Below are 66,792 nucleotides of genomic sequence, written 5' to 3' on the forward strand. Positions count from 1 at the left end.
GGTGGACAAGCTCCGGACTCGCTCCTGCTCCAGATGAATCCAGGACTTCTTCGAGGATGGACTTCCGCATGCATACCGATACGGGTCGATTGGACCTCATTACGAAGAATGCTCGTCCAGAGAGAGCCATGTGAGTGGAACCCTCATTGACGAGACTTGCGTATTCGCGTAGTTGCAATCTTCCAACCCATCCTCCTGAAAGGATAAACACTTGTTGAAAGGCATCGAGGGCAGGGGAGCAGAGAAGCCACTGAAGCTTCAGCGTTACTGTAGAGGAGCTACATAGCGAACGGTATGTTCAGGAGCTATTTATTCGGGACAGCTCTCTCCACAGGCGCAGTGCTAACATTCGTCTGTGTACCGGTTTCGGTATATGTACATGTCGGCTCAAGAGCGGAAGAGTCCACGAGTACACGCGCCTTTTGTCGGAAGACTTCATCTGGGCCTTAAGGGAAAAAACAACGCGGCAGCCGTTTATGGTTACCACGGAGGTGGTCGTCGACCGGCTCCGATGCAGCGCCGCCCATTCAGGACCAGGTCAGCGTTACCATACGGGGGTCCGGATCGCTCGGAGCGCTCGATCACCGAAAGGCGATGCAGAGATGATAGATGAACAATGGGGATGTCCGCTGTGTCCAAATCAATCAATTACATCAAGGAACTGCCCAATCAGCTTTCATTGCAACCTCGACTTGAGCTAAGTATCAGTCGGTTCTCCTCGATAGCTCATGGCGCGAGTCGTAAAGGTATCTCGGCCGTGTCGTTTCGCCCTGCTGGTGCTACGTTGGGAGATCGTTCCTGGAGTCGCCGTAGTGGTGAGCGTCACCAACGATTTTGATTTGGAGCCTCTATATACGAAAGCCGTTTATTGCCAGTGGCGACCTAGCGAAACGAAGCATCGCGTATCGCGCTGATATCACTCAAGCGTCAGAACACCGAATATACAGTAGGACAATCATGATAAGATCACGGTATCATAATATCGTCGAGTACATAGTTCGAATGTCCGAAACAGTGCCGAGTCGATGTTCTATCGGGAAAAATTATTAACGCCTGCTAAGGACTTGAGCTGACGAGTGGACCTGCAGATTGTATCCATCGATCTGCAGCAGGGAGCAAGACCGCGAGAAGTGAGAGCAGGGTTGAATTTCGATCACCATTTCGAGTCTGTCCAATTTCGATGGACCCTCTTCCCCCCATTCCCGAAATAAAGAGATTTGCTCCCCTCGGAGCTTCTAGGGTCAGAAATAATTCCTTTCTCGATCTTTGAATCTCTCCGCTGGGTCCCTCGACCCGACACGCGAGCCGAGAACGAATTCTCCACGTAAATGAGGAGGAAATGGGAATAATCTTGAGACCAACTTTATACATCCTAGGAACCGAGAATGGACACCCGATCCAACGATTCGCTTTCGTATTTCTCTTTCCCTTGCCCGTATATGCCTCTCTTGAGTCCCTCAGTCGCTCGCATCTGCTCAAGTCCGACGAAGTCAGAAGCGGAACGCCACCGATTGCCGTCAACAAGTCAAACATCGGAGCTGAGCCATGTGTGGTTGTCGCGTCCTCGCACTCACCATCGAGTGGCAACCCCTGGATGGGTCTGCGTGTCGCGAATATCCGGGAGCAGCGGATAGCCTCAGATCTTTCCACTGAATGATCTCATCGCGGGCTGAATACGCGTAACAAGAACGCGCAGCGATCGAAGCGGTAGCGGCACGCGACTTCAGAATGACTTGGCTCCTCAGACTACGCGCGCGATTCTGGCCGAATGTGAGTATATCGAAGAGAGTGGACCTGAGCGGCTCGACTGCTCGAATGGAAGCGTCCCCGGAAGAAATCCCTACAGAATTCATTCATGATCGGCCGTAAGATGAGTTGAGTGGTCGCGGTTTCCTTGGCCCAGGGAGAGCGCCTAATGTCAGAAAATTGAGCATCATAGAATACAAACATTCTGTGACGGCAAGCCATCGAATGCGCTGCTGGTGGCGAGACCACTCGTTGCGAGGAGGAAGATTTTTGTCTGTAGCGCATGCGTATGGGCGGAGCTCGCCGCGTCCCAGAGTTCTGGCAAACTTGCCAAACTGAATATCTGCCCGTGTGTGAGTGCTGGTGCGTGTATCCGCAATGTTTTGAAAACCTCCGCTGTCTAAATCAGACCACCTCTCAGTTTTTCATCGATAAGATTTTTTTCCACTCGCTCTCCTACCCGGAGACTCTGGAGTACACCTCTCATCCCGCAATAGCTTGGTGAGTTTCTCTTTATCAGAGCCACACCAGCGTCACGACCTTGGAGGTCTTAGTGATCCCTGGAAGTGGATGAGAGTCTAGTGATTTTTCTGACGAGTCTCCGAAGTCCGGGGTCGAGTTTTCGTCGCAGACGGCTGACCCATTTCTGAAGTGGTCTGAGTGGAGAGGAGCTCACCGCTCCAGAGCCCACTGCTTCTCGCGAGGTAGGTACTGGGCACTATGAATGCTTTTGGCGCGAACCCGGAGCTCATTCTCTATCCGATTGGTGTTCAAGTTCGTAAACGTCTTCCGCGGTATCTGACCCGATATCGAGTTCACTAGGTTTCGAAATTTCATTCACGATCAGGGCCAAGGTCCAATCCACACCGTTCGAATTCTCGCTCTGCTTCCGGAGTAGCTATTCTCTGATTATTCGGCGCGATTTTTCGTGAATCAAAGTTCAGGGAAAAGCTTTGAGGCAGATAATCGGCGTGTGGAGTTCCATGGAAGGTCCGAGGCGAAAAAGATGAAATATACCTGGCCGGCGATAGTGCGAGCTCTTCCACCCAGTATGTGTTCTTTTCTCGACGACACTCTGCCGCCGTTGGGTCTCTGGCAAAACAAAGCTGGCTATCTTTCAACGGGTGTCGATGGTTCGGACGGGCCGATGGGCACTTCCCTTGTCGCATCTTCTAAACAGAACTCTTGGTCGATGTCCCGATGTTCGGACAAATCCGAATGATCTCGACATCATTATCGAGTGTCGGTCGCGCGCTCGCAATTCCCTGGAGTCCCTCAGAATCACAGTATTTCGTCAAGGTTCGAGAGTGCGCGACTCGAAGCATGTTTCTCGCTAGCTTTCTTCCTGGGAGATGGACTACTTTCCAATCCGTGTTTCGGAACACTTTCAGAATGCGATCAGTGACTCACGTTCCGAGGCTTTCGTGGGTCAGACGCATGTAACGACGAGCTCGTGCGGAAAGAGGGAGAGCGTTGACGCGTCGCATGGGCCGGCGCTTATCGGAGATTCGCTCATTTCGGGAGAATCCACGCAGATGTTACGCCTCCTTGATACGCTAATCTCTAGACGCGGAACAATCTGCTGCTAACTCTGTGTGAAAAAAAAATCTACAACAAATGCTACGCTTCGTTCGAGCTAGAATCAAGAGCGTTCCCGTCAATGGAGAGCACACTCGAAACGGCATCGAGTCCCCGTGTCGTGTCACGCGTGTTTACTGTGGCGTCATACAAAATCGTTTACCGCTAGTTATCGAATACTTTCCTCTAAGAATCTGCTCGGGCGAGGAGGAATCCCGTAATGGGGACACTCACTCAGTTGAAATTATATGAGAGGGTGTCTCTAGCGGAGGGTCGAGTGTTAGTTTCCTGAACCATTTGAGTCTCCGGCTGCTGCTTCGGAACTAGTTAGAGGTCACGTTTTCGCTGAGTGGCGTTCGAATATATCGACATGCCAATGTCAGCTCGTGTAATGAGCTTTCTGTTCCATTGTACTGACAAACTTGCTCGAGATGCTCGGGGAGGGCAACCGTTGTCGGACAGATTTTTCCCGTGTCTTGGCTTTGCGTTCTGGAGGCGATCGAGGTTCCGACGCGAAATATCTTCGATATTTGTCGGCCGTCGTAGATTCTGTTCCTCGCGTCTAATCGATGGAGGGCAAGGAACCTGGGAAAGGTCCTGGTCGGCGTCGATTCATCGCAAGACCTCGAATTCCTCAGACGAGACTCCGACCTCAACGGATCGGAAGCTCTCTCCGTAGCGCCTTGCGTCTAGAGACCTGGCGAAGGGATCCATGGATATCACTGATTGATTGCAAGATACACAGTCTCCTCTGGTCGTAGTTTCCGGAACTCTGAACATTATTCGTGAAGCTGAGCAAAATGCCAGTGGGCGGGATAGTGAAACGAATTCTATCCCCATCCAGGGCATTCATTCGATCGAAGAATGGAGCGATATGTCAAGCTCGAATCTCAAAGAGTCAGACTTGCTCGAGCAAAGAACCAGAGCTCCCTGACTTGAAAGAAACTAGCGGGTGAATATTTCTACTCTTCCCCATCGCTGCGCTTGCGGAGGAATCTTCCTGGCGACGATCGTGCCAGGCGTGATCAAAGGCGGAATTCGCAATAGCATGAGGAGTGGACAATTTCGAGCTCCGATTGTTGCGGGCGAACAGCTGGGGCTTTTCCCGGCTTGACTTCCAGCTTCCAGCTCTTGACTCTGAATTTCCCCCGGATCCAGTTTCCTATCGTATGGAATTCTGGAGCCGCGATCCGCCATTGCGTACAAGTTTCGCAGCCAAGAATCCCCAGATTGTACGGTCTGACCAATGTCTTGAGATCCCACGCGTATGAGATCCATCTCATACGCCTTGCTGCGTGTCCGGCGAGTAGGTTCCCACACTGCAATGTCCTTGGAGAGCGTCAGTAATAATTGTGCGCGACTCCCCGTTGAAGCAATTTACTGTATGCGAAAGTAGTGAGGGTAGAAAAGTCGAGAGCGAGCGTATGAGTGGAGAAAGTCGAAGCTATGGCTGTCGGCAGCGCGGCGCTCGGCCACAGCGGTTACGGTGTGCATTGTCCCATACGTTTGGCACACACTTCGACAGAGCAGGTCGGCTGAGTGAGCTCTCGAGCGGGATCTGCGGCTTCGGTGGTAGCCTGGTGCTCGGTGTCCGAAAGTGCATTGGAAAGTCTGAAGTGTTCGGATTAGTCGGAGCGTTAAGATCGAACTCCGCTTAATCCGTTCCGCTCCAAGAGCCACAATGCTAGAAGACAATCAGATCCGTTCAAAGCCTCCGAAGCCTCCCGGAGGAGTTGGTAACGGTGAAGCAACGATCAAAGAGAAGAAGGGAATCACTCGGAGAATTCTCAAGCTTTTCAAGGTAAATTCACATCTTTCCACTATCTCATCGATTGTTTCCGGGCCAATCGGAAGATCGACTAACGTGCTTGACATTGTTGCGAGGGACCTCTTTATCTCTCAGCACCTTGGCCGTTCCCTTCTTTGGGACGATCCCTCGAGTGGTTTTCGCTCCGGGAAGAGAGAGGTTCGATTGTCGCGTAAAAGAATCGATTTTCTGAGCTTGTCGTCTTCGAAGGCTGTCGTCACAAATCTCGTGACATGCGAACACGCGATGACGTTCGCAATTTTTTTCTGTATCTGTTCCTTTTGCCGGTGCATGAACAGACAAAGGAGCCCTCAAGCGAGGCGTTTTAGGAAGCGGTCTTCCAGAGATGAATTTCACGGCTTCGGTCACAAATGGATTACAGCACGGGAGTCGCCTTAGTGCTAGCGCTGTTCTCGCCGCAGAATTTCCGCTGCTGCTGTGTGTGCTTATAAAAGATAGAAACTCTATCTAACGGCTCTGCATGGCTTTGATTCGCCAGCTCGAGGCAACGATCTGCAAACTGACGAACGTCACAAAAGCCTTAACCACGAGCAGAGATCCCTCTGTTTCGAAAACCTCCACTTGACACCGTTGAACGCAAAGAAATTCCCTTTTATCGGCGACCCTTCTCGGTCCCTTCGAGGAACTCCTACTCGCTTCTCGGAACGGAACTTCGTCTCGCTGAAATAGCTTGATTTATGCAAGGCCCGCGATTCACTTTTCGAGGTGTGAGCTTTTTGACATCATTGCTCGTCAAACACATTCTGTCACAGTTTACACGTTTTATCTACGTTTATTCTACGCCGGGCGGGAAAACCCGATGCTATTCAATTTGTTCATCGGATGACTCATGGGCGAGAGCGCGATCAGCGAGGCTTTTATTACTGTCCCCATCGGAGAATTGTCACCGCTGGAAATGAAGCCTTCAGTGAACGTTGACCGCCCATGCGGAAATTGCGAACGGGAATGGAAAGATCGAATTTTTTTAACTCATAAACATTTGCTTTTATTTTGACCCTGACTCAGTACAAATTATTCCATCGCGCTTGCGGTGGACCTATTGGTCGTGTTGCATGGAAAATAATCGGTAGAGAATTGATAGAGCCTCACAGCGGTTCGAGAACAGACCAGTTCCAGGCAACATTTGCCGCTGAACTCGACCTGACGGGCCGATGAATTTTACGGACTCTGCAGGCCTTTATCGCGCTGGGCTTTTTTACAGCGTCTCTTGTCGCCACAAGGCCAAGTCTGTTGTCCTTTTGTATGGACAACTTGGATCTCGCGGGTAAAATACTGTCTCAGGGCACTAAAGCACCGTCAAGAGAAGGAACAGACGGGCACGAGTCGAGAGGCTGCTCAATCGAACTTTTCGACTGACGAAATATATCAGACAATGGACCAATAGTAATAATTGAGCTTTGCTCGTCTAGAAGCCAGACTCTGTACACGGGTGCGGCATGGGAGTACGGGACATTCGAATAATTGGAATACCGTTCACTGGATGGTGGGCATTCCTGTAGAGAAGTTGAAACTTCCGTTGACCGTGAATTAGTTTCATTCATCTGCTACGAGTCATTGCCCTTGAAGTATCACGGGGTTGAGTCATCCGCAGTAAGATGTACGCTGGGCCCTTGTGGAGGTGTTTACGAAGAAGTGAGTCAGGTCTCGACGTTGTCTTGCCGCCGCGCGGCTGCCGTTCGCATTGCCCAGCGCGGAATGCCTCGAATCTCTGAGTGAGTGTTCTCGAGCAGAACCTCAGATGATCGGCGGCGCTGCCCTTTGTAAACAAGTTCCTTGGTATTTAGAGTCGGACGTTAGGCCGGAGGTCTGATCAGCGACCTGATCTGAAGCATCTCCTCGTAATTCGCGTTCTAAAACAATATACATGAAATTGCAGCCATCTTCATCGACGATGGAACCCCCTGTTTTTGCGCCAACATTGAACACGGATAAAAGACTTTTCACCGATATATACCTAGTTGGAGATCGAACTCTCGGAGTCGGTATCAATGGGAAGGTTCTCGAGTGTACCCATAAAGTCACCAAACAAGTCTATGCCTTGAAGGTAGAGTACCCTGCATCTGGGCGAAGTTTTGAGTTCGGCTCACAAGGTCGACAGAGAAATAATCTGTGATTTTCCCAACGGGACAGGTGTTGAAAGATAGTCCAAAGGCCAGACGAGAAGTTGAACTCCACCAGCGATCCTCGAGCTGTCCATACATCGTCCGAATCCATGAGGTGTACGAGAACATGTTCGCAGGGCACAATTGTCTTTTGATTGTCATGGAAGTTATGCGAGGTGGAGAACTTTTCATGGTGAGTGTCAAGCTGATTTTCAATCAAGAGCCCCAAGAGCACGTGCCGTGACCAATCCACGAATCGAAGTTTCTTCATGGCAGCACATTCAAAATCGCGGGGAAAACGCATTCACGGAGCGGGAAGCTGCCGAAGTAATGCATCAAATATGCCAGGCCCTGGCCTTCCTCCATCGGATGAACATTGCGCACCGAGACCTCAAACCAGAAAATCTTCTCTACACATCGGAGGTCGGGGGTACGCTCAAATTGACAGACTTCGGTTTCGCCAAAGAAGTCGGACACGCCAAAAAGGTGAGACGTCTCTGTTGCTCTGAGCGTTTTTTTCTTTCGTGTAATAGGTAGCGGACTGTTAGGCTCAAACGCGGGAACGTCGATGATCTGGATGATGAGGGCCCCGAAGTCAGCTCGATACGATTTTTCAGGAACTGCAGACACCATGCTATACGCCTTACTATGTCGCACCGGAGGTCCTCGGTCCGGAGAAATACGACATGTCCTGTGATATGTGGTCCTTAGGAGTTATAATGTACATTCTACTTTGCGGATTCCCACCTTTCTACTCCAATCATGGACTCGCCATGAGCCCCGGTAAGTCTCCGTGACCGAAACGCGCCTGACGTCAATCACTCGAGAAGCTAAACGTATTTCCTCCAAATTCCATTCTACTGTCCGATCATCGGTTCTAAGCTGCCGGATCCCCGAAGATAAGATAATGGTTTCCTCTCGGTGGCCAAAGATATTCACAAGAATTCTCTCTTCGATCACTCCACCGCGTCCAGCGGTCTATCGATTGCGAAGCTGCTCCTAGACTACCGTAGAGAGACCTGAAAGGAGTCGATCCGCTCAGGCATGTCCCTCTGCAGAAACTTGAATTGAGCCCAGTCGGCTAGATAAATCCACGCGGTATGAGGTCCGGGTCGATTGTTCCACTAGCTCCATGGACGATCATATGATGTCAATCGGGCTCTATGTGATGTCACACTTGACCTGCGCCGCTGCATCACTGCAGCCAGCGTCACGAACGCGATCGTTCGCGTCATCGTCTTAAGCGGGTCTCCGCTGAGATGCTTATCACCAGTTTGCCTGACTTGCGTTCCCGGATCCCGCAGTACTGTGAACTAATTGAAGGAGGATCCCCGTTCCAGGAATGAAGAAGCGGATACGAGCCGGTGAATATGAATTCCCGAATCCTGAATGGGCCAACGTATCGAAAGAGGCTAAAGATATCATTCGAGGGCTCTTGCACACGGATCCGGCAAAGAGGATGGATATCGAGACCTTGTTGGGCCACAGGTTAGGCTCGTTTTAGAGCACACTCCCGGCATCGATGATTTCCAGAGGAGTCCGAACTGACTTCTTAACTCATTGTCCGTTCCAGCTGGATCGCTCAATGCCACCAAGTTCCGCAGACGCCTCTGATGTCCGTTCAAGTCCTGCGGGAGGAGAACGCGCAGTGGGGAGATGTACAAGTCGAAATGACCAATGCTTTGGCTACGATGCGGGTCGATTATGATAATCCTACGCAGCTCAAGTCTTTGAAAGAAACAAACAACAAACTGTTACAAAAGAGGAATGGCCTCAAATGAAGCTGCTGTCGGCATCTAGTGTTTCCCAAACAAATTCCAGAATACAAATCGAATTTTTCATGTAAAATACACTTGAACGATATGAGAAAGCGAGAATTACGCGCTCGCTCACAGCTGGTCTCAACCTCATTTCCGGATTATGTAGGGTCCGCCTACAGACTGAGCGGCTGGACGTTCTATCGTTTCGGACGAAATACTTAAGAGCGTGTCATATACGTCCAGATTCTCGCATAAAGCTCATTGTCCGTATAGTAAGTCGTGTTTTCTAGCAGAGGGCTAGTACTACATGTCGGCCATAAGCGTAGTCGCTGCTTTGTCCACGCTTTCGGATGGAATCACCTACACGGAATATTGCCCGACTCCGACGTCGCCCGAGGCGGAGAAAGCAGTTTCTCCGCGGATTCCGACATCCTCCTTATCGGTCCGAGCGAGTCCTCCTCACATAGATATCGAGCACGGACGAAGTTCCTGGAACTACCCACATGTTAGCAGCATGGAAATGTGAATAAAAATCAACGTACACACATATCTTCAGAACGGGAATTGAGCTCTCGAATACGGACGATTTCCACTTCTCCCTGCTCTTTCTTGGAGCATGCGGATAATGAGGATCGGAGTAAAAGTCGCATGACAAGCGCAGGAAGAGTGATGAGATCGGCAGAGCTTCGATATCGACTAAGTATACGTATTGCTTGACAACGCTATGAACTCATAGCGACGTCGAATACAGAATCGAGAGGCCCTGGAGAAGCGCACGATTTGCTCGGCGAAGATCGCTGGATCCTCATTTTCATTAGGCTTCGTCTTCCTTCAGAGTAGGTGTCCGAGAGTTGTTGTTCGCTGAAGTAGGTCGTCTCAACAATAAATTCCACTCCAAGCAGCAATTTACTCAAGTTATTGCTGCCGAGTTCTCACCGCCAGGATATTGGCACGAACTGGGAACCTGTCTCGGAACGTTGACGGCGACTTGCCTTCGGTTTTTGATTCCACACGATGCGGAAGTTCACATTATATATAGATTGGGTCGGGGAAGAGGTCCGGAAAAAGTTCTGCTCGGAACCGCAAGGAATTCGACGCTCCCTGTTCCCAGCTGGTACCGTCAGGTCTCGGCCTGTCAACCGCATTCAATTATTAACGGCGCCGTCGAAAACGACCAGAAAGAGAGCAACTCTTCAGGGGAGAAGAGGAGCAAGCCGATCCTTCTGTCCTCGAATTACACGGGTACTCCTCGGCTTCGGCAAACCTTAAGGAACCGAATTCGGAGGAATCGTCCAGCCCGAGATCCAGGTTGACGGAGATCGCGAGAATCGCTCTGGATTAGAGTCGAATCATTGGCCACAGAGCGAACAGCTCCCGCGGGCTCAAGCAATCCATTTCGCGCTCCAGACGGACACATTCGTGCAATGAAACGTTCGATTCGTTCGATTAGTTTGCCATTGTGGCGAAGCGTCTCGAAGCGGTACTCTGAATCATGACTCTTGATCGCAAGGATCGCTATGCTTTCCTCTGGAACTTATGACTGAATGTTCCACTCATGAAACTTACGAGGACCTTGTGAATCTCTGCTTCGGGGCTGAGTCCAGATGTACTGTCGACAGTCGCTCCACAGGCGATTGAAAGGGTCTCGATGGCAACAGGCGATATTTTACTTTTTTTTTATTATCGTTCATGGGTATCAAGAACAAGGAGCGTTTCGAGGGAGCGCGAAGAAGCGACGTACCGAGCTGACACATTATAACGCATGTTCTTTTCTCTCCTCACAAAACGAGCATGCTCATCTCACTATCCACACCGAAAATGGTGCACTCGAACACACGCACTCCCTCAGTCACACTGCCGCAAAGTTGCCGCACGGCCGGCGGGGTCACGACAGGTTGAAGTCTCCGATATTCAAATGGGGCTTTCTCTGTCTGCATACAATAGTCGTACGCACTCGAATTCGGAATATATTGCTCCATCATTCGACCCCGCGGAGCTTTGACATCACAATTTTACACGGTGAAAAACAGAGGCTCGACCCGACGCTAGTAAGCTCGTCGCTGATTGGCGCCGGCTTGCCTTCCAGCCCTGTACGACCAAAGCGAAACTTTCAGTCGACATCCTCCGAATAGACTCCCAAGCCAACCTCCTCGTCCAGCTCGGTCATCAGTTGAGATATCATATTTCCTAGGAGTCCGCCAGCCGGATGTCTCTCAGACGGCGCGACTGCTTTGCCGAAGAAGAGCTGACCGATTTTGTCGAGATACACATTGTACATCGGATCTCTGGCCAAAAAACTCTTGTACCGTTCGCACAGGACAGTGAAAATCGCCAAGTTTGCCCTAGTCTCTACTGCTAGGAGAAGAAACCAGATGAAATTCAATAGAGGGAGAACGAAGGGGGGTCCATCTACATTCGGATGCCATCTTGTATACACGTAGAAAGCCACGGTAGCGGTTCGTTGATTGTTCAGACAAAGATATTGCAGCACCGTTTGCGCGATAAAAAGATCGACTTCTGACTTGTAGCCTTTACTTAAGTGATATTCGATGAGCATCAACGCACAGCTCGTGCCATCTGGAATGGAGGTTTTCCGTTAAGTATGCTCCAAGTCTCTCTTCCCGATTAGCCGATAAGCCACTTTGCGGAAGAGCATATTTTTCCAACTCTGATCTGCTGATTTTCGGGGACTTCTCCTTCCCAATGGTGGAGCACCACACACAGAGATCTAGGTCTCCGGAAAACTAAATCGATCGTTCACGCACCTAATGACCGCGTAAAATGATATTTAGCATCTCGGAAGTTCGTCTCCGCCCAATAATTCAGGGCGAGAAGTCTGTGCATATTGGGATGTCCGAAGGCCTTCTTGTCCGAGAGATCTCCCAGTACCGTTGAATATTGTAAACATTCGCCTGAAAGTAGTGAATGGGAGCTCAATTCCTCTGTCGTCCAGGCTTTGGGAAAGGATCAGATATTCCTCGTTACGGGGCGGGGTCCCCGCTACTTCCCGGAACCTGTCGCGGACCTACCGGTGAAGTCAACCCTCTCTGGGCTTGACGGTTTCATCATGGAATGGAGCTTCGCAAGCTTCTTCATTATCTCAGAATCTGCTTGAATTGAACCCTTAGAGAGAACTTCAAGGTAGAGTTTCGCCAAGTCGGCACCCGAATTGAGCTCTCCCTTTGAGAGAAGACGTTCGGCGCCTTCGAACATGATATCCTTGCATTCTGCATATTTTTCTTGCCGTTTGAATCTGTAAAGTAAGTCGGAAGAATTAGAGCAACCTGACTACGACAGCGGTCGGAAGAGGATCGAGGAGCGCCAACAGGATGCGCACTCGCCCAGCTGAGCGAGATCCGGATACGCGGCACAAGGCACAACACGTGCAGGATGCCCTTTGAGTTCTGCATCCTTAGACGAAGTTTCCCGCATCGAGACGGGAGCCCTGCACAAAGCTCTAGCCGCACGTCGACTCGAGCTCAGACGCATCGAGACTCCACAATGCTCAAGACGCAAATCGATGAGCTGCATCACAGAAATTTGACAGGTGGAAGACGGGCTCGGGATCTCAGGGACGATCAAGTTCTGTGTCGCTGTCAGTGTTGGGGATCGGGGGGAAAATCCTATTGCAACCTTGCGGGCAGGTTCGAGCTTTTCAAAAAGCCAACTACATCGCTCACTGTTCCCAACTCACCTGAAATAGATGGTTCTGTACATTTGATGTGTATGATAGAAATCGCCACTCTCAAAACATTTTTCGAGCTTTTGCTTCACTCGCTCGAGGCCCAATTCAGACCGGCTGGCCATCGTGAGCGCCCGGAGGAGCTTATTCCGTGAAAACGATGCGCTGTTGTCGTTTTTCCACCAAAAACTGTCGTCTCAGTTTTTTTTTCTCTCAAAATTGAGAACATTCGATCAACGTAACCGGTAGGTGGTGGTGCAGAGCGCCGTCGCCATCACCATCATCAGCTCCACGAACAGCTGGCGCGCCGGAATTCAAAATGGTTTGACGACGATTGCGCACCCGACCATTAATATGCGGTCCGGCTACAAAGCGGACAGACTAGGCAGGAGGGAGTGGTCTGTAAGTTTGAGGTAGCGTCTACAAGGCGAGAAAGAGTCTCATTCACTTCTCAGGGAGGCTCTAGAGCGGGGAGATCGATGAGTTATATCCGTGAATCTATCTGCACTCGGCCCCCCTGCCTCGATTGACCCTCGACGGAACGGTTCAGTCGGGCTCCGGTCACGACTCCGAGGAAAGTGGACACCAATTTAATTGAAGAGCTCCCGAAAAACACTTGATGCACATGCATGCTCCACGGGACACTCCTTCTCGGGCAGAGGCATCATAGGCGTGATCGACAAAGTGACTGGTGCGGGATAGGTTTATCGATGACGGAGTCATGAGCTTCCTGTAGATGTTTCCGTGAAGAATCCTAGGGAATCATTGGCGCTCAGAGTGCCACGGGGACACACGTTCGACGTGACGCCCCGCGAGCGGAGAGTTCCTTGCGGACGATGCAGTCGACCTGATCTGTTCGTGTGCGAGTACGAAGCGTCGCCCGCCATGGGTAGCGCTGTCGAATCGTCTCGAAAAACGATGCAAGAAGGCAGCGGAGCTAATCGTACGGGATACGGAAGTCATAATATCCCAGCCGCTACGAACTGATCGTTTGTCCTGGGTGTCGATCTCCGATCAGTTTGTGCAGTATCGTTGTGCCCCTCCACGAGGCCTTCTTCATCTCTCTCGGATATCTCCCGACTCCGGATGAGTTTCCGATTCTGGGGCCTGAACACCAAGTTGTCACGGAACCTAGTTCTTCGTACTTGCTTCCGCGGACGGATCCAGAGGGGGTAGAACTCAGGAGGATCAAGTCATATCAGACCTATCAGACGAATTCGTGGCCGAGTCCTCTTCCCCTCGAGAGCGAATCTCTGCCGAGACCGTCGAAGTATGGCATTTTTGCATTGATCCGCGTGCCGCCTTCCGTCGGCGATTTTATCAAATGGACAATGAACGCAATCTCGCGCTAGAGTACGGTGCGTTCATTGAGCTCGAGCGTGAGAGCGTGTTGTCAAAGGAAACGAAGTATCTTGTAACAATCTGGTCTGGAGCGGACTTGCCGACAGGAAGTGTCATCGGAAGGTCAGCTGCCTCCTCCATTGAGGAAGATCTTATCGCTTTGCGAATATAGGGAGACGGTGATACCATGCGTGCACCCTGCTCGACGACTGACCGACGGGATTTCCGGAAAAGATCAACTAGTCGACTTCAAGAAGCGTAACGCAATCGCAATGTTCCGATTGCAGCGCATCCATCGGATTCGATCTAAAGGCTGCTAGAGATAGCGACCCCCGAAATGGGATCGATTCCCCTGGAAAACGCTAATCGGTATCATCATTGTTCGGAATTCGCTATTCCATATTGGGAGCCTTGGGGTCTCATCGATGCGGCTCTCACTCCCGATACGGAGAATCAGTATCATTGCTATCTTCCTCCCCCTCAATCCACCGTGTCACAATAGTGGACGTATGATGTAGCTGCCGATCTGTGAGTGAGATCTCTGTTTGGGAACGAAAGATAACAAGGACTCGACCGAGCACATGCGCTAGCGACCGTGGCTTGTTAAAGTGACGCAGTCGAGAGCTTCCGTTCCCTTGCCATCTTGAAAACCACCAAAAAGAGGAGTTTGAGACGTTGGAACCAGTCGGTTTTCCGTTGTTCGACACCGTCGCAATGAGCTCGAACTTCGCTCTGCTCGTGGTCGCCGCTGTCGTTCTGATGGGCTCGTATGAGGTGTCCGCCTTCAGGTGCTACGTCTGTAACTCGAGGAACGACACCGATTGTGCCAAGAGTCCCATCGACCGTCGCTTCCTGAAGGAGTGCGAAACTGTTCCTTATGAGAACAATAAGGAAAAAGAGCCCTTTATTGTCTGCAGACATCAGGTGAGTCCTAGCTGAAGTAATCGAGGAGTGACGAATTTTCGAGCTTTGAGCGCTTCCAGCGGGGGATTTGTGTTCATCCCTGCTCAGACATGGAGTCACAATGGGTCGAAGGAAGCAGTCACTTCGAAGTTTTGAAATCGATCGCGACTTCGAGATGAGCTCAGTCGGATAGAGCTCACTGCTCGTGTGGAAATAACCAGGTATGGGGTCGAGGCTCTCGCGTTTCCGGATCCAATCCCAAACTCTTTCTGCTGGAGGCTGCGCGATGATTGTCGAGGAACCGGCGGCCGGCGACCCCAGCTTACGCTTGATTGGACCGCCGAGAGCGATAAGCTCCTGAATGAGGACTTCTAAGGATCCCTGATCTCGGAGTTATGAGCTAACCGCTTAGGCTCTTCAGAAATGAGGTTTTGAGCTTCCCGGTCACCGGATGGCTCGACTGAATTTCATTTGATTTTGTTCCAGATCGTTCAGAAAGAGGGAGTCGTCTTCCATGACCGACGCTGTGGATGGAAGATGTACGCCAAGAAGCGCGAAGTCTGTCTGTCTTCCTGTAAGTTTGCAAGTTCGCTCCAGGACTTCCACGAAATCTCCAATTTTCTCCCGGATCGGAAAACTCACTCCCGATTATCGAGCCACCGCGAGATCCCAGATTTTTCAAGCTTTGCTCTGCATTGAGAAATTGTTTCGTGCAAGTTCGAGTCGGGTAGATTCTCGAGGGAGCTGCGATCATCCTCTCCTTGACTTGTTTTCTTTCTATCGAGATCTCTCTCGAGCTGAGAGGAATTCAATATTGAGATTTCATTCCTCTATGCTCTTCTCGAGAATCGCTCGTGGGAAAAGAGATACAACAACGATCAATTCGAACCCTTTTCAATGAGAACCCTTCCAGCCGACAACCTGGTCAAGACAACATCGTGCGAATGCCACACCGAGGCCTGTAACTCTACTTCTTCAATGAACGTCAGTTTGCTGACTATCATGGCAACCGTTCTGTCCCTCTGGCTCATTCGTCATTAAGCTCATCTGAGGGCCCCGACGGCCGTCCAATCATACAAGATCAAAGCTCAATCAGTCACCAAGCACTTCGAGAAGGCCCCAGCCGACAGGCCGTTGATGGCATCCGGTCCTACGCTAGAGACCTGATAGCGTGAATGAATGACTGACAATTGAAAATGGAGAAGAACTTTTCTCTAGTCTGTGACCGATACGAGTGCATTAGTGAAGTGCTCCGCATCCGATCCCTGCAAGGTTCTCCCGAATGAATGGAATTAAGCTGCGTCAACAGGAATAAAGTTTCCAGTGGTTCAAAGCTGAATGAAAGCTCTCCTGTCTCCTAATTTAGTCCGGGAAAGGCTAATCCGCTCCTCGTTCTCACGTTATGAGAGCGAAAATCCTACACCAGGGACTGAGTCTATCGGTCCCTGCTGTAACATTGGGAGCCCGAGGTAATAAAAAAATGAAAGCATGCGAGTCTAATCGATTGGATCGCAAATATTGCTTCCGTAACAGTAATGAAACCATGGCAGCGATTTTTTCTGCGAAGAACGCGCTGATCAAGGCGGAAAGCTATTCGTCTGCACAAAGACCAGCAAGTCGACAGGATTCAAGAGTGCGTAGAAGGACGCAGCTTATTTGATAACTGTTGAAGATGCTCTGCATTATACATTCGATTGTGATCGCGTCCTTAGCGATGCCTTTGGCCTTTGGCGGCAGCCCCACGAATGAAACCATCATCCCGTACTATTTTTGCGGTGAGTTTCCCTTGCCATTAGCGATAGCAGCAGCATCGATGTGTGTGAGCTCAAACCTTTTTTCCTTCGGTCGATTTCTTCGAGCGAGTCCAACTTATGGCTACATCCCTCCTGTCGCAGATTTGCAGCGCGAAGCCCCCCGATCTATTTACGAATGCTCGCTGCCGCTCCTCCCCGAGCAGGTGAGGAGCACACAAAGGTTTTCGGCTGGTGCTCTTGTGGAAAGCTCAATCAATAGTGGGATCCGTTTCGAGCAAGCAATACGAACGATGGGATAATATCATTTCAGCCACGCGAATTGGTGCAGAGGAAAGTGAAGGAGTTGATCAAGGACGCCTCGATAACGGACTTTGTAGCTGAAGTGTGCAAGACTGCGCCTAAACTCTTCAGCAACACTGTAAGTTCCGAATGGAGAATGAGAATGATGAGAATCAGGAAACCCTGGAAACATAAACGGTGCCGAAGAGCAGCGCCGATAATGTGTAACTCTGTTCTCCTTCGAAGTTCCGGATGGTGTCAGCCGCTATGGAGGTTCGTTGCTTCGGTGTTCCCCTTGATCAACGAGAGATAGGGAATTTCTAGAGATCTAATCAGTCTGGCAGCGCCTCTGATATTCCATCCCTGAATCGCTTGCAGAAAGAGTTTCAAGCTGTCACGAAGACTGTTTTGATCACCTGCTGGAACGCAACAGCATACTGGATCCCGATCGCAAGTCAAACTGTGAGCGCTCCTGAGCGAGAAGAACTGTCTCTGATGTCTGATCGCTGCTTGTACATTCGAGATGTATACCCCCTTGAATTATTCTGTCTCCTCTCTTACAGCGATATATGGACATAGGCCTCTACTTTGGATGAGGATATCCGAGAATCTCGAAGCCGACCGCTACTCAACCTCATTCTAACAATAAAGCTCGGACGATTCCGAAAAAATTGTCTGGAGAGTGAACGTCTCCTCGCATGGATGCTTAATAGGGCCGAGAGAGCGCTTTGGCTGACTTACGTCATTCGACGGTCTGGGATGATCGCCTGAATCCGAGCTACCTGGTTCTGGTAGAGATTCTTACGGTAGACGGAAGACGAACGTTTCAGCGTGATTTCAAAATCACAATATATTTCCAAACTCTGAGCGATCGGTCCAGCGATCACTCTCGAAAACTGGAGCCACGGAATGTATCCCATCCGCGCGGGAGCTACGAACACCTAGGTAATCTTGGATGAACTCGACTGCAATATTTTCTGTGTCTCCGAGCAAAGAAGACCTGGTTCACGATGACATTGCACAAATAATAATCGTTCGGAAAAGGCGAATCTTGTCCGCATGAGAGCTTTGGGTTTAGAAATCTTCATTAAAGGATTGGAATAAAAGAATGGAGTCATCTAAGGACGTGGATCGAAACGGATTTGAGGCGTTCCCACAAACTCACATCGCCGCCGGGGAAGGCAACTCCCGAGTACAACAAAACCCCGAGGGGATGCTTTTTCGCACGAAATTAAAAGCAATGAACAATCGCCGATCTTGATGCGTTATTCACGGTGCAAACACCTCAATTCTTCTTCAGTACGGCGCCTTGTTTCAGTGTTTTGTATTTCTCTTTGAAAAGTTTCTTCAGAGTTCTCTTCGATGAATCTTCGGGGTCCTTCGTGTCTTTGTCCTGCGACTTATCTTTCTTCTTATCCTTTTTCTTCTTCTTCTTTCTCTTTTCCTCCTCTGGCCTGAGTTCGACGGGCTCGCAAGATGCGCTACCGGACGCTGCAATGAAAAAGAAGTCGTATCTGGGTCTCTTCAGATCGCGTCGGTATCTTCGATGTTCGGACACCGTGGTATTAAAGATCCGCGAGTGGAGAGACGCTCTCACGCTGACCTCCTGATGTCATTCGGAGACGTTGGGCTTCGATGTCTTCGTCTTCTCTGGTGAGCCTCTGTCGATCGACTTCTTGAGCATCTACGATTTCGTTGCGTAGTTCAACGATCTCCACTAGCTTGTGAATCAATTCAGCTTCACGAATTTCGTCTTCCGGCGTTCTTTGACTCACTGTCGGCGATCGATATTGAGAACATATTATTTTTTCGGGACAAGCTCATCGGAATGAATAAATCTTCCCTCTTCTGATATTCCTACCGTGTCTTCAACTTGAATATGAGGGACCAAGCAATACCTGACTTATTGATGAGCAAGCGAATTTGATATTCCAACTCGATTTGTTCCTCCTCTAGTCGTTGGTAACGTTTGCTGTGAGCATATGGGAATCGATTGTGGTATTCCATCTAGGAACTACTGGATTTCCCGTGAGAGAATCAATGCATAGAGTACGCGAAGGGAGGAACTTCCTCGATGACTTACATGTACATGAGTTCTGCCTGTCTCCGATAAAGAGTGTTCTTCTCGTTGACAAGCTCGAAGAGCTCCATCATCAGAGTCTCCTCGTGCGGCACATTTCCCCCATCGGCTTCATCGACTAGAATGAAGGGTTTCGAAGGCTTAGTCTCGTTCCATGAGGGCATTCATCTAGCCTCGGGAGCAGGAGCCTGCCTAACTTCTATTTCGCCGAACGAGGGATATACGAGTACTATTTCACGGAAGTCGAAGAATTGTATCTCGTTTTAGATGATAACTTGGATCCATGAATCTCGATGATGAAGCTTCTCTCACCAGATTCTCCGGGCGGGGGAAGTTGCCTAAGGCTTAACTCGATGTTCTTTCCTTGTGTTTCCAGTTCGACTAATCTTTTTTCGATGGTCCTCATTTCGGCTTGGATAGCCTTCAAGCTCACGGCCTGCAATTCTCTCTTCATCGGTACGGGGACGCTGGGCGCTGGCCGTTTCTTCTTGCGAGCTTCGGTCATGATCGGTGGGTTCGCTGGAAATACGGACAAGTCCGATCAACTCAAAAAACGGAGGATGCCAGATCATCAAATACGATTGCGTCCACATTCGAGAATTTTCTCCCTATCCGAAAGAGGGGTAGGAACTCACCGGCTGGACTAGCCGTTGCGGGTGCATCCTTCCTCTGCGACACGGTGGATGAGTTCCGCGTCACCGAGGGTGAGCTCGTTCCCGAAGTGCGTGGTGTCATCGAATTCAAGGAAGTGGTCGACGGACGAGACGGGGGAAGCGGAGCTGCTCTCTTCTTCGGTGATTTTTTCAGCGAAGGCGTCCGACTGGCGTCGAAGAATGGATTCAGTGAGTCGCTGTGGACCGAGCTGACCGGTGCGGTGTCATTGGAAGATATCGAAAGCTGCACTGGTGAGATAGATCCGGGAGCGTCCTCATCCACGGCGTCCTGGAACGGATTCAGTGTTTCAGGGTAATCCGACCTCGATTTCGCCCCTTTCCCGGGTGGGACTGTGGACGACTGCGTGGACGGAGGTCCAGGCTCCGGCGTCTCGACCCCTGTAGTGTCTTCAACCTTGTCCTCTGCACAGTCGCCGAAAGGGTTCAGCGCCACCGGATACTGCGTCTGGTTGGAGGAACTGTGGAGGAAAAAAGTTCAGTCATTCGTCGCACCCCTCGTCCAAAGCATGCCGATATTTCTCTCGCAAATCCAAGACGGAACTCACTTTGAAGCCGCCGCCGAGGACTTCCGTTCCTCTTCAGCTTGTTTCTGCAGCTTCCGAGCAATGCCTCGACGCGGTTTCGGAGGAACGGGACTCTGGTCTCCCGGTTGCGGGGTGACGGTTGTCCCTAGAGCTTCTCCTTTTGCGGTGTCTTCCGGAGCGTCTCGCGTCTTTTCGATTACTTCCTTCTTTTCCGGCAGAGCTCTCTTCCGGGGCAGAGGCGTAGGGCTCGTGGCTGGCGAAGGCTGATCGCTCTGAATCGGGAGGAAGGAGCCAGCTGAACGCCTACCGGCATAAGGGCTCTCGTACGACGAATCTTCGAGTTTTCGCGGCGCCGGTTTCGGTTTATCCGGGAGGATCAGTAGAGAGTTGAGCGAGCGGACCTTATTATCCGTCTCTAGCCTTTCCGTCTTCAGAGGAACAATCGTTGGCAGCGCTCGCAAGCTGCTCGTCCTCTGGAAGGCGCTCGGTTCTGACGGACTCCTCAACGAGAGTTTCTTCAGACGCTCGTCGAATGACGTGGGACCGTCGCTGCTCTTGGAACTCCCTATGCTCAGGCGACGTTCCGGGAGCGGGTCGGCCTCCGTTGGCGTTTTCCGGAGGTTTTCGCGGCGGCTCATCAAATCGGGCGTAGAGCACACCGAGTCGCTTTTCAGTGACTTCGTTGGAGAAGGACTTCTCGACGACTCTATCGTGACCTTCGCGGGATCTGCCGACACAGAGGGTTTCGGGAGGCTATTACCACCCTCCGAGTCTCTGGGCTTCCGGGTCGCGGCGATTAGAGCTATGGGTTTCGGTGCTACTTCGGGTTTCGTGATGTCGTGTGAGTTCTGAGGCTTGAATCTAGCTGATATGACTGTGGATTGTTGCGCGAGAGGTGACACAGGGATGCAGTTTGGAATGGCGAGGAAAGGCGAATCAGTTTTTCCGTTCCTCTGGGAATCTTTCAACCGGGTGAGCTCGGGCTCACTGCCTGATGTCGAAGCGGGAGTCTCAGCAAACTCCCTGATGGCATCGATTTGCTTGCTGCTCGCCGAGGAAGGCCTCGAGTCGGATGAAGCGGTCGAAGACTCGGAGCTGAACGATTCGAGACGTCGGCGCGGGATTCCGAGCTCGCTTTTGAGCATAATCTGCGAGAAGTATGATCAGTTCACAAAAATGAATTCTCATAACTCAATGGGATATGTGTAGAAGAATCGTTGACCCATCGTTCCTTACGACCTACATATTCAACCAGTATATGCTGGTAGAAAGGCGCTCGTTCAGACCGGGCGTCTTGTCGATGCGGGTTTCACGTGATTCGAATGTGTGACTCTCGGAAGAACTCACCTTCTTGAATTCTGGGCCTTCGTCCTTCGGGCACACGGTGCATTCGTATCGGTCCTCCGCATCGTCGGCCAAAGCGTAAGCTCCGGGATTCAACAACGAATCACATCGACAACAGCGGAAACACGATCTGTGGTAGAGTTTGGTGCCGACGATCAGTCTTTCCAGCAGGAAGACTTTGTTCGAACACGCCGAACACGCGCTAGCGCGGACGAGGACCGGGCTCTGCAAGCATGAGACGAAGGTGTTACTTCTTCAAGCAGACAATCCGATCATGGCCATGAAAACTTTCAGCGCATGCTTAGTTCGTGGGAGCAGTGGTTCACAACATCAGGCCCTCAAGGGCCCCTCCCAGGAGGCAAGCTGAAGTCGCGGCCTCCTTGAGCGAGCATCGTGAAGTCGCGCCTCCCTAGTCGACCCATGTTCAAACCTACGACCACTAGAGCGATGGACGAAAGCCCTTTGCGAGGCGGCGTATTTCCCGCAAGAGTCCCGGGACCGTCGTCGAAACTTCTAGCTCCTTACGAAAACGGACTATATGTATGATTGCAGGGAGTAGCAGTCAGATTATTGGTGACCGCTAAGCTATGGCTCAACGATGTTGTAGTCTACGCGTGATACTCGGCATGATATGCCTCCTAAGCTTTCTGGTCGAGCTTTCTTTGACGACTGATTTATGACTTGTTCCGTCTGTGGTCAGAAGCACGATGAATTTCTCTGTGATTAAGACCCTCTCGGCGGAACCCTTCTGCTGGAGCAGGATTCCTATCGGGAAAGGATAATATGAGATTTTTTCGCTAAGAAGACCTGGGTATTTTTTATTATGGGTCCGTGAGCAATCGGAGTCACGTAACATAGACGAGGTTTGATGCGGCAGGGTTCGGAGAGTCATGGAGACGATGATCGAAACGAGACGACAGAAGATGTAGGAAGAAAAACCCCTTGTGATCGGAAGCTCAAGGTGGCAACGCCTCAGGTTTTCTTCGACTAGGCGGAATTCCTCACAATCAACCATGTCACTTGATTGATACTTCGTAAGGGGAGCTTCTCAGGAGAAGCTCGAGGCCATCATGATTGAATTTCCCCGCTAAGGGAAATTATTTCGGGGCCTTTTTACAGAGGATTGCTCCGGATGCGCCATCTCTGAGCTGAAACCGCTTGGAAAGCTCCTCTACGATATGAGTATTGAGCAGCAAGGAACGCTATTTTGGCAGTGCCTCACCGTGAGAACAGGATCTCGATAACCTATTCCTGTTACATAAGTTACGTCCCGATTATGCAGGTGAGTGTTCCGTGGGACAGATGGATTCGCTCACGCTGTTGGAAGGTTACTTGCGGAGGAGCCCGAAAGAGCCATTTTGAATTTTTGGTTTCGAGCAGTACGAGGTGGAATCGGTCCGTTCTACGATCGATTGGCGCTTGAGCTCTTCCTCTTTCCTCACTATCCCGGAGAACATTCGCGCTCAGATCTCCGGATTCATATCGTGATGACGCTGGTATTTCAGCTCGATAAACGATAGAATGACCGAATGACGTTTGCACAATAATACAGTCCCTCGCACACTTCTACGTGGACCTTCTCACAGAGCTCAAACCGTTGATCATGCGAAGAATTCGTCGCTTCTCATCCCTGATCGGAAGGTATCATGACAGAGTATCATTGCGTTAGACAATATTTCCGCCGTGACTCGGAGATGGACCGCGGGCGAACTGCTTCTGCAGGAGTCCTCGAGGGATTTGAGGTGAAGATGCCAGCTGCCGCTTGCGTGACTAGATTCCTAAAATTTTCAAACTTCTCTGATCATTCTCAAAACCTCTATCTCCCCCCCTCCCTCGATGGATGCGGGATTCTCTGATGATTGAATGCGGGAAATCGACGCCAATCTTTTAGCTTTCAGGGAATGCTCTCTGTTGATTTCATGTCACGCTGCTCAGGCATGGAACCCGGTACAGGTTTCAGTTGGGATCATGCGTCGAAGGATCGCAAGAGCAGTGAATCTCCGACGAATACTGTTTCGATGACCGGATGTCGGGGGGATCTGATCGATATTCCGGACCGATGCCCGGAACTACGGTACTTCCCGAACGGAGAGAGCTCCTTCCAATGGAATTTCTGCCTCATTCCGAGGGGAATCTCGTGACCTCTGCCAGAGGGAGAAGGAAGGCTCCGAGGACCAAGATTCGGGTATCGATGTGGATCCGCACACTTCTGACTTCCGGCTGCCTCGGCTCGTTGGTGAATCTTAGTTCGACATGTGCGTCACATAATCTGTAGGCAGTCCACGAAGTCGTCAGATGCATAAAAGGCTCCGACTAGGACCGCTCAAGGCAATCAAAAGACAATCATGATCAGGAGTGCCCTTGTTGTCGGAGTGTTAGTGGTTTTCGTGGCCGCCCAATTCGGCCGCGATTCTCTATACGACCGCCGAAGAGGCTTCCAAAGTTACGCTCGCGGTGAGATTTGAGGTCTTCGGCCTCATGACATCGGATTCAATCGCTTATCGAGCTTGTCCTCGAAGGAGATTTCTAGTTCCCCCCCCCGCTTAGTCTTCCAAGTTCGCAACCAATGAACTCTTCCTTTTGTCGTTCAAGGCCTGACTTGTTTCCATAATGCAAGCATGTCAACATCCGTCAACCGATCAGTTGAATACGAGATCGGCCGCACTCTGAGAGCTTCGTGGAGGAACGTTGTGAGTATGCCTTTCAAACATGACGACTTCTGCCATCCGTGTCGAATTAGTTTTTGCAGCATCACTTCCAATAACTCAATAACGGATGCGGAGACTCCTGGTATCGATAGAAGGCTCGAACGTCCGATTTTCTCCAGTCAAGTGCCTTAGAGCAACGCCAGAGAGGGATGGGTCAGAACGAAGGTGCCAAGGAGACCGAAGCAGGCGCCAGACCTCTGGGATTCGATTTCGGTTTCCGCAGGAGTAGAAGGGGAAACCGTTCCGAGATGAACCAGACCCAGTTCCTGGAGGCTCTTGCCGAAGTGCAGGACTTGGCCCTCGCAGAGGCGGTGAGTGATCTGAGCGTCTGAGCAATCGCTTGGCGAAATGTCTCCATCATTTCTAGGACCCATAGAGGCCATCTCATCCCTTCGACTAGTCACCCGGATGGGAAATCGAGCGGCAAGGATTATTCCTGCAATCTCCAGGGTGGATGATGCCCCAGAATTGAGACAGGGCTCACTTGGCAATATCAGCCTCCAAAGAGGTCGAAGCCGTCGACAGAATACGAATTCCTCCCACCGATAATGAATCACATCCGTTCCTTCTCATGATCGCGCTCCGCATGGGCGAGATCGATATCAGCCTTCGATTTGAAAATTGCGACTCATCCAGAACGATTCGTAAATTTGCGATTCCTCCACAGCCAAGTAGAATCACAAATTTCGATACCTCTGGAGCTGGCCCTTTCTTATCTCAATACTTCGTGAGTATATTCGAGAATTTGTTCCCAATCATCGCCTTCGGGTCAGCGCGTGGTTCTGAATTGGCAGTCGGTGGACCCGCCGCCCTGATTCGTTGAGCTTGATGCCATGTCAACGCATTGTTCTTTCCGATGTTTCAGCTTTGCATGGAAGACACGCGGTTCGACGAAAACGGAAGGATGAGGTTGTTTTGAGCAGTTCGAACCAGTTCAATCGAATCACCGGCGTGTGAACTCGCTCTTCACTATTACTTCTGAATCGGAGAGCCACCGAAAACATCATTTCAAAGGCGCTTGAGGGAATTTTGAGGCTTCGAGCGACGAACCCCGTGTCAGTCGCTCAGCTTACCTTTTCGCGGATAGATCTTGATTTGGGCATATTATCCAAGACGGTGAATCGCGGCGATTCCATTTTGTTGAGAGTAAGCAGCAATGAAACAACGACACCATGAACAGTAGCAGTTCGGTTTTATTAAAGTCGAGGATCGGCAGTTTATTCCACACCTCCTCGAGTATTGCTCGGTGAAGGCAGTAGCTACGTGTTTAGGATAATTGTATCTCCGTCATATTTACACTCCGAATTCTAGACTCTCGAACATTCGATTTTGACTCAGATGTCACTTCGCCAAGGAGTTATCGGTCTCTATGCACTTGTTTACAACAACTCACGCGTATCAAAGAATTGTGTACGACTGACTGACTTTCAATCAGAGATCTGAGCTCCGCCCCATGGACGTCTGTCGGGACGCTTTCTCGAGTAGATTATTATGCATCAGGGCGTTCGCAAGAAAGCTTTCTCAAATTATTTTTTCACGCATCGGACTCGATTCTCTACCGATCAAGGAGGAGCTGAGAAACCCAACGGATCTCCAAGACGCTGATCCATGTCGCTCTCGCTAAAAGTATAGAAATCGCACCGGGAGACTAAATCGAATGACTCGAAAACGGTATTGCCGTTGTGTCCTCGGATCTCTTCCGAATGGATAATCGTTTGGTACTGATAGCTCGGCTACAGTGGAGGAACATGAGAACAGAGCGCTTTATACCTTGGTTGGGGGCCCGATATTGAAATTGCTGCTTGCAGGAGGAATGCAGTTTTGGGGGGCGGACGAGGCGGATTTCATGCGGGCCATACCTGCCGGGGAGAGTTTTCCGTTAGTGATGAAATAGGATTCGAGCGTATCGACGTTTTCCGCCGCAACTTCGATAGCCCATGAGTGGAAGTAACACGAGGCATATTCCTGATTCTTTGCGTCTTTTGAATCTGGTTTCGTTTCTTACCGCCTTCGAAGTACTGGTAGAACTGGGAGACGTAAGTGGCGATACAAAGTTTATCTGGGACCTGATATTTGACCATGTCCTCGGCATCCAGCAGAGCGGGAATACCAAGCTGTTTCTCGGCCACTCGGAATGCCAGCTGATTATTTTCAAGGACGTTCTCTGATTGAAGAGAGTCGAAATCACTGAAAGGAGAAAACCCAGAAGAGCGTTAACCTTCATCCGAAATTCCGAGCTGAGCGTGCTCGACTTAATTGGATTCGACAATGAACCCTCTCGGCTCCAGCCAACTGTGAAACTATATGCGGAGCGATCCCCCATACAAGGATCGCGAGATGAATATTTCAGTTGGGCTCGGATGAAGAACCCTATCAACGATCTGCGGCCAAGTCGTCGAAGTCTATATATCGAGGGGGTCGGTACAATCGACCGATACAATTTCTCCGGAAGAGGGAGGAAATTAAGGACCTCGAGGCTAGGCCTGGAGCCGCCAGGGCAGCCATCTTTTAGTCTTTGGTGAAACAAACTGGACAGCGTTCTGAACGAGCAAAATGCAGAAGGGAACGAACGAGCCTGCGGAGCTCAAGTCTAAGCGACGGCGAAGAAGCAGCGAATCTCACTCATGAATGACTGAATGAAGCTCGTGAATGGGAGAATTGGGTCGATTTTCCAACGGTAGAGGTAGTCTCCGATCATCGACTGGAGACTGACAGAGGACGTACACGTGGAGGGGTCCACGTTCCTTACCGGGGCGGGCCGCTCAGAAAGCAACATCGAAATTCCGCTCGCTTCTCCGCTTTTGACCCATGAAGGTCTAGGCAAGAGGTTCACCGGGTATCCATTAAGCGGCAATACTTCTCGTGCGTCAGAACCCGCTGATAGCTACCCGAGTTTCCACCGCTTAGTTTCCAGACACAAACATTTATGTGAAGGTGATAGCGAGCGATTGACAGAATTTATTCTCGAAAAGTTTTTTTTCTCAATGCCGGGCTGTGACTTCATTAGTGGCCCTCGTTCGTTCGTGCATCCATACGGCGCCGGCGCGTCGTCGTCGTGGTCCATCGCCGTTTAGCCTTAACCCCTATGTTTGGCTGCAGCGTTAGTCGCGGCGCACTGTCCGGCTGGTGAACTGGCTGCCCGGCCGGTCGGTAGCCCTCAGCCTCCATCCGTCGCTCCGCCGCGACCGTTTACTAGCGGCAGGATTTTTGTTCGTAATATTCTTACGCGGGTGAAAGTCAAAAATTTTGCTGTCCCGCGGCTCGCTGCGAGGCTTTGCGAACTTTTTCGCATCATCGACATTGAGCTTCGGCGTAATTTGAAGGTCCTCTCCCAAGAATCAGCATTGGTAATCTTGGAAAAGGAAGTGGCCGATGTCAACTTCAATCATCCGCCGCATTGTTAGCAGCTTTCCTCAAGAGAGTTATTTGCTCCGAGGAAAATATCGGTTAGACTACGGGAACTCTTCCGCAACTAGGACGACACCCGAGTTCCCCAGTCGATTATCGTGTCGGTTGATTCGTCGACATCACTAGCGACGCCGAAATTGCGACGGAAACGATGCAAGAAGGAGCTCGAAATCGCAAATATTGCAACAAGAGCGATTCTCGTCCCGACGGATGAAAGACAGCGGACGATTACGATCTCGTCCCGAGAGTCTTCGTCGATGGAGAACCTGAACCGGAAAACCGCCGAACTGATTTATCTTCTCTGGTTTGGCCTCGGGTCGGCGATAAACACCTGGGTTTCGAGATTTCGAACCTTCATAGAAAAGGGCTAGCTCAGCTTCGGGAGCGCGAATGAAGACCGTCGAACCAGCGGCAGTTGATCCCCCAGATCCTCAGACGACCGAAAAACGAACCGATGAAGACCGAAGTCGCTGTCATCGGTTGAAATGTCGTTTTGGTGTCATCTTCCCTCGCTGGAGCAGCCTACTAAACTACGCGAATCCGCACAGCAGAAATTTCCACCGACACCGCTTTCGAGAAGTCGAACGTCGGCGTTGTCATCGACTTTCTGTGTGGAAGCAGGGAAAAGCTTGTTGACATCGAGTCTGCCTTTTCAAATGTCTCCGAGCGGTTGAGCGAACCCGAGGCCCGGAATAATGAGCAGCGCGTAAGGTTGAACATATTCTACCTCTTCTTGTTCACGCAAACTTGCTCCGGCGGAGAGCTAGAAGGCCACTACGGGAGTTTCTGCGGCTGACCCTTCATTGGACGCGGACAGCACCACCTTCAAAAAGCGATCTTGTAGCAGAAAACCCGCGTAAACAATCGTTCTCTCTCGCAGCTGGTATTTCCCTGTAGTACTTTTCTCGTCCTCATAAACGATCCCCTAATAAATTCCCCGCGGAGCGTTGCCGTCGTTGACCGGCGACTCGGGACTGATCGCTTTGACAAAAGTTATTATCATTTCAGTCATCCGAAGGTCGGCATCTCAGAGGTGCCAACGGACCGCTGGTGCCTTACCGTTGAGTGACGGCGAACCGGTGTACTTTGATCGCATTTTCTTGCTCACGGCGAGCTGAAAATAGTTCGGCTAGGAAGCTGTGCGAACAAATCGACGCGAAACATTATCGACCCCACTAAGGCGGGGCTTAATTACCAACAAATGATGTTACATCTTCCGAGCTGCTGTCCGATACATGAACGATCAGATGTCCACATGGAAGCGCAAGCACGGAGCAGACAAAACAGTTACACAATGATGAGCGCATACAACAGTTACGAGCTCGTTACAACAGATCCGATTAAGTAAACGGGAGTAGTCGCCATCGCTGATGTTTTGTCTCGCTGGTAATGCAGCGATGATTTCATCATAAACGTGTCGAACGTTTTCAATTCTTGCCCTGCTAGCGCGAGTCACAAAGCCTCCCGTTCCACTTCTTGAGCTCACGATGGAGGTTCTCCGAGTCGACAAGAGCGGTGTGATTCACTGAGAAATCGCTGACGGCGAGTAATGAGAATGCCTCGAGGTCCGAATTTCCTAATTTCCCGGCGCTATCACCCGATTCCAGATTTTGTTCCACATTTCTGCGTGAGATAGGTCGTTCACTCGCGATAGGGATCCCGTCAGAGCACCGGCCAGACGACAGAAAAGCGGCGGCTCAGATCGATTGCATCTCCATGGGCGAGAAATGCTGCAAAGCCGATAATACCCACAGAACGGAATATGCATGAAATCGTTTTCGAGAACATGCGTCGGATCGTGGGAAAGGTGGAAAACGCAAACAAGATTTCTATCCAGACAGGAGATATACGTCTCTTAACGACAAATAAGAAAGCGGCCTCCGCTGTCTCATTCGTCTTCGTCCATCTCCATCAAGCGGAGAATTCTCCGCATCCGCGGGGAAATCGGCGAGGGAAATACGTGGCTTCCGCTTCCGCCCTCCAATATGTTGAACTCGCAGTCAAGGAGATCGTAGAATTCCCGTACTGACGCCGGAGCTCTCCCTCGAAGTCTATCCAGGCTGTGGCGCAATCACCTAGATTCACCCCCCACAACCCTATAAGGAGTTAACCTACAGTCCGGTACTCACATCAGATCGGGCCGGTAGTGATGAATGAGGGCGCAGAAAGCGAGTCCATCTCTCCAGCTGGAGCTCATGTCGCTCACACGCACCCCGTGGTATCCACTCGTGGCTTTTTGGCACCAATACTGGAGCGCTTGTAGTCCTCGACGCTCCGTCATTTCTGCAACAGGAGGAAACAGCGTTCGTGAGAAAGTTGTCAACCGATACGACGAGGAATTTCCGGGCCGGATTGGTTCGATTGTTCGTGCGGGGCTCGACTTGGAATGTACTCCCGTCTTTTTGGTCGCTGGCAGGACATATCGTGGCCAAGTTTCACAAATCATTACATCCAGCCTTGGTAGAAGTGCTCACATGAAAAATCGTCGTTTCAATCCACCATGTAGTCCTACTACTATTATTATACCTAATTTATATTCCGTGTTTATATCCACCCGTACCTCGACGACCGACTGAACAAGACGTCCAGAACAGCATCAAATCGATCTGACAACGTTCGAAAACAAAGGAGTTCCTTAGCTGACCTCATCTTGACCAGAGAAATTCAGTGCGATAGCTTCGATCTGGGAGCCCCGACAGAACTCTTTCTGACTAGTGGCCGTTGGAAAATGACACATGGAGCGAAGACGTCGCTCGCCGTCGCGATGCGAGTAATTCGAAGCCGCTCGCTTCAAACTGTGCAAAGTGACCGAATTCGGTCAAGTGGACGGCGCTCCGTTAGTTTTCGGAAGGATTCGCGAATAAATGAATGAACGAATTGCTCGATTGATGGATGGATAGATAGGTAGATAGATGATCGTCCGCTCGGTCGTTCGCTCGTATGAATGTCGGAGGGAATAAATGGAAGGATGCATGCTCAGTTTGACTTCTGAGAGGCGAGAGCCCCTTGGAGCTCCGATTCGTGGAATGTCTCGTGCGGACAATCATTCCTAGGAATAAAAGAACCCTCGTTGCTACTTGCTACCGCTGCTCTTATTGGAGCAGATTCCGCCGAATCGTGGTCCGTGCGTCTAATTTTCCGTCCCCTTTCTTTCTGGATTCACGAGTGTCGTCGTTGCCGCTCGCACGCCCGCCCGCCCGACAAGTTCTCCCCTTTGTGGAGGGGAATTACCATGTTCGATCGGGTGGAAGCCGCTGCGCCATCGTCATTTGACGGATGGCTCGGGACTGAGTTGGTCATCTAACGATCTATTGTGCCCCCGTTGAGGTCCGGACCTCAACGTCAGTGTGTGGCGCCGCCGTCGTCGGTCCATCTCGTCGGTAGCTCGGTGTCTATCTGCGAGAGTTCGTGGCTTCATTTCCATAATATTTCAATGGGAAGAAGAGGATAAGAAGAACACTTTGTTCTGACGAACCCAGCGACGTCGAATCTCTGGTTCGTATCTTCGCGAAAGACGCGCACCAACGCGGGTCACGCAACTCCACGAGCAAACTATTTGACATGTTTGAACCAAATCCCATCGTTCAGGAAATCTGCGGCTGCTTCCGCGGCAGCGGTGCTGTTGATACTGCCACATATTATGTTTCTTGGGCCATGCCTCATGTCAGTCAGTCAGTCACTCATTCTTCAGGCAGAAAGTCCTCGGTACCGGCCGACAAGAGAATTTTCAGACCCACGGCTGTCACAGGCAGCGAATCGAGGACGGCTCCGGCGGCTGTATCATCCTCTGGAGCCGCTGAGCGTATAGCGGGCGCCATTTCATGATGACGCCGCCTGGTGATCGGGGATTCCAGCTGAATCGTTTTCCCGTCGTCAGGACTCACCGAAAGCCACTCGAACGATGTTCAAACAGCACGGGCGGGTCTCCGAAGGGAACGTCCCTTCTCCGCGACTTACACCAACGGTGGTTTTAATAATGAAGAACAATGAACGAGGATCTCGACTCGAACAATACTGTTCGACGACCGCTAAACCGACGGCGAATGAGCGCTTCACTGACAACCGTTGCCGGAAACAATACTGAGACACCACTCCTCATTCACAAACGCACTTACCAGACAACGGTTCCCACCACGCTTCTCTTATACACTGGCCGAGGATTATCGCCGGAAGAAGTTATTTCGCCCGATTTCATCGACCGTACAGTTGGAGCTTTTTCAACTCGAACATACAACCGAGGAAGATGAATGCACTCGGAATTTCTCGTATATTCGGTGGAGATGATATCGAAAAATCACGGGTTTCGAGAATTTTAACGACACCACGAATAAGAGACGTCGGAGACAGTATCGGCGATGATAGCAACGATGAGGCTTTCAGGGGAGGAAATTAGACGCTGCCGCTCATCGCGGATTGCTATCATTGAGCGACCCCGCTGGAATCGATTATCGATCCGGATGATGTCAGCGAATCCTTCCAGAAATGAGAATAAAAATCGTGATTAGCGTCGGCGGACGCTCCCACGTGACACCGAATTTCAATCGGCTCCACGGCGGGTTTCCATCACCAATCGATTGAGTAGATGCCTCTCAGCAGCGTCATGGGATCGGAGTTAATCGAGTCGTAGGGCGAACTTCCGAAAGCCATCGATTCGATCAGTGCTCCGAAACTGATCGCGAGTGAAAGTGACGGATCAAGGATGCCCGAGATGCTTTCCCAATCGGGCTCTTCACACCCCCCCCCGATCGGTCAGCTATCGTCCTCATGGGCGAGGACTCGCTCAGAATACCGATTCACTTCCGTCAAAACACGAGCGGGCCGAAAATCACTTCCGACAGTGCGCAATGACTGCCCACCTTCCCAGAGACGTCTATCGGATTGACCCACTGAATGAGTAGCAATCTGAGGCTCGGATTCCACATCGGAAAGTGACATCAAAAGCAGCCGTGAGACTGTCGTTCGTTCGTTCGACCGTCCGCCTGAGTGTCGTTCCGTCTGCCAGCCAGTCATGTATCTTTCACTCAAACAGTCAGTCAGTCAGTCACTCTGATCGTAAGTCGTAGATGGCGGCAGTTTGCGTTCGTTCCCCAAATGGGGCGAAGCACCAGCAAGTTAGCAAGCAGTCATCCAAGAAACGACCAGAATCGAGTGCCAATCAAGCAAAGAACACGGAAGCATCCGCTGAGATGAGACAGCAGTCACGCAGCGACTCGGTCAGCCTGATAGGAAAATGAGAGACAGCGGCCCACCGCTAGCTAACACCTCCAGCCAGCGGCTAAGGCTCAGTGTCATTTCTTGTTGACGAACAGACGAAGCATAGATCACCGGACCGACGCGCGACGGCTCTGCCGCTCCGTTCGTTTGCCCACCCACAGTACCAAAAGCGACTTGAGCGGCGGCGGCAGCGCCGCCAACCTCATGCGAGGCTCCACTCAGCACCGGTGATGCGTCGGATCGATCCAGAAGCGAATGGGAAGCTTTCCTGATATTCGGAATCGAATCATGAAGCCCCTGTGCATTCACCATTCCCGCAGGTGGGAGTCACTCCGACCGAGCGAGCGAGTCGACTTTCTTCACGGATCGATATTCATGAATTTCGCAAACAAAACACTACGCGTTGATGAATGACGGGACTCTGACTGAACGCCGTTTGTTACCGAACTACCGACGGAAAAGACGGGCGGATCGACGACTCGTTATAGATGATCCACTCCATTACGCGCGAACGCTCACAGACACGACCGAACGAGAAAGCACACCAGCCAATCAGTTAGTCGGTGAGCTACCGTTCACTTGTTCGCCTGCGGTCTGTCCGTCCGTCCAACCGCCAAACATGCCCTTCCTGAAGATTACGCAACGAGTGATTCACCCTCGTTTGCTTGCTTCTGCTGTGAGCATCGACATCGCGGGAAAAGGAATCCGATGGGAACCGTGAATTAGTCTCGCATGTGCATAAACGGATGTATTACCTACGAAAATGACAGACTGTCCATGGAAGAGCTGGAGAATGACTTGCATTCAAATGTAGGGAGCGAGTAACCGAATAACTGGGGCTCAGTTTAGAGTAAAGAGCGAGACCCGGGCGGAACCTTAGCGCAAGCTTTCAAAATAATGATCATTCTTCGGAACAAACAAAGCCGCGAGCTCATTATCGGTTGGATTCTCTCGCAAGGTGATCTCACGATCCTCCATTCTCTCGTGAGGACATGCCGAGCTCCCCGTTGCCCGAAGATAGCAGCGATTTTCATTTGACGCTGATCCCTCCGTCAGATAGATTCATCCAAAACGATCGGAGCTCCATCAAAGACTCAAGCATGAAAATTTTAGGGACTGCGAATTAAATACTTCTAATCTACAGCAATTACGAAATTAGACGAAGTCTTCGTTGAAGCCACGAAGCGCACACGCGCTCGACGGAGACCCCCATCGACTGCACGGCCATAATCGGAGGACCCGAGAGAACTCCAATCGAAGAAGGCGGCGATTTGATCTTCGCTGTTCCAGCCACGGGATCGCAGCTTGATAGTGACAGCAATCAAAATATAAATCCCTTAGTGGGGTCGATGATGACGAGGGCACTCTCGGTAAGGGACTTGTAGCCCATGCTATCAACGCTCGCGAAGCGATGCGTATCCGACGCATTCGCTAATAAACACCATTTATCCGAGATGATTTGAGCCGTCGTTCGTCGTCGTTCAAATCAACGCTACGTGTCATTGTTGTTGCGGCGGTATTTCCAGCCTCAGCCGTTCTGCACGAACGTCTACACGAATTTATGGAGTGCCAGGCCATTCAGTCAAGTCCATGTGGGATGCCCCCGTGGCATTACTGTCGACACAGGCGCCTCGGGGATGAGTCGGAGCTGGATACTTTGTTCCCCCTTCATTCGATTCCAATCGCTGCAGCTAGCGGGTGCAAAAGTTATAAATAATAACGTATAACGTATCTAGAAGGAGGAACCAGCGTTTAGCAACGAGCGTAGGGCGACAAATACCTGCATCGGTAGCGTGCTTATCAGAACAACGTCTCGCGGGCGACACCGTAGGCAAACAATTTCAACAATCGGACCAAAGGAATCATCGGTTATTTCAAACGTTTCTAACGCTTTCCGTCACCACTTCTTTCTTCCACCCGAGGGACGCTGGTGTCTGTCGCGGCTTCCGACTTCGGCTTGAGCAGCGAAAACGAGACGCACCTCACGTGCGTCTACGCCACAGGTTAATGCACAGTTTCGCTCGGAAGCCACCGGGCTCCCTCAGGAGGCTCCCCCGGCGGCTGTTCCAACCCTCCTGTCATTGATAACAATATCGATACGTTGAGAAATATATTTGTTGGGCCAAGAAGCGCCGACATTGTCTACGAAGAACACGGCGTCATGTCACAAAAAAGGCGCCCATGACAATGATCGATCGCGGTGGAAATGAATAGCCCGAGCTGACGATCGCTGTCTCGAGACGCATAGGATCGATACGAGTGATGAAACAAGAACCCAGACAAGGGAGACTTTTTTTGCAACAAAACAAAATGGGCTTACATCTTTCTTCGGAGAAACCGAATCCGCAAAACTGGACCCGGACCAGCTCCCATCCCAAGGAATGAGTCCGCCACCACTGCGTCCATCGGTCGAATCGTCGGTTCATCTCCATATCAACTCATTGCATTTTATGCAGAAAAAGCTCGATTTATGCATTCAAGCGAATTCCGCTTCCATACGGGTCACGTACGGATAATGGTGTTCGGAGCAACCGACAAACATGTTCGAAACCTTCCGATCGTCGGCTCGATATCGTTGACTTCGCTCCAGGAGCCATGGAGTGTTTTAATTTTCCACTCTGATTTGATTTCGCTGCATAGATCATTGCGTTTCTGGTTCAGGTAAATCTATCACCGAGTAAGTGATATAATTAAGCACTCGTTGAGCCGCTGAGTCGGCTGCGTGACTATCCGCGCATTTTACCAGTCCGGCAGACGGGTGGCTTGTCGACTGAACTCGCGAAGTCGCCTATCAAGAATGTTAAGTGCGGCGATGCTTAATGTGTCTGCCTCGGGGACTCACAGAACCGCAGACACCAGAAGCAAACACGTTCAGCTCAATCGACAATGAGCACGGGAGAAGCGAATTCGCAGTAAAAGCTCACGAGTCGAAATCGAATGGAGCGCGGAAATAATCTGGTTTCTGCCAATTTTAAAATCAGGTTGTCGCCGCGGCGGCCACTCGAACAGAAGTCAGAGCAAATTGAATCTGTGTCCCGTTCGTTCGGCCGATCGATTCGAACGACCGACCAAGTAGCAAACCAGCTAGCCGACCGACAGACCGTCCGTTGATCTGTCGGAGTTAGTCTGTCAGCTGGATTACCCTTCTGTGGCTCGCCTGGTCGCTGTTGATTCGGTTTGTGTACACCTCTCGTGGCCGGTAGAAATTTCTTCGGTCGAAAAGCCAGACGAGTGGCTCGCGTACGTGCGTGTATCTTCTGTGAGAGTGAGCTGCCTCGTGACCCAGATTTGGGTGTCGAAGACAACCGTCAGTTCATTACCTTCCCTTATGCAACTGACGGCGATGCGGGACCGTCACCGTCTTCGTCGGAGACGCTGACGTTTTCCCCCTTATCCTTCGAGAGGTACGAACGGCTCTACTGAGCGAGTCAAATGACTCCGAACCCACACATCGTTAGCCGATTTTCCGAAAAAAATTATCTTGTCTATTCTCCTCTCGGGGAACGTTTTTGACAGCCGCGCGCGGGACCAGAAAAATCACATTTGCATGCCGGCCGATGATGGAGAGAGCCCGTCGAGCCAAAGGCGTCTCAAGTTGATACAGTTTGGTTGAGAGGAAGAGCTCGCTCCGTCAATCATCGATGCAGCGCGACGCACCGATCCGCCACTCAGCGCGTTCTTCCCTCAACCGCTGGAACGGCCCCCCGACGGTCGCTTCTCCGCAGAACGATCCGAAGCGCGGGCAAAAATGACTGAACTCCTCATGAGGGAGAGCTAATATCACGGCAATCGGCCCGCCATCATAGCGAAGTTCCCCGCGCGGAACGGGGCAACTTTATTCGCTGAAGCATGGACACCGTCAAGTCGAAGCTGCAGGCGGAAGAGATGTCTGCGTGAAACATTGGCGATAGTCGACTCGTTTGCACTTGCTCCAGTCGTTTTGTCTTTTCTTCTTCTATCGCCAGCCTGCCCACCCGCCCGCTCGGTCACTCGCTCGTGCGTTCGTCTGCCCGCTGAGAAGTTACAACTGTGTCACAAGGTTTGTTGTACTACCCGTAAAGGAATAAAAACTCTCCCATGCAACATTGGACCAGCCGCATATCGGATGGAAACGGATAGGACCGAATGACAGCGGCCCAAGTCACGGGAGATCGGATGACGGTTCCGTTAGGAAAATTAGAGGAATAAAAAATGAAGGCACAAACCCCAATGCAAACAAACGACGCAGATGGACCTTATGTATGGTTGCTCTGCATTTGGCCTCCTCGTTTCGGAATCATGCGCTAATTTGGAGCTCCATCACAAGGGATCGGGTGGTATCGTTCATGCACGTGTCTTTCGGCTTCAATGTCAGCGGGTTCAAGCGGGACAGGACTTCAGTCAGTGGCCTCCAGATCTTCCTCCGAGGAACCATTCCTCGCTCGCTCATAGAGCTCGACAACACGACGTAGACGACCTCTGATCGATCAGCCACACATGACTCGTATATACCGTGGCCCAAGAACATCCCGCCTAGATTTGGGTTTTCGCGAATCCAAAACTCATGCAACGGTGATGCACGAGCAGCGGGCAGCGATCTTGCAGAGAGCACCAAATCTGTCCTGCCAAATATTCCCCTTATGCTTGCCGTGTCTTCTTCCAGAGAAGATTTGACCATTGGAATTAGGAAAACTTCAGAGTTTCTGAGATTCCAGCAATGAAGCGCAAAACTTCGGGGACCGAGTAAGAAATTTAGATTCAGGACGGATACAGTCGGAAGACGCCGTCGCTGAGACTGGAATTTTCGCGAATGCTCTCGCCGCCGGGACTCGTACCGCATAACTCAGAAATCTCAGAATTCCACGGTCGAAGGAGATTAATTTCCACCGATTCGTATGGTGGGAGTTCCTCGGGGGCCGATGGCGCTGAGACGCCTATAAGCGTAGACGACGGCGACGACGTCGTCGGTGTGAGAAGCGTCTGCGGTATCTCTTGTATGCGGAGGAACACTTGCGGGCCATCCGTTTCAATTTCTGGGATGAGTATATTACGGAAACATCGATCACCCCACCAGGTCCGATTATGACCGCCGAAACCCAGACCAGAACTTCGCGTTATCCGACGCTGTCGCCAGTGGTTGCATGGTGTGTACGTTCCAGCGTGGGAAAAAACAAACCGAGTCTCGTGACCGTGCTTAATTCACAGGACCAACAGATTATCAAGATAGCAGCCATTATATGAAACAGAAAAAAAAACAGGAAAGCAAATGGCGAGTCGATTTCCGTGAGGATGCCTCACTTCCTCACGTGAGCGGCCGCCGCCCACAGGCTCCTCGCTGGCGAACAGGATTTGATTCAGTCCGTTCCGCGATTTCCCGTTTGGCGGAACGCTAAGTTCCCATGGAGACGGCTAACGCAAACACCGCGCTTCCAGTCTACACCACCGAGTTCTCATCGGGTCCGCTGCACAACCACCTCGAAGGTTCATACATCCACTAACGATCTGCTGCTCGAACACCCAGCCTCGGGAATGGTAGCGCGTCTCCCAGAATAAGTATTCGAAGAAAAAAGCCCTCGTCTAGCGAGAGATGAGACGGGCTGGAAAACAGAGCACATGATTTCGAAGTTTCCCGGTTGAGGGATCAGCTCGGTCTTATGATACCAGCGAAAATACAAATCATCGGCGGGAAACTATCCAGGGAGAATTTCGGATCGCGTTTTTGATGATCCCTGCAGCCCCGATAGTTTTTTGTTTGGAAGCTCCGTCCAAGAATTCCTCGCGGAAGAATGATTTTCCAATGCCAGAAAACACGGAAAAATACTCTCGCAGAATTCGAACCATCATCCGAACTTCGGATCAGTCATGGCAAGAGCACCGGCTCCAGTCGGCGCCATAGGATTTTGGGCCAATTTCTTCTGTATCCGATAAGACTTCCAGAATCACTATTCTGCCGCGATGGGGAATCACATGGGCTCTGCCTGCGTATAAAGGCTCCTGCGTTTTTTTTCCTCCATCATCACAACGAAAGGGGCCTGTCGCCATGCGGCGCCAAATTTTTTTCTCTCTCGGGGATAATCTTAATGCCGGAGGAACATGTCATAAAGTGTTCCTAGGCTATTATCTCATTATCGCGCGTTCTGGTGTCAACGAAGGGAGATGGCGACGAAACCGCTCGGAACGGTCAAACTGTTTTGATTGACGGCTCAATGCACGCAGCGCTCAAGCATAAACTTGATTGGGAGATCATGCGCTCTGCAGCTCAAATCCTGAGACGAGACGAATTCCTAACACTAGGTGGTCGAATTCGTCAGGGACACCAATCGAATGCATTCAGATCTCACGTCTTCGTCGAGTAGATCCATGTCGGAGCCTTATCTCCCTGGGATCACCTGCTTCTACGGATCATCGGATGTCTGTTATTACTGGCCTAGAAGAAGAGATCAGATCTCAAAAATGCTTCGCACGGATGTTCTGAAATCTTATGGAGTCATCACAGAATTAATGATTACGGCCTTGACCACCGTGGTCGCACTAACACTTTCGCTGGAGACAATGGGATGCTTTGACGAAAGGGTGTTCAACTAATTGAGTACGGTACAAAGCACCGCGGGACAATGGTATCCAGCCACTTCGATCACAATGCGAGTGGAAATACAGAAGAAAAATCCTCCCGGCCCTCCGAATTGCAGGGGCGGACTACGTAAGACGATAATTTCTTGGATGGAAACCTCTCAATCGTCGCACGCAGTTGGTTGAAGTACAAAAAGTAGGGGTACATGCACCGAACACTTCGCCGACGCCAATGCAGAAACTACCGAAACTAGTTGAATAGCGAGCTGTTAGATGCAGGGGTACACCCCATTTGACAGCTCACATTTTGCGAAATGGGAAGCGAATTCCGAATATGAAAAAAGAGACGAATATTCTAAACCCGAACGCAAGTGCCGACGCCCCGACGAGCGCACAGTCGTAAAGCATCGCCAGTGCTCGCCCTTTTTTCACAAGTCGCGTTTCGATGTTCTCGGAGATCCCGCTATTCCCAAGCCCAAGAGTATAACTCTTCAGAACTGTCAGAAATGTAGGTCGCGTCATCCTGTGACAGGCATCCAGAAGTGTACGTGGGTTGTAGTGATACAATACGTAACCGTCGCATTGACGTAGTAGAATGATTCCTCGTGCCATTCTCGGATTCCACCTGATCTCGTGCATTTCCCGAACCAGAGGGCATTGTACCGATCAAGGACGACAGGTTCATCCAGACGGACACTGCCCGCAGTATTCAGCGGCACACGATAAACAAACAGTATTCTGGTATTTCGTCTTGTCATGGGCGAGAAGGAGAGTGAGACAGAGAACGATCGTCTATTTTTGATCGAGTTTGAGATAGACAACACGAGCTTACAGCTTGATCGATGAGGTCGAGTATCCGTAAGGATCTTCTTCTGCAGATTCACGCTTGCGTTCGCATTCATGCGAATGCTTTCAAAAACTCGGATTCTGAAGTCGACAGAGCCTCGGAAATAGCTGGAAGCGATTGTTTGCTTTCGTCCAGAAGCGAAAATTAGCGACCATTGGGCTTCTGGCTCGAAGCTGGGGAGAGGAATAAGGCTTCACGAGCGTGCAAGATAGCGTTTTCAGCTACCGGGCGTCACAATGGGCAGCGAAAAAAAGAATCGGTTCGAAAATCCAAGCCCCGGGATCCCGCCCCCGTTTCCGGTCCTAACAGTTGGCTTCCGTCGATGTGAAAAAAAGCTAGCACTTCGTTCTGAAAAGTGGAGCGCGTAGGCGACGAGCGTCTAGACGAACCTGCTCGACGCGCGTGAAACTAACACATCCCGTTCACGTGCGGCTCTCGACTCCTGCATGATAGAAAAAAATATGCTACGATACGCTGGATTTAGGTCGCAGAATCGGACGTCAGTTCGCGCGACGAGTCAGGTCATATACATGGTTGTTCCGTGCGGCGTTTTCATGTCTCAGCCAAGGAGCACAGTCGGACATTGGTGTCGTCATAGGGCGACAGCAACGGCGACAACAACAGCGCCAACTTCTGGTAGGTAGCCTAGAAGACCAGTAGTTCCAGAGAGGGGAGAGGTCATTCGACGAGCGACTCGTCTTCTACCAAATTATATCGACCGGACGGTCCAGTCGGAGCCGTCCATGGGAATCCCGGTGGAAAATTCGGTTCGAAAAATTGGTAACATCCTCCCTATCGTTCACGCTTTCAAGAAATCATTCGCGCTCGTGAATAGAGGTTTCAAAAAATTGTACATTCGAATGGTCTTCCTCAGGATCCGGAGAAGTTCGCTTGCCGACGCACCACAGTACTCGATGTATTATACTTTTAGATTGATTCAATGCGGCTCTACAGGCTGGCATCTCCTCGCTTGAAACAACCTGGAAAATGGGCTACCGCGGATCCCGATTCGACTGACCTTGGTTTGAATGAGCTTGGAGGACTCGACACGAGAGACACTGGAGTAGATCCGAGAGGAACGTCGGGTCGATTGCTGCAGTAAATCTCCAAGAGCCCGATCACGGTATCGGTTTAGCAATCGAGACCAGAGAGGATGAGTCGAACTCCTGTAGCGATGAGTAGATTGTGTTCGCGCAAGAATCCTCGTGAGCGAAAGTTTCCCTGATCGTCGAAGACGTGATCGTTCGCGATCAGCAGCACCAAGAGACTCGGGCCCGTGCACCGCGCACCGCTAACTGATCCGCACCAAGAGCAGTGGGAGAGGTATAGTGGAGAGGAGGCGAGATTCTCAACAAGATCCACAACTCCTTCCGACCGCTGAATAGCGAGTCAGAAAATCCGTCTGAACCCAATTAAACGAATCCAAATTATAGAAACGAAACGTTCGAACGCCCCATCGGGGTTTTTGATTAGAGATTAGATGTAAAGCGCGCTAGAACCCGAAGTGTTGGATATATTGGGAATGAGGCGTTTTGTATGTTTGGAACTGACGACAAATTATTATAATATGATTATAACCGGTCGTCTCCCGAAGTCCGGTACGAGCTATCTTGGGTTGGAATGAGACTTGCGTAGCGCCGAAATTCATTTAATGCGTAATTCCTCCACCGACGGCAACGAACAGTCGGACAACAACGACGACAAGCTACAACAGATTGTGAAACCTGACAACAGAACAATCGAAATAACTCTCCGGTCGTCTGATAGGGCAGATTCGAGCAGGAATTCGAGCACAATAGAAAATCTCCCCGTCTGTTGATACTCGATTCTCGTTTGGTCTCGAATCGTTTCTTGTCCTCCTAACCAGCAACAGCAGGTGTCGAAACCGTATGATGGGGCCTCATGGGCACAGGTTGAACGAGAGCACGAGTTCCGTTTGCTGGTTTTCGATACCGCGTCCGCAGTTCCAACCCTAGCCCGAAGAAGTTGAAAACATCTCGCAGAATATGTTGGAGTATGTCCAGCTCGAATTCAGCACGACAAGGGAGTGGGACTGAGTAGATGATATTCGTGGAGTCAGACAAGGACCGCGTCACTGGGGACACGATGAATTCCTCCAGTAATTATCGGGAGATTCCTGAGGAGCGTCGTACCCGCGGAGCTCGATGTGCTTCGCAGCGGGGAAGGTTTTCTCGGGAATTCGGCAACGAAACCGTGTATGCTAATATCGGAAACAAGGGAATATCGTCGCTTCAATTTCCCACATTCCGACAACAATCACGGGAACGAAACTGGGCAAACATAACGCAGCCGGCCGTTTTCGTCCTACCAGGTCGCTGTCCCACAAGAGTGGACGATGACTGCTGCTCGCACGAGCTGGGGGCTCTTCTCGGTGGGTATTCTCTCCGAATGTTCTGTGAAGATTTCATCAGTCACAGACGCGCTGAGCCCCGAAAGGTGGACTAATCTCGAGAAATCTACTCCAACAAGACACGATTCGCGGAGCGACGATATCAGCTGTCTCGGTGGTCTCCCCTCCGAACAAACTCAGCATACAGCATGCCTGAGAAAGGACTTAGCTCTGGGATCTCGGTTCTACACCTGAGTCGGTAGATCGAATTTCATGGGCAGGAACCGGTCTTGGATCATGCGAAAGTGCGTCGGAAACCACCCCAAGTCTCAGCACGCATGGCCCGATTGAGGAAAAGTAGCGACTAGCGACTGAGTTGCCCCGTTCAGTAATCAAGTTCTCTCAGCGTTGACTTCGGTGGAGCAAACAGCAGGCGATGCTCGAAGCGGGCGAACCTTCAAGAACGTTATTGAAGGTACCCCTAATGGCCCGACGGAGCGGCGCCTTCAGTGACTTCGCCCGACGAGTTTCGTGAGTCGCCGAGGCCTTGTTCCTCGGACCGCGGCGATATTCGGCGCGAGTTGACGGCGGCGACGTCGATCAACTCTCTCATTATTATTACACCGCCTCATTAAACGAATCTAGGCACATGGCATCGGGGAAGTAAGACGGGCACCGCATGCGTTCGCGAAAAACTCACATCTTATGTCTCCTCGTAAATTCACGATAACGTGCAATAAACGGGACTGCTGTCAACTCGGCGACCGGGCCTTTCGGGAGGGAAGATGCGAAGAAGTAAGACGACGACATGGGCCGGCTTTGTTTCTTTGAGAGATCGGCTCAAACAACAAAAATCAAGAAATGAAGCGACAAGGTTTTTTTTATGGTCTCTTCACAAGTTGCCACACAGGTCCGCAGCGGAGAGCCGCGACTTTAAAACATGGCATACTGGGTAGAGAATGGGTCCCGGCCCTAGCTTCAAGTTCATTAATTTCGATGACCCATGCATATTGACACTCACCTTTTGCTCCGTCCATCGTCATCTTGCCAAAGAGACACTTTTCTAGAGCAAGCCTGCAAGAAATGAAAGCCTGTGGTCAGCCGGGCGTTCGGAATATTCTCACCGGAATCATGTCGCTGCCGAATCACGAGGATTCGGGCTATTTAATGCACGTCTAGTGGTTTTGGGCCTGGCGGTGGAACTGAGAGGTCGATCCAGAATTTTAATGGTTACATAAACGTACCGAACCACCAACTGTGGAACCTCGCGCATCGCCGAAGCATCCGAAGGAATTCGTCTAGAAAGTTATGATCGTATGCAGATACTCGCGCCAGGGAACGTAATTGAAATTAATGGCCGCAGCACGCATTGAACCCATCGCAATACGAAACCGCATATTTGGGAGTGGTATCTGCGATCGAGTCAAAAACCTCTAAAATTACTCTGTCGAGAAACTCTTTGTGGTTGATTCGCTCCGCAGGTAGGATTTCATGGAGTATTGACCCTAAAGGTTGAGCGGCACCGGCGGCTCAAAAACCCACTCAGTACTAAATATTTACCACGAAATGAATGTTTGGACAAGTGATCCTATTGATCGCTCCTTTCCATCCAACGAAGTAGATCTAGGATGAGACCTTATGACCGAGCGGTAGATATTCGACGGCTCCCGCGTTTAATCCGATCGGATTACGGTGGAATCATTTACCTAATAGTTCATCGGCACTTTTTTCGGTCATCCACGCCATGGGGATGCCCTTCGATAGGGGCCCGCCACCTGTAGGGGGTGGAACAACACAATCTGGGGTTGCTTCGGCTCGCAGAGATATCGCAGCGAACTTCCTCTCTGGAAGGGCCGCTTTCGGGAGAATAGAACCTGCTCGTGGAATTCGATGGAAGCATGAGATGTTGTACCTGGGAAATGAGGGCCTGGGCTTCCACAAATTCCTGTGATCCGAATCCTAATGAGCGAAGGATGGTCCGAGAATCAAACGGAACGAGGCGATTGCCCAGAGCTCGGCTCGTCGGAGGAAATAAATTGCGCCCAGTTTATTTTTCCAAATGCGGCTGCCCGGTGAGGCTTATCAGTTATCACGGAAATCCCTCGATGACCAGTCAGGGAATGAACGCGAGGGCTGGGCGTTTTCACATGGTCGTCCCGAAAACTCCCCGGAATAAGCAAAAGAGCGTGATAATCCATCATTGAAGCGTAAACCATTCCGGGGAACATGCAAACCTTGAATCATATTCCATGCTAAGTCGTCAATCGACGCTAGATGAAAGCCAGCAGTGAATAATTTCAGTTGGTGAAAGATTAAATTACTCGGACGAATGTGAAGCTCGGAAAGATGGGGAGCGTAAACACTGGTGTCGAGCGGCGATGCGGGAGCATTTCCACGAGCCTCGTGATGATCACTACATATTATGTTCTCCCGAAACTGAGCTACCTCTTGGGGGCCAGACTGATCGCGAATTCTCAGCCGAGGTGCTTCAGCGGTTTTTGCCTCCGTGATAGAATGGAATCGAACGGAGAACGCTGAATCGCGGACAAGATTCAGAGTCGGGGAGAGCGGTGGGAGACCTCGGTCAGAAATAAGTTCCCGGCTGATGAGAGTTCGGAAATCCGACGTGACGAGACTGCCACGATCTCCGCATCTCTTAATTCCGATACCGTCGGTCTCCGAATCACTAGGATGATCCTGCGCCTTGGCTCCCTAAGCTCATTCGAGCCGTGCGATCTGTGAGGAGGAACGCTCAACCCCGCAACTGATCTTCGGATTCCGCATAAAGGATCTGTCGATCGAGAACATCGGATTCATTGCTCCACCTAAGGGAAACCCAGAGGCGTACTTAGGGGAGGCGGATTTCTCCGTGAGTCCCATGCGGAGGTGTGGGTCCCTGGGAAGCGCGTCATCTCGAACTCTCGCAATCAGGTCACGGTCATCTTACGCCTAATATTGGGGCGTGCACGAGTATTTTGTGGACCCAACGAAGGAAGTGATTCATCGATTCGGAAGTGCTCGCGACGGGAGGCCTGACTTGAACGATGCATTAGCCCGAACGTGAGCTCATACATGCTCCTAGTTCCATCGATTTCATACGACCTGTCTCGTTTGACCATTTCTCATCTATGATCTATACCAGGGGTTCCCAACCTTTTTTTCTCTCGGGACCCCCTCCGAATCCTGAGACCGACTTCGGGACCCCGTGCGATGAAGTGTCGAAAGTTATACGACAAAATACATATTGGTATGCTTTACGGTTCTCCGCCGTAGGTCACGATTAGCATTTAGTCGAATTTAAGTTACGATCATGTATAAATGCGGATGTCAATGACTTTTCTGCTGCTGTTTCGAATCCACAATCTTGGTGATTCGAAGCTCCGTATTGCTCAAGGCTATCCGTAAGTCCGCATCCGCGTTCAAACGCGACCTGTTCTTGGGCGATTCCAAATCGTTGCCTTCAGATTTCTTCCCTCCGTGCTTGAGAAAAAGGGGTTCGAGCTCCGAAGGCTTCAAACTCGTGTTCGCAAAAACGGTGCTGCAGAGAATGCATTGAGCCTTCGGTAAGAAGTCTTAACCCATCACCAAAGTGAAACCGAATCGTACGTAGTCATCACTCCAGTTCCTCTTCTTCGACATTGTCGCTTCTGTGTTCAGTTCACTCAAAGAGTTTCCAATCGCTCGGTGAGCTGGACAAGAAGCAACACCGGAGACCTTGGAACCACAAAGAGTGAATCGATGACCTTCTTTGGATGAAGCAGCTCTGATAGCAGATCTCGAACTCGAGGATTTCTAATTTATTTGAACGGCTTCCTGGAACTGAGGAACCTTCTCGCGAGGGTGACGGTATTCTTCGAAGGTTTGAGACACTTGTGAACTCGTAAGGTCGCGGGATGCGAAATGCGAAGCGAATGACAGAATAGCTCGAAGGATTCCGAGGTTCGACTTCAAGCAGCTGGATTTTCCCTGACATTGTTCCCGTCAACATCGTTTTAAGCGTCGGAATGAGGGAACGATATTCCGTCGCCTAAGGCTCCCATATCGGCGGCGAGGAGCGGATTCCTCATTGCGCGGTCCATATGCCTTTTCAAATCGCTCAGTTTTGGAGGCTTGACTGACCCAGAAAACAAATCTCGCGGCATGACTGGCAAGGTCTTCTCCCCGGTTGGGAACCCCTGATCTATACGCATGAATTGTCCGAGCGCAGCTCTCATCTGGAGGATGACGCCGCTCATCGATATCCGCGACAAGATCCTTCGGAAGAGGGCTTCTCTATCTGAGTGAGTCGACTCTTCACCCAAGTCTTCTAAGAGGCTGCCCGTCAGTCACAAGTCACAAGGGACGTCAACGGCGTAAACGATGTGGAAGGAAGTCTCCACCATCGCTATACAAGATCCGAATCGATTTCAGAGATCCCAGCCATCCGAACCCCGTTTGCGAAACTTTGTCATCGTCTCAGAGGAGGAATCGCAATGATGAGGGATTTGAGGGTGCTCCAATCGGGAAGTCGCGTGCCTCGTCGGCCCACCCGAGGCAGCTGGTCAGGATTCGTTCCGTCGAGAGCCGCCGCAACGGAACAGGGATGAGAAAGGATAGACGCCGATACACTAGTCGTGCGAGCTCAAGATATCGATGTTCACTCAATGAAGGCCTGAGATGACGATCTTACACCATCTTCTCCCCTCTCGGAGAGCGATCGCCAAGCCAATCGGCCTCCCTAGAGAGTCCTCGGGGAGCACGACGAGAGATATGAAGGGCGCCGCTACCCATGGAGCGCGGAGCCGAAGCTTGCCGGATGGGCTGTCTTGCGGAGCTTTTATTCCGGCGGAGCCACTCCACTTCTTGCTTCGAATTTGGCAGAGGTTGGACTCCGAGAATCAGGTGGTTCGAGGACGGATTCCGGCCATGGCCGAATTTCGTGGAAGACGCTTCTCGGTGGGCTACGAAGACTCGAAGGAAAATTTCCGTCGTAAGAATTCTCCTTGTTGGAAGCGAATCGCCTGTCTCGAAGAAGTTAATCTTATGTCAGGAAATCGACTTTCGGACTGAATGAGGCTCTTCCGAAATCCGATGGAGATCGGCGCGTGGAACAGGTCGCAGTTTTCGGACCCACCGAGACTGCGAATCACGAAGATGCTCCGTAGGCCCGTGGATATCACTTCGCAGCAAAGGATGACTCTCATGGATTCACTGTCTCTGAGGGTACTGCTGTATCTCTTGAGGCTCAATCGAGGGAGCGACCGACGTTCGAGGGAGAGTAAAGTCAGAAAGCTTCAGCACGAGTGTCCGCTTCGATGACCGGCCGATACAGAATTCCGTCCTGGGAAGCGGCCACTACGGATCGGTCAAGCGGAACCCTGGTCTGAGTCATCGTCGTACTCCATACCAAGTCTCCATATCAACTTTTTCCTTCCTCGAGTCCGGACTGAATAATGAAACAACCGGGAAAATATTTCGGGATCCCTCGTGGAACTTCTGGAAGCTCCGCCGGATCCAGCGCACGTCGACCCTCTTATCAAATCGCTACTATCACTCGCTCAGCGAGCTATGTATTTTCTAGTCTTGGAGAAAGTGCAGGTGACGCTCCGACGTCTTCCTCCAGGGATAATGATCGATATGTAGGTGATGAATGTCGACAGGACATAATCCTGAATCAAAGGATTGACCCCGAGCTGACTTACGATGGTCAAATGATGAAGGTTTATCCGCCCCCCGCCGATCACAGAAGTTCATAGTCCGGAGCACACACACCACACACACATACGATCCCCAAAGCACGGAAACTGCACAGACCACCTGAAATAAGACGATCGTCAATTAGTCGAGTTGTGTTGGGAATCTCTCATCGAATCGGAGAATCAGACGTCTTTTCATAAGAGTCCCCGACCATCCTCCTCCTGGGCCCACCGTCAGCTGATACATGAGACACGAGCTCGGTGTTTTGAGGTTCTCCATTCTCCACGACGATTGTCCTCTCGTCACAGAAGCCCCCAATGTCTCGAGAAATCCCGCCAAGTCTCACGGGTACGTTCGAGAGCTGCCGAGCTCAATGGGCCGAGGGGGGCTGACGAAGCTGGCTGAGGTTTCGACGATCGATCTCTAGCGTCTGGGGATGCCTCTGGGAGCCACCTATCAGATTCGCTGCGTTGAATCTGAGTCGATTCCACTGCGGAAACTCGGTATGAGTGCGGCCGTAGATCTGCACATTCCACTCTTCTCGGGGAACTTATGTACTCTCTAGCGCTCACTAGTTATAGACTCACTACACATGCGCTGGCTCCGAGTGCGCGGGCTTCGAGTGCGCTGGCTCCGGGTGCGCTTGCTTTGGGCGCGCGTGCTCTGGGTGCGCATGATGGGAGGACCCATCACATGAGAACGACGTCCCTCATATGACCTTCCTGAAGCTCCCGAGAGCCCGCCCCTGAATTTTCGCGGCGATCGCTTCAGCCGTTTGTGAATTTTGCGAATTTCCGATTTTTCAATATTTTCCGAGTTTCCGTATTTTCGTGGGTGGAGAACTCAAATAATTTTTTTAAGGTAGAAGGCCTCATCGCATCGGAGAACTGACCCTCCTATAACCACCGTTGGATCCCCCAAAACCCACCCCTAAATTTTTGCGGCGATCGGTTCAGCCGTTTTCGAGTCTATAGGTGTTCCAGCCACAGGAAGAACAGCCGAATGATCTGCCGAAAATATTCGCTTGCTCTTCACGTCACTCTCCTGGAATATTCGTTGACTCCCACCAATACGGATGCGAAAACCACTTCGGATTCCGCCCTTTTCCAGACACCGAACCAAGTTACGAGCTCTACTACGTCAAGCGAGAATAGTCGGAGACAAAGATATCAAGAGCTAATCAAGGCACACAGCGGATCTCATTCCCTATTCCGCGATAGAATGAACGGAAAGATAATGATTTCTTTTTACGAGCGAATGTGATCTGTTGTCACCGTTGTCGCTCACGTTCTTATCAATTCTTTTGTTCCTATTACTCATATGCCCCTTTGATCATCTCTACCATGCATCGTCTTGCAGCAATCATGATGGAAGCGAGCGGCGCGGCGTCGGGAGCCCGACGAATCCGCTTTTGTCATCGTCTCTGCCTCCGTCACCGTTTGCGAGACTATCTGCATTCGAGGATTCGGAAGTTTCGAAACGGTCTAGGGTCTGGCTACATCAAGCCCTGTCATCCGCATTGCTTGACTCCGTGGAACTACGGGCAATCGATTTCGGTGGGATTCCTGTTCCAGGATCCCAGTTTAGAGGCGAGCATGCGTAAGCGCTTCCAGGTAAAATCAAAGAGGGATTGAAAGTTTGCCGTTTGAACTCATCAGTTGGAATCATCCGTGTTCTCAGAGTTGAATTCCGCGCCCAGACCGGAGAGATTAGCGCAAGCGTCCCAGGAGGAAGCGGTGTACGACACCATCGTCTTCAACATATGAACGAAAATTGTCCACGCTCATTACCCTTAACTATCGAAGCTGAACACTCGGACAGTTTACACAAAGCGTTATTTTCATCTGGGACGGAATGGTGTACTCTCGAAACCAGCCGAGTTACGAGAATGTGAGAGCGTCCCGAGTTGGGTTCGAACCGAAGACCGCCGGGCCGAGAGCCAAGCGCCGGCGCGCTGCTCTGCCGGAGCCACCCGTCACACCATGCGCTCCCGCCTGTATAGATCCGGATGCTTCCGACAGTTTCCGAGTCTGGATACACCGCGGAGTCCGGTGATAGGGTCCTGTACATCGACGCTTCCACGGTGCTCCTGATGGTCATCCGCGCATGTAACAGGTGCTCTCGCGATGTCATAAACTCCCGGTATCCATGGCGACGACCTTACGATCACCCCGCTCATGACGAATCGAGGGAGGGAGTGGTATGTCCTTCCGTCAAACGTCAGAAAACCTCCATGACCGAGAAAAAACGGACTGTCCCTCGGGAAAAGTCCACGAAGCCGCATTGATGATCGAATTCGTGGAAACTTTGACGAGGTGGGCTCATAATCAAAGCTCATCAGATTTCGTGGCGTGGGAGGCTCTGCTGTCGGATCGGAGAAAAACTTTGGGCGGGAATACGAAGCAATCCGGTCTTGATGATAGGCTGGGTCTTGTTTACGAGACGTCTCTGTTTACTGAATCCACTCCTTAGGGAAAACATATGAGCTTCCGCCGAGGAGCCTTGTTGTTTATATTCGCCGCCGAGTACTCGACGCTAAGCATTCTACAACGAGTGTCATTGAATCAACGCGAATGTCTCTTAACATTTCGCGACAGTCGGCACCGCAAATCAGCTCGTAACATTCTTCACCGTGGCATTGATTTTTCCGTCAAAACGTGGTCTGCGCCGCAGAAAGAGCTGACGGGACCATGATATATCCAACCTGAGACGATTTCTGCTTCTCGAGGATCGATTGCTCTTTCTAGCTGCAATCGTTCTCCACATGAATTTCCAGAGGAGTGACGCGCTGTCAGAACGCTGGTACTCCCGCATCTCGATTTCTGAACCACCGTCGAGCTCGACATTTTTCCATCGGAAACGATTCTCAATGTCAAGCTCTCGACGATTCGGGTTTCGACGAGAGACCGGTGGACAGAATAATCGATCGCGAGGAGCAACAGACACCGAGATATACCGAACATCATCGAGGACCCTCTCGAACTGATTGAGGCGCGAACCTAAGTTTGTGATTCGCGATTCGACGATTAGAACTCACCACAACACTGTTCCGATGTGGCTCTCGGACGAAGACTCGTTCGCACAAACTCTTCCACCGATAAGAGCACGAAACACTACACGATACTAAAACCACTGAGTGAGGCTATCGAAACAAAACTCTGGTCAGCTGCCGCCACCACTCCACCTGTTGGCTAATTGTACTCGACTCTGCAGCTGATGGGTGCTAGAGACGATGATCATCAGGAGAGATGCAGTCGATTCCGCCGCCGCTGTCGCATCCACAACACTCACCGCCGCCACAGAACGACGTCGTCGGGCGGAATGGTCGTTGAGCGCTCAAGCAGACAGTCGTTCAGACGCACCGACCGATGAGCAATACCGCACTCAGGCAGATGGCATTGAATGGGAGGACGACGACGTCCGACCAACATGACAGACAAGAGCGCACCGACGTAAACCGAACCGTAGCGACCTCTGGTGTGCTGTGCACTGCTTACCCACCATGAGGCGCACTATTTTGAATCGTTACCGTGGCAGCGAATTCGACGCCGGGGACGCGGGTAGACTACAGAAATACGTCGCCTGAGAGCTGTATAACTCTCGGATGTCATTGCAAAACGTTGCCGGGGGATCGCCGCGCTGCTCTCATTCATCTCTTCGGATGCGGAGTCGACGCTCACTTCCGAGCCAGAAGCTGAGTCGGTTCAGAATGGCAGTCCGGGAATGAAAACGTCCGGCTCGATCACAGGGCGTCGGATGCGGGATTCAGAATTCGGAGATTCAGTTCGAAATGGAAGGAATCGATTGGGGAAGAGATTTATTCAGAGATCATATACAGGCAACAATAATTCGGAGGCTACCGTCGACTGGCAATAGAAGTTCCCACATGAGTCACATGGTTTTTTGGTTTAGGCAGAGAGCCTAGTCTACTGATGACGACTGGTTTCGCGCCTGGAAGGGAAAATAAGAACAATCGCTGAGCACCGCTCCCGAGTCATGTTCCGCTCTGTTCCAAGACCGTAAGCGTTCCCAGGGTAAATATCCAGTCCCGAAACCCACCCGTCGGCATGGTGACCAAGCCTGGAGCGGCCACACCTCTTGTATTGGAGGCTGCGAGTCCGCCCTGATCCCACTTCGACTTCTTTATGGCTGTTTTCGTAGAGCTCGACTGGTCGGGTTTCTTCCTCTCCTGTAGGGCATACAAAAATAGTTATCGAATTACCGGGTATCGGGTACTGCTCAAAGACGAGCCTCATGAGGCCGAAGGGACTCGTGAGTCATCTGGAATGCTTGGCAATGAGAGATGACTATCGAGTCGGTCGGAGGTCACAGAAATACTGTTGTTTATTGTGACACAAGGCGGCGCTTGGGCTGTGGCGCGTAATCAGAACTGCATTCCTTCCTCGCGCTTCGGGCGGTAGGACTGACCTTCTCCAGTCTATGCATCGCTTCGGTTTGCCTTCGCGAGAGTTCATCGTAATAGTCCTCTTTCCGAAACGCGTGAGGGTCGAAGACTTCGGAGGGGAAATTGCTCCCCAGCTCGTCGACGTCACAATGCACGAGAAGTTTCTCGTAAATCGACGGGTTTCTGAACGTTTTCTTCCGCTGGATTCTCTCAAGATGGTCGTCCCCGATCTTGCTCCTATTGTAGAGCTCTGATATACGTTTCTGTAGCTCATCGTTACATCTCGTCGTCGGCTCGGGGGGAAGCTGTACGGGCGGCCCTCGATCCCGCAAGAGCCGATGGTGGGTCCGGGGGGAATGCGGTCGGGGTTGAGCAGCTCCGACGGGGGGGATTCGGTCTTTCTCGATATCCATTGGCTCGGTGACTAGATCCGGGTGCGCTTCCTCGTCCGAAGCATCGTATTTCTTCACATCGCTGTGATCTCCGTCAGAATCAGGGCCGTCGTAGGCGACCAGGGGCCCCGTGGAGCCGTTCGGAGTAATTTCCACCCGATTATGATTACGGGAGCGGTGCTGTGCCACCGGCGGGGCTTTCAGAGCTCGCCGCATATCTCTCTCGAGCGCGTGCCGCGCTCCATGGCTGACTGATGGAGGTGATTCATCGTCGTCCGAGTCAGTATAGTGCGCGGTGAGCGATGCCAGGCCGGACATTCTGGAAATTCGCGGGAAGACGGGGTTACTTCTGAGTCGACTGCGTCATTGATGGGGCGCGGATTTCGGCGCGGTCACGCCAATAGCCTAGACTATACAGTATACACTTCACTGCAATCACGAGCGATAAATAGAGAGTCCATTGTGGTCGGAGAATGAAGTGAATTCTCGAAGAACACGCTGCGCCGAATTCGCAGCCTCATTCACTCATGGTCAGTGATCAGTATTCACCAATTAGGGAGACTGTGGCCCAAGGGGAGAATCGCGGGACGGGAAAGCTCTCCGAACTCCCCCTCCCTCTCGACAGCATGAACCGAGCACATGAATCTGGGCTCTGGACCTTGGATGGTGGAGCTGGCTGAGCAAGTTACCAATGGTAGGATCGTCACGAGGAACGCTCTGTCAGATACAGTTTCCCGAAGCCCCGTACACTTCAAGACAGAAGTCCCACGGACCGGAGCACGGCACCATCGGTTCATGAATATGGAGGGGAGCAATGAAGTAGCCCACAAAATATAGGAATTACATCCTTGAAAAATATCAGCTTACCTGACTTGCGCATTCCGGACCAATGAGGAGAACGGGAGATAGATCTTTCAGCTTCTCTCTCTCAGGGCACGATGAACGAAGTCGGTCTTCGGCTGTTTTCTCATCGATCGGAGTGGATGTTCAAGATTACATGAATCTCACTCAAACGGGTGATTGTCAATAATGAACAATGATGCACCGCCGGCTGATCAAGCCGTCTGCTCCTGTCAGTAAACAACGGAGATCGGCCTCTCATCCCCTCGGGGAAGGGCTTCAGGCTTCAGACAGACTCAAGACACGACCCGCCGGCGACCGGGAACTCGTTCTATTGGGAGTCATCCCGCACGGTTCGGAGAAGCAACGCTCCTCCAAGCAATCAGTACTCAAGATTCTTTCTAAAACCGAGACAGCCCCATCGTGACGTCTGACGTCGAAAGCAGGGTGATCCGAGGAACCTCCACCGTCCGCGGGGGCCGATCTTGGGGATCTTGCGCTATGGAGACCATACCTATTCTCTGCGAAGAGTCGCGAGAGACGAAGGTATCGCTGTCATCCTGAGCTCCTGGTCATGGCTTGGTATGACAGGGTGTCTCACTCAGGGAGAGGGACCAGATAGCTGATCGTGAGAGATAGGGATCTGGCACATCTCGGTCGCCAGAAATGGGTCGGATCTGTATGACTCTGATAAGATTCTCTGAGTATCGACATAATTTCGCGGTGCGGAAACTCTTGTGATTATTCGCCGTGTATTCCGCGAGAGAAGGCGACATCAGGCGGAGGAGTGAGCTCATGAGGACGGATAGATTCTTTCTCGCTGAGATGGAGGCAATCGGATAATACTCGAACCATAACACCAGCGGCACCGACTTCAGGTTTATCGATGACATTCCCGAACATTAATCGAAGCTCTCAGTTTGCCGATGAGACTACCTTGTCAGCCATGAAACTCGGTCCGCTCGGGAAAATGCCGCCGGAAGGGAAAAAATATCGATCGTTATCAGTTCGAACCCGTTCGAGCCGACTCATGCCGTCTGAATAAGTCTGTCTCGTCTGAGTCTGGCCAATTCTCCTCGCTAGACTCGTTGTCCTATGCAGTAGAAGTCGAGAACATGGGAAAAATGCATTGTGAAGAACAAGCTGCGGAAATGAGGGAGCGCCCGGTGGGCTCAGGTGTATATGGCGATAGACCATGATATCATTGTCCCCCTCTCCCACCGACGACCAGGCCTGGTCGGCAGCAGCATCTTCCTTCAGTTGTGAGGCGATATCGGAGAAGGTCGTGTCGGATTAGCTCCCGTCCCAACATTGCCCGGATCTCAGATTACATCGCAACCCACAACTGGTAAATTTTGACATTCCTCGCCGCTGGTGCACGCCGTTGCGAGGCTTTCTTCGGCCTGTCTGGTCAGAGTTCTCCGGCATTCCTGGATTTGCGATAGGCCCATCGCGTAGGATTCTGGCACCGAACATGTGGACACTTATGACGTTCGAAATTGCGAATGAATCCGACCGCGGAAATTCTCATGCACCGCGGAGCATGTCTGAGTTCGAAGATTGGCGAGCACGAACAAACTTATTGCACGTCCTCGGCATCTGCTTTTCTCAGTATTATCGGCCGGCTTGTTGATGTGCACCGCAGCAGTGAAGCAACTCTGGGTATTCAATGAGAAGACCCGCGCCTAGACTTGGGTCGATCCTGGGAAAATCTCGGACACCAGCGAAAATGAATTTTCTGCAATGAGCCGAGAAAATTCATAGCCTGCGAGAACTCGAAGCATTTTTCAATCGCCCGAATCCACTGCGGAGTAGCCCGCATCCGAGTGTCCTCGATGGGAATGCGCTTTATCGACTAGGGAGCCAAGTTCGTAAGAGGTAAAGATCTCCTTTCAGACCTAGCATGGCCTCTTCGACGGGAGCGAACGGATCGTCGAATCAAGCTAGGGGCTCGGGATCGAGTCCCCAGGATTATGTCGTCCGGATACCGAAGACAACAAAAAGACGATTCCACGTCATGCGATTCCTTCAGAGTCGACAACAGACCGTTTCAGGTTCGCTAGGAAGCAGTCTCCAAGTGCCAGACGGGCTCTGCAATAATTTGCCTACCAACTGGTGTTCACTTCGCTCGTTCCCGACCCGTTAAATTGACGCCCCTTCCCGTTTCAGAATGGACTCAGGTACGAATGGAACGGGAGAACAACATGAAAGAGTACCGAACAGAAACTGATGAGCTCCCAAAACACGGAGCTGGATCTGAATACGGTCGAGACCTGAAGGTGAGCGCAGGGAGGATTGGGCGAAGCTCCTCCGTACTCCTCCCAAGTCGCATCACTCTCTTCATCTGTGTAATTTTCCCTTTTCTTCTCAGGAGGAAGCCCGTCGCAAGAAGTTCGGAATCGTCCGGAAGAAATACAACCCGGACGATCAGCCTTGGATGCTGAATGTTGGTGGAAAACATGGGAAGAAGTTTAAAGGTGTTCGTGAGGGTGGTGTCATGGCCAACGCGTCGTATTACGTTTTTTCAAAAGCGCCTGACGGCATTTTCGAGGCATACCCCGTAGACGAGTGGTACAATTTCACTCCCGTCCAGAGATTCAAGGTAAGCTCGTCCTCGAGCTCGATGGAACCCTTTGTTGACGTATTGCTAAGAGAGATCTCTAGCTCTTGACCCTCTGACCTGAACATTCTGACGTCCGTTCCAGGCCCTGACAGCCGAAGAAGCCGAGGACGCATTCAGCCAGAGAGACAGAATCATCAATCATTTCGCTATCATGATCAATAAGAGGATGGCCGAGGCTCAGGGCCAAACAGTTGAGGAGGAGAAGGAAGAAAAGACCTCTTCAAAGGTGAGTTCCGGATCCGCGCGGGGGAGCCGGGCTACGTAGAGAGCTCGGACTCGGGGCTATTCGGGAAGCCTCGAGCTTTTGATCATCTGCCACTCCCAGTCGAGCCGAACTCACTCAGCTGCTCGTCCTTTCAGAAAAGCCGAGCGAGCCTCCAGATATCGGACATGGACGAATGGGTGGGTGATTCTGATTTCTCGGCGGGGAGTGAGGAAGAGGAAGATACGGAGCGCAAGAAGAAGAAACGTAAGAACGAGAAGAAGAAGGACAAGAAGAACCAGGAAAGCGATTCGTCAGCCAAAGAAGAGTCTGATGAAGGAGACTTCGATGATCGCGAAGTCGATTACATGACCTCCGGCTCGGGTTCCTCCGATGAAGAGCCCGAAGACGCGAAGGCCAACAAACAGTTGAAGGGCGTCGAAGACGAGGACGCACTCCGTCAGCTGGTGCTCTCAGACGAGGAAGAGGAAGACGAAGAGCAAAAGAAAGAGGAAGGGGAGGAGGACAACAAGAATGGTGAGCAGAAGTTCCTCTTTCAATCCCGTGCTGAGCGTCTGCCCTGGCGAGCATTATCGCGTCGGGTCCGCAAGCAATTCGTTCTTATTATTTCCTGAATTTAGGAGAGGACGACAAGAACGCCGCTTCCAAGGACGGCGCGAACAAAGACGAAAAAGAGAAGAAATCGAAGAGTTCGGACGAGAGCTCGTCAGAGAGCTCGGATTCGGATCTGGACGATCAAATTGGAAACAGCGCTTTGTTCATGCAGGTACGAAACGAGAGTTCGCGAGCCCCGTATCATATCCGGCTCGATGCCTCGGGGAAAAGTCAAGCTGAGGAAAAGTAAAGGAAATCCTCGTGAATCGACTCCGAATCCTATGCACATTACAGGGCAAGAAGAAAGACGGTAACGGGTCACGATCTGGAACACCGACGAAGGAAGTTGCGGGCAAGAAAGGCAAGGCGGCCGCCGCGAAACGTAAGAAGGAAAGCACGCCTACCAAAGAAGGTGCCCTCTCGACCGCCGCAGGCACCAGTGCGACGGATACCCCTGCTCCGAAGAAACCCAAGATAGAATTGAATCTCGGGGGCAGCGCGAGCAACATGCCGGCCGGTACCTTAGCAGCTCAGCAGAGCCCACCATTATCGCAGATCGATGGCATCAACGAGGAGTCCATCAGGAGGTAAGTACAGCTATCTCTTTGAGTGTCGCCGGCGATTCCTCCCAACGAGAAATCTCGCGAAAATTAAATCGCTTCGCATACTCATCGCTCCGGCCTATTCCGCGAAATTTCGTCTCCGTCCCGAACGATCCCTCAGCTCCATGTCTGTCCCCAGGTACCTGATGCGAAAACCGATGACGACGACCGAACTTCTGCAAAAGTTCAAATCCAAAAAGACCGGCTTATCGTCACAACAACTCGTCGACATGATCGCACAGATTCTGAAGCGTCTGAACCCCGAGAAGCAGAAGATCAACGAGAAGCTTTACCTTTCGATAAAGCAGTGAATAATATCGCCGACACCTCTGGAAGCGCCATCGCCATTAGTTATCATCCTGGAGCACCTTGAATTTTCCTCCCATGTTCGACCGATCGGAAGAGACGGTTCACGAAGAAGAACCGGAGTTCCTGGGATGCGTAGGAGAAGAGATGACAGTCGCCCGCCGAGTAGAGTGATTCTTTGTAGCAGCAGAGTAATTTCGGTAGGCTCGGCTCGAGGCACTGTCCGGAGAAACTTCGCATCGGAACTCTCAACCTCTGATGGGGGGCACTCCATCAGGAGGCGCGGTAAGACCGCTCGCCACTTATAGGATGCCCCATCTGTTTATAATACTGTATATTGCGTTTTTGATCAACTTCGAATGCGATATAAAGAAGACAGTATTGCTTGGGTAACACCCGTCACGAGGGCTTGATGTCGTGTACTAATAAGTAGTGGCCACAATTACATATATTCCCTCTGCATACTCTCGGTCGGGACGAAAGGGGAAAAAAGTCATCTTATCTTTATTCGTACTTCCAATCTACATACGTGGGAGCTCCGTACCGTCAGAGCTCGTTGAAGCCTGTCCCGGTCCCACTCAGCCCCTTCTCGGCGATCACGAACGTCGGGACGTTTCTGCGCCTCCCGCCACACGGGAGCCAATTTCCATACCAGACTGTCCGTGGGCTTCTCTCCGAAATTGATGAACTTGGTTCTGGGCCCATTAAGAAATTGGAAACGCTAAACATGTCTCATACAGTGAAATATCGTCACAATTTCGAATCAACGAGTCCCGAGGGCGGCTGAGTGATTGCCCAGATGATGAAGAATATCGAGGGAACTTTAAGGAGAAACTAGTCACGGATCGACGGTACCGATTCGGAGATCGACATTTCGGCTCCCTCCAAGCGATTGAACCCGATGAAGGACTGGAAGGAAGCGACGGGAGTCTGCCGAAACCTGAGGCGCCCGGATTTGCTGGCGCCGACCTGATTCATTGAGTGAGACATCCGCACAAAACACCAAGTCGAGTGGCCGGCTCCCCGGACCTGCGCTCGGGCGCTCGACGAGCTCGTCAGCCGTAGTTCATCAGCATCATGAGTCCGCTGTCGAAATGGCATTGGTTCGGAGAGGGTCTGCGGAACGTTCCGAGTTCTTCGTTGTAACGAACAGGGTTTTCAGAACCCAGACCGAATCAGAGGATCCTGTGGTAGAACGTGAACGTTTCGAAAAGCAGCCTGAGAGCGAATCTGCGGCTGATGATGAAGCCGTGTTCCTCGATATGAACTCCTGTACCGCGTCTTTCAATGGTCGGTCTCCCGTCTATGAGCGGCGTGGCCTAGGCCTAGGGGATCGATCGCTCGGTAACGTTTTTCTGTTCTCGGCTACTGGACCCGGGGATGAGATTTTCTTTAACTCTTCCCTCCTGAGATCGTCCCGACTTCCTGTAATGCTCTGCGGAGCTGCATCGAATATTCGCACCTACTTATAATACATAGTTTCCGGTCGCCTTGAAGCAGGCATTTCCAGATTATCTATCGGACTGCCGGCTCTCGGACTCAGCGTGGAAGACTCCGAAATTCGAATACAAGAAAGCCTTTATATCGGGTCCTCGAATATGATGGCGTCGATGAACCTCTTCCATGGAAAACAAGCATTCGATTCCTTAACAAACGGCATTAGCCATGCTTCAAGTCCAGACCTGGCTTCTTCCCGCGGTCTTGATGGGAGACGCACGACGAATTCATGCAACTATCCAGCATTGTGCGTTATAATGAGAGTCCGCGATCTTCGCTCATACAATATGAAGACGTTTCGATATCGGTAACTGTAAATCACGCGTAGAAGCCGTTTCCAGTTCATAGATTCGTTGGATTGCTGGCTCGGTCAGCAGGGGCGGTTTTGTCATCAACCGTGTTTCCGGTGGGAATGTTCATCATGCGGAACATGATGGCCTGCGAGTCGTCGACTATTTGGAGGATCTCAAACTGTTGCCGTTTCAACTCCTTCAGTCTGCAAGGTAGCAATTGAATTTTGAGCCCTTTTGTCAATGACGGCGCTCTTCAGAGAAGGAATTCGCGTCGTTGCGGTCTTACATGAACGCCCTCGCGGAATTCATGATATCATTCAACTGAAGGGAAGGATCAATATTAAGTAGTGGGGTAGGCTCGAGGGAACAATCGTTGACGATGAGCAAACTCACTCGCTGAGAAGCGGATTTGTAGCTGAACGATCCTTATTTTGACAGCGTCCGTCGTTATTATTATGGCTGGCGGCAGACGATTGCGTTTTCAAAAGATCCACGAATTGCCCGACCAGATGATCGAAATCGTCTTCGGTCTGGAATGATTTCGTTTCAGTCTCGCCAACCCGAATTTCCTCCTTAAGTGTTCATGTCAAATCCGAGCAATCTCAATCCGAATTCGCTACCGCGGGCAAGACACTGATGGATTTCCGAAATTCGTTTGCGAATGGTGAAGAAAAAACGGGCTTATGTTTGGGGAGCGATCTTCGGACAAGGGATAAGAATCGAAGGAAATAACCATGACGAATGCCATTTGAATTCAAGCACATCGCTCCGCCGCCCGCCCGGAGCGGGAGCTGACTTGTGCTGAACACGAATCAATGTTCATCTTGGGCGTAGAGCGAACTGATCGACCGCCGTGCTGAAGCCTCCCCCTCCGCCACAGGTGGGAGAAATACAACTTACCTCACTGGCTTGCAAGCACCATTGAGACATATCGCCAAACGAGCCGAGGGCGAGAACGATTTGCTGAGTTTGACGGTGAAGGACCACGGCTTCGCGGTACCAACTTTGAAGTTTTTGAGCAAGTCTCGAGGTGAACAGGACGCTCTGTTCCTGGAGGAGCGCCATGAGCCGAGCACTGATCTGCGCCATCTTATGCCTATGGACGAATAGGACCTATATTATATTGTCCGATCTTCTTCGGAATTCCGGTGTTTCGTCTGATCAATCTGATCCGGCTCGGAAGCTGGATAAACTATGAAGAAGAGGTCTCACTTTTCCAACACGTGGAATTGCTCATCATGGTATGAGAGCGTCTTTGCGACTTTATCGCGAGCAAGGGCCTGCCAGTTTTCTCGAATCTAGAAAGCAAAGAACTTCAATCGGACGACCTTCTCGAGCGCGACGATTCTATCGGTTCTCGAACTTTCCGAGCTTCTTGAAAACGTGATCGATAGTCTCGCTTTCGCTTGCGATAACTCACTTTGTTCACGTAAGTTGCTGCTATTTGATCGCAGCCGGTCAGCGGTGGAATTTCAGCGGTTCGGAGTTTCCAACTTCTCTGCAGTTTCTTACCGTCGAGGATATTCGCTTCCAAAGATTTGACCTCACATCCAACTCTCTCCAAGCTCCCGGACACTGAAACAACACAATCATGGATCGGAAGAGTTTCACTGCTCCTCACCCGCAGGGAACAGATGCCCAGGTATTATAATATCGTCCCCCTTGGAATGAAATCGCAACGTCTGTCTGTCTGTCACCGAGCCTATTTTCGGCGCTTCATTCTTCCCAACAGACTTCAAACTTATTTCATTCGATGCCGAAGAACTTCAGTGAGGTCGACTTTTATATACTTTTGAAGCTGTTTAGAGAGACGGTCGAATAAATGAGAGATTCGACTTACCCGAATAAATGTTCTTCTGCCTCTCGGCGAGTATAGAACGCATCCTGTCGAGGATGAAGCAAGGAGCCGGCACCAGATCCGCCAAGTCTCCCACGTGCTTCTCGCTACGAGCCAGAAGCGAGATCTGTCTCTCTAGAGCTCGGCAGTTGATTTGTGCGATGGTCAGTTGCCTCTTGAGCTTGACGATCTCGTCTTCGAGGTGTGAGCAGAGGTGCAACGGCGCTCGCGTAAGATGAGCGTAGATCCTCGACAGCCGTTCTATTTGCCGTTTGATCGCATGGCTAACACTACACCAACTCTTGGCGGTAGCCGCATCTTCGTCGAGAGCTACGGCCGGGTTGAAATCTGGATATTTGAACGGACCGTGGGACCCGAACTCGAGGGTTGACGTGAGACCGATTCCCACGTCGCGATTTTCGGTGTTGAACAGAAAAACCGGATTTATTACGGTCGTCTCGGGCACCACAGCGTTATCGTTGGCGTATTGTTCTAACGGCTGCTGCTCGAAGAAAAGTAGTTGGTTCTTCGAGAGAACACCACTCTGTCGGAGCACGTGTTCCGTGACGTCGGCCAGACTGCCTGCGGTGCTTTTGCCGGCGGCGTTCAGTATGTACAGAATGTATTCCTTGCAGTCGTTCACGTGGAAGACGTGGATGCGTTTCGCGGCGAGTATCTTCGTAGTTTCGTTGAAGAAGCGTTCGAACGACCACATCTTACCGCTGTCGCACTCCATCAGACCTGCCAGAACGGGAACGAGGGATTTGCGCAACCCCGAGCTCAGCAGACAACTCTTCGGTAGATCTCGCGACCACTCGATCGACGATGTCGTGTGGTCGCGTTGAACTCCTGAAATAACGCCCGAGTCCTTCTTTGTCGTGATATAATGCATCACTTCCCGATTTCGTCGTCCACCGTAGGGTCTGAACGGAAGGTTTCCGGTAGCTACGTGGTACAGCGTGACGCCTATGCTCCATAGGTCCACGTTCGAGCTGAAGCGTTGGTCGCCGTGCTTTCGTAGAACAGCTCGTTCGTACATCGCCGGGTGCTTTGGGAGGAGAGAGAGGTCTATGTGAATCGTAGTTCGACGGGAGTTTCAGTCAGAGTTGGTTCAGAGTCCGGAGGGGAATCGCGAGTGATAACTCACCAGATATTCTTCTGTTCCGTACAGCGACATAAACTGTTGGTCGTCTTCGAGTTCCCGAGCCGCGCCGAAGTCGGTCAGCTTGTATATCGATCGTCCGTTCTCAGCGACGTATTTCATGATGTTCCCCGGCTTCAGGTCCCGGTGAATAATGTTGTTGTCCCTCAGATGTTTCATTCCGGCCGTCAAATCCTTCAACACTAACAGAAACTCATCTTCTTCGAGACCGTACGAGTTCATCGGATCGTCCAAAATTGAGAACAGCGATCCGCCCGTGCAGAGCTCCATTACAAGAATCTGGAATCATGGGGAGGTCTCCAGCTGTAGTCGGCTGGAGTTCGGCATCCACTCGACCCTCTCATTTCTTTTCTGATTTCCGAGGCGAAATAATCTGACGAATGACTCATGGGGAACGGTGGGGGATCGTCACCTTTGAAGCGCTCTCGAGTTCCTCCTCGATCGCGATGAGTTTGACGATGTTCTCATGATTGACTTTCTTCAGCACATCGAACTCCCTCATCTGGACGTTGAGAGGACGATCCAGAGAAACTTTGTTGAAGGTTTTGACGGCAACCAAGTCACCTGTTTTCTGTGGATTCAGGTTCGGGAGGATTAATGGTTTTCGACGTAGATCACCGTGGGCATCCGCGAATTGTCCGTAGACGAGCCTCACCTTATTCACCCCTTGGTATACAGTGGCTGTGGCACCTCGCCCGAGTATGCACCCTGTACTCCACACATAGCTCGCGGAGCCTCGCAGGTACGTCATGCCTCGAGACCCTGGAAAATCGGGACGGATCAGGTGAGCCAGAAAGAAATCATCAACTCCTCTCGCACGATGATCGGAGCTCGTAACCTCATCGGAGCTACGCTATCGAAGAGTCGGATATGAGGGAAGACAATGTCGCAGAGGACCGGTGCTCCGAAGCTAAAGGATCATATTTTTGAATACGAGCGGAGATTTCCCCTGTCTCTAGCCCACCTGATCCTGGTAGTTCATGGTTGGGGATATCGGCGACGAGGGCTCAAAATTGTCGCAAGGGAGAAACCAGATCATTGGGCCCTATTCATGACGGGCAGAGGCTCTCCTTCCTCACCGATATTTTACAATACATTGTGATGCATTGAATGAGTTTTCGAAGCGCACCGCCAATCGGCATGGATAGAACAATGATCGCTCTAATTCATAGCTTCGGGGGGCTAGCGGAGAGGATGACAAAAGATGTTGGGATGATGGCATTGCGACCACTCGGGAAATTCCGCATGAAAGCTTCGCGTGACAAGCTTTCGTTGCGGAAAACGCTCGCTTCGTCCCAGGAGATATTGTTTCAGAGGGAAAGTTCTGATTCAAGAAGCAGGTCCGATGCTTGAGTCTCCAGTCGATTTCCAGATCTTACACTCTTGATTGCTCATATGTTCAACCGATTTGTGGATCTTCCAAATGATCGATTGGATGATTTCGGAGCGGATTATCTCTTCGCTTCCGTTTTCGCACCAGAGCTGATGATTTCCCCCTGCGGCAATAGAGCGAGAAGAGGAGCGTCGGAGCCCCAACCGTTCTTCCGGCGGAAATCGGATCTCCGCTTTGATGGTGGGGAAATTGCCCTTTTTTCAGCTTATGGCCCTTATGACGTCAAGATCGAGAGGCGGACGACTTCTCTATATTAGGAGTTCCAGCCGGAGATCGCGCTGTGGATTCGATGAGTCTCTCAGGAGTCGATGATGGGGGAACAGCCTCACATTGAGGAGCTCTTCGAATTCAAGAAGCTCGCTAGACCCTGAATTCCTGCTCTCTGCCCTAGGGTCTGGAGCCAGTCTTTCTTTGGAAAAATATCGATCGCGCAAACTTCATCGGAGGCGATCTTACTCCCGTTTCCCGCCCAAGGCGGAAAAGATGCATCGGGCACCGCCGTAGGAAGTGAAATTAGAAATTACACAGCGAAGGATAATTTACAAACAACATGCAGATCCGGCTGCTGGCGACCGCGTGATCCTGAAAATCCGATCACGGCTGCCCGAGAGAACATTGGTGTTGGAGGAGATTCCTCAAGCCACAACCAAGAAAAGACCAGAGCTACAACCAGAGCCAGGATTCCCGACGATAGGACGACAGGACGATAAAGGCGAGATTTCAGCCGTGTGCTATCGCCTCCGGATAGCCCTTGAAACCCGAGCTTCGGCTATTCGCCGAATTCGAGGAGCCCATGAGGCGGGAGTCTCGAACTATTCTTCTCCAATCTACTCGACTGCACGATATCAGGGTTGACTTTGCAGCATCACGATGGGGGAGATGGGTAAAATATCCACAGGAAGGGTCGTTCGTAGAACAATGATCAGAACGTAGGCGATGGCGTCGTACATTCCTTCTCCCGAAGCTATGCCAGGTTGCATAGGGTCGACAGCAGCTGATTCCGCAAGGTCTACCCATAAAAGAGCCTAGCTCCAGTCCCCCCGAGAATTCGCTCGCTCCATGCCCTCGAAGTTTGTTCCGATGATTTTAGGGCATCATGAAAAGACAATCTAATCCGTCAGCAGAGATTAGTGTACCCTTCGCTTGAATGACGAGGAAGGGATAGAGAGTGCGAATTCTGATCACTTTCCACGAAGTATACCCCTTGCCTGATTTTCCGGCAGATCGTCTTACCTTGTTTTTTCCTGCTGTACATCCTCTTCGGCTGTACCGGTTGGTCATTCTCCAGTCCGAAAAGTCGAGTCCAAACACAGCGTCTTTTCAACGTCCTTAACGACAGGCTGAGTATCGTCCAGGAGCATGGCTTGAACACTGGAAGAGGATCCCTTCTGCCGTGATACGGTGGGTATTCCCGAGAGCCGCACTCCGATCGGTCTTCCTGTCACGACAGCTGATATTACAATGATGGCAGGTATTCCGTCGACGTTTAGGAACACAGCGAAACACAATCACAATGAGGTGACACAGTACTTCGCGCCACGCTCTGAACGACGAAATTGATGGTGGAGGTGAAGAAAAGAAAAAGCGGGCAGAACTCGTCACCGTAAATCCACTGAATGAGCGAGGCGCTTTCCGGACCGCCCTGGGTTTTCGGCTTGGATGCCGCGCTACTGAAGATGAGCCGAAGACGACGAGTTTGTCCGTCTTTCTGCGGCTCTGATTACTCCGCAGGCACAACGATCCATGGGACTGTGTGTTCACAGACGAGCAACGGCCGGCACAACAACTTCTTAGTTCTTGAATGTCTGTGTTTCGCGAAGTGGAGGAGTAACTGCTCGCAATAGTTCCGCCGCCGCCGCCGCCGCTCTTGCTGTTGGTGGTGGTGGTGGCAAGAAGGTAAAAAGAAGTACAAGTCGGAGAAAACTAAGACGAAGATCCACGCGGCCCAAACGGCCAGCAGAGCGTGAATCGCGTCCGGCGGCGGTGCCAGGGAAAACTTCAGACTACTGTGAAGAGTCTTAGCCTTCAGTGGCTGTTTCAGTTCACTCAGGCTCTCTTGTTCGCTCACTTGCGTGCTTGCTCACTCACCAGTTAGCTGGCCGCTGCAGAATTTAATCAGACGTCGACAGCCAAGGCAGGATCACACATTAGCAGCGATTCCCGACAATAACATTTCTGAGGTGACCGAAGAGCCAAACGACGGCCGCAAAGCCGATCTTTTTTTATGATGCGACAAGGTTTCGATCGCTGAAACGTGAACGATCCCGGTATGAGTTCG

The 66,792-nt window shown here is 51.2% G+C and overlaps 9 protein-coding genes across 9 annotated transcripts; 5 read left to right on the forward strand and 4 right to left on the reverse strand.

The window, feature by feature from the left end:
• Positions 1–4,798: 4,798 nt before the first annotated feature.
• On the forward strand, positions 4,799–9,559 carry MAPk-Ak2 (MAP kinase-activated protein kinase 2). Its single transcript, XM_029111417.1, has 7 exons — positions 4,799–5,158; positions 7,029–7,196; positions 7,283–7,447; positions 7,531–7,740; positions 7,872–8,037; positions 8,595–8,742; positions 8,828–9,559. Exons 1-7 carry the CDS (start codon positions 5,006–5,008, stop codon positions 9,033–9,035), a joined length of 1,218 nt encoding a protein of 405 aa, XP_028967250.1. The 5' UTR covers positions 4,799–5,005; the 3' UTR covers positions 9,036–9,559.
• A 1,125-nt stretch (positions 9,560–10,684) lies between these two features.
• On the reverse strand, positions 10,685–12,919 carry LOC100906209 (Golgi to ER traffic protein 4 homolog). Its single transcript, XM_003743146.2, has 4 exons — positions 12,709–12,919; positions 12,044–12,267; positions 11,780–11,926; positions 10,685–11,591 (listed from the first exon to the last, which is right to left on the reverse strand). Exons 1-4 carry the CDS (start codon positions 12,819–12,821, stop codon positions 11,125–11,127), a joined length of 951 nt encoding a protein of 316 aa, XP_003743194.1. The 5' UTR covers positions 12,822–12,919; the 3' UTR covers positions 10,685–11,124.
• A 1,717-nt stretch (positions 12,920–14,636) lies between these two features.
• On the forward strand, positions 14,637–16,285 carry LOC100906353 (glycosylphosphatidylinositol-anchored protein atilla). The gene is made up of 3 exons (XM_003743147.1): positions 14,637–14,961; positions 15,427–15,514; positions 15,854–16,285. Exons 1-3 carry the CDS (start codon positions 14,752–14,754, stop codon positions 15,979–15,981), a joined length of 426 nt encoding a protein of 141 aa, XP_003743195.1. The 5' UTR covers positions 14,637–14,751; the 3' UTR covers positions 15,982–16,285.
• Positions 16,286–16,654: 369 nt separating this feature from the next.
• On the forward strand, positions 16,655–17,569 carry LOC114828222 (uncharacterized). Its single transcript, XM_029111443.1, has 5 exons — positions 16,655–16,715; positions 16,836–16,897; positions 17,005–17,259; positions 17,352–17,435; positions 17,537–17,569. The coding sequence occupies exons 1-5, from the start codon at positions 16,655–16,657 to the stop codon at positions 17,567–17,569; spliced, it is 495 nt and encodes a 164-aa protein (XP_028967276.1).
• Positions 17,570–17,811: 242 nt separating this feature from the next.
• Positions 17,812–51,785, reverse strand: MICAL-like (protein). Its single transcript, XM_029111444.1, has 14 exons — positions 51,385–51,785; positions 48,353–48,467; positions 43,693–43,745; positions 29,841–29,994; positions 26,309–26,490; positions 26,074–26,162; positions 21,599–21,820; positions 20,273–21,399; positions 19,689–20,185; positions 19,292–19,572; positions 19,057–19,193; positions 18,872–18,945; positions 18,577–18,747; positions 17,812–18,464 (listed from the first exon to the last, which is right to left on the reverse strand). The coding sequence occupies exons 3-14, from the start codon at positions 43,712–43,714 to the stop codon at positions 18,259–18,261; spliced, it is 3,162 nt and encodes a 1,053-aa protein (XP_028967277.1). The 5' UTR covers positions 43,715–43,745; positions 48,353–48,467; positions 51,385–51,785; the 3' UTR covers positions 17,812–18,258.
• Positions 23,929–25,528, forward strand: LOC100906499 (uncharacterized). The gene is made up of 5 exons (XM_003743148.1): positions 23,929–24,049; positions 24,188–24,285; positions 24,423–24,614; positions 24,971–25,030; positions 25,169–25,528. The coding sequence occupies exons 1-5, from the start codon at positions 23,941–23,943 to the stop codon at positions 25,220–25,222; spliced, it is 513 nt and encodes a 170-aa protein (XP_003743196.1). The 5' UTR covers positions 23,929–23,940; the 3' UTR covers positions 25,223–25,528.
• Positions 51,786–52,151: 366 nt separating the features above from the next.
• LOC100902839 (SAP30-binding protein) lies at positions 52,152–54,149 on the reverse strand. Its single transcript, XM_003743203.2, has 4 exons — positions 54,012–54,149; positions 52,776–53,463; positions 52,407–52,536; positions 52,152–52,298 (listed from the first exon to the last, which is right to left on the reverse strand). The coding sequence occupies exons 2-4, from the start codon at positions 53,460–53,462 to the stop codon at positions 52,204–52,206; spliced, it is 912 nt and encodes a 303-aa protein (XP_003743251.1). The 5' UTR covers position 53,463; positions 54,012–54,149; the 3' UTR covers positions 52,152–52,203.
• A 1,093-nt stretch (positions 54,150–55,242) lies between these two features.
• TfIIFalpha (transcription factor IIFalpha) lies at positions 55,243–58,703 on the forward strand. The gene is made up of 9 exons (XM_018639491.1): positions 55,243–55,332; positions 55,881–56,038; positions 56,154–56,263; positions 56,356–56,586; positions 56,690–56,833; positions 56,968–57,346; positions 57,451–57,596; positions 57,719–58,011; positions 58,166–58,703. Exons 2-9 carry the CDS (start codon positions 55,888–55,890, stop codon positions 58,335–58,337), a joined length of 1,626 nt encoding a protein of 541 aa, XP_018495007.1. The 5' UTR covers positions 55,243–55,332; positions 55,881–55,887; the 3' UTR covers positions 58,338–58,703.
• A 1,416-nt stretch (positions 58,704–60,119) lies between these two features.
• LOC100903125 (serine/threonine-protein kinase TBK1) lies at positions 60,120–65,769 on the reverse strand. Its single transcript, XM_003743205.2, has 10 exons — positions 65,748–65,769; positions 63,777–63,883; positions 63,534–63,692; positions 63,107–63,400; positions 61,963–63,007; positions 61,543–61,697; positions 61,335–61,420; positions 61,023–61,218; positions 60,516–60,652; positions 60,120–60,325 (listed from the first exon to the last, which is right to left on the reverse strand). The coding sequence occupies exons 1-10, from the start codon at positions 65,767–65,769 to the stop codon at positions 60,172–60,174; spliced, it is 2,355 nt and encodes a 784-aa protein (XP_003743253.2). The 3' UTR covers positions 60,120–60,171.
• Between the last annotated feature and the right edge of the window lie 1,023 nt (positions 65,770–66,792).

Source organism: Galendromus occidentalis, unplaced genomic scaffold (assembly GCF_000255335.2).
Source record: "Galendromus occidentalis unplaced genomic scaffold, Mocc_1.1 scf7180000077440, whole genome shotgun sequence".
In the NCBI taxonomy this organism is placed as follows: domain Eukaryota; kingdom Metazoa; phylum Arthropoda; class Arachnida; order Mesostigmata; family Phytoseiidae; genus Galendromus; species Galendromus occidentalis.

What these genes read in the sequence shown, in the direction of transcription:
- MAPk-Ak2 (XM_029111417.1), top strand. Translation starts at nt 5,006, where the DNA reads ATGCTAGAAGACAATCAGATCCGTTCAAAGCCTCCGAAGCCTCCCGGA. An exon ending in GAGGTGGAGAACTTTTCATG is followed by an intron (nt 7,448 to 7,530) that starts GTGAGTGTCAAG and finishes TCTTCATGGCAG; the next exon opens with CACATTCAAAATCGCGGGGA. An exon ending in TGGACTCGCCATGAGCCCCG is followed by an intron (nt 8,038 to 8,594) that starts GTAAGTCTCCGT and finishes TCCCCGTTCCAG; the next exon opens with GAATGAAGAAGCGGATACGA.
- LOC100906209 (XM_003743146.2), bottom strand. Translation starts at nt 12,821, where the DNA reads ATGGCCAGCCGGTCTGAATTGGGCCTCGAGCGAGTGAAGCAAAAGCTC. An exon ending in TACAGAACCATCTATTTCAG is followed by an intron (nt 12,268 to 12,708) that starts GTGAGTTGGGAA and finishes CTTACTTTACAG; the next exon opens with ATTCAAACGGCAAGAAAAAT. An exon ending in TCATTTTACGCGGTCATTAG is followed by an intron (nt 11,592 to 11,779) that starts GTGCGTGAACGA and finishes CCTCCATTCCAG; the next exon opens with ATGGCACGAGCTGTGCGTTG.
- LOC100906353 (XM_003743147.1), top strand. Translation starts at nt 14,752, where the DNA reads ATGAGCTCGAACTTCGCTCTGCTCGTGGTCGCCGCTGTCGTTCTGATG. An exon ending in TTATTGTCTGCAGACATCAG is followed by an intron (nt 14,962 to 15,426) that starts GTGAGTCCTAGC and finishes ATTTTGTTCCAG; the next exon opens with ATCGTTCAGAAAGAGGGAGT. An exon ending in CGAAGTCTGTCTGTCTTCCT is followed by an intron (nt 15,515 to 15,853) that starts GTAAGTTTGCAA and finishes GAACCCTTCCAG; the next exon opens with CCGACAACCTGGTCAAGACA.
- LOC114828222 (XM_029111443.1), top strand. Translation starts at nt 16,655, where the DNA reads ATGCCTTTGGCCTTTGGCGGCAGCCCCACGAATGAAACCATCATCCCG. An exon ending in CATCCCGTACTATTTTTGCG is followed by an intron (nt 16,716 to 16,835) that starts GTGAGTTTCCCT and finishes CTCCTGTCGCAG; the next exon opens with ATTTGCAGCGCGAAGCCCCC. An exon ending in TCCCGATCGCAAGTCAAACT is followed by an intron (nt 17,436 to 17,536) that starts GTGAGCGCTCCT and finishes CCTCTCTTACAG; the next exon opens with CGATATATGGACATAGGCCT.
- LOC100906499 (XM_003743148.1), top strand. Translation starts at nt 23,941, where the DNA reads ATGATCAGGAGTGCCCTTGTTGTCGGAGTGTTAGTGGTTTTCGTGGCC. An exon ending in ACTTGGCCCTCGCAGAGGCG is followed by an intron (nt 24,615 to 24,970) that starts GTGAGTGATCTG and finishes ATTCCTCCACAG; the next exon opens with CCAAGTAGAATCACAAATTT. An exon ending in CTTTCTTATCTCAATACTTC is followed by an intron (nt 25,031 to 25,168) that starts GTGAGTATATTC and finishes CCGATGTTTCAG; the next exon opens with CTTTGCATGGAAGACACGCG.
- MICAL-like (XM_029111444.1), bottom strand. Translation starts at nt 43,714, where the DNA reads ATGACGATGGACGGAGCAAAAG. An exon ending in CTACCAGTACTTCGAAGGCG is followed by an intron (nt 26,163 to 26,308) that starts GTAAGAAACGAA and finishes TCTCCCCGGCAG; the next exon opens with GTATGGCCCGCATGAAATCC. An exon ending in GATACAATTCTTCGACTTCC is followed by an intron (nt 19,194 to 19,291) that starts GTGAAATAGTAC and finishes AACGAGACTAAG; the next exon opens with CCTTCGAAACCCTTCATTCT.
- LOC100902839 (XM_003743203.2), bottom strand. Translation starts at nt 53,462, where the DNA reads ATGTCCGGCCTGGCATCGCTCACCGCGCACTATACTGACTCGGACGAC. An exon ending in CGATGCATAGACTGGAGAAG is followed by an intron (nt 52,537 to 52,775) that starts GTCAGTCCTACC and finishes TATGCCCTACAG; the next exon opens with GAGAGGAAGAAACCCGACCA. An exon ending in CTTGGTCACCATGCCGACGG is followed by an intron (nt 52,299 to 52,406) that starts GTGGGTTTCGGG and finishes TTTCCCTTCCAG; the next exon opens with GCGCGAAACCAGTCGTCATC.
- TfIIFalpha (XM_018639491.1), top strand. Translation starts at nt 55,888, where the DNA reads ATGGCCTCTTCGACGGGAGCGAACGGATCGTCGAATCAAGCTAGGGGC. An exon ending in CTCCCGTCCAGAGATTCAAG is followed by an intron (nt 56,587 to 56,689) that starts GTAAGCTCGTCC and finishes CGTCCGTTCCAG; the next exon opens with GCCCTGACAGCCGAAGAAGC. An exon ending in AACGAGGAGTCCATCAGGAG is followed by an intron (nt 58,012 to 58,165) that starts GTAAGTACAGCT and finishes GTCTGTCCCCAG; the next exon opens with GTACCTGATGCGAAAACCGA.
- LOC100903125 (XM_003743205.2), bottom strand. Translation starts at nt 65,769, where the DNA reads ATGTACAGCAGGAAAAAACAAG. An exon ending in TATACCAAGGGGTGAATAAG is followed by an intron (nt 63,693 to 63,776) that starts GTGAGGCTCGTC and finishes CTGAATCCACAG; the next exon opens with AAAACAGGTGACTTGGTTGC. An exon ending in GGTGCTTGCAAGCCAGTGAG is followed by an intron (nt 60,653 to 61,022) that starts GTAAGTTGTATT and finishes AAATCATTCCAG; the next exon opens with ACCGAAGACGATTTCGATCA.